This window comes from Oncorhynchus keta, chromosome 9, assembly GCF_023373465.1.
Source record: "Oncorhynchus keta strain PuntledgeMale-10-30-2019 chromosome 9, Oket_V2, whole genome shotgun sequence".
Lineage (NCBI taxonomy): Eukaryota > Metazoa > Chordata > Actinopteri > Salmoniformes > Salmonidae > Oncorhynchus > Oncorhynchus keta.
The window spans coordinates 19,026,016-19,095,813 of NC_068429.1; the positions used below are offsets into that span (position 1 = coordinate 19,026,016).

The 69,798-nt window shown below is 43.4% G+C and overlaps 7 protein-coding genes across 13 annotated transcripts in view; 2 read left to right on the forward strand and 5 right to left on the reverse strand.

Moving 5' to 3' along the window:
• The window catches only part of ark2n (arkadia (RNF111) N-terminal like PKA signaling regulator 2N), a 16,920-nt gene extending 15,014 nt beyond the window's left edge, over window positions 1-1,906 (reverse strand). The window contains exon 1 of one of the 5 annotated variants that reach the window (XM_035775661.2): window positions 1,568-1,904. The gene's annotated coding sequence lies outside the window, so the exon portion shown is untranslated. Of the gene's footprint in view, window positions 1-438; window positions 461-494; window positions 1,460-1,567 lie in introns of those variants that run through there. The other 4 variants (XM_035775665.2, XM_035775662.2, XM_035775663.1 and 1 more) reach the window with 4 other exon arrangements.
• Window positions 1,907-15,523: 13,617 nt separating this feature from the next.
• Window positions 15,524-17,705, reverse strand: haus1 (HAUS augmin-like complex, subunit 1). Of its 2 annotated transcripts, none has more exons than XM_035775668.2 (9): window positions 17,541-17,705; window positions 17,225-17,399; window positions 16,875-16,980; window positions 16,610-16,744; window positions 16,396-16,519; window positions 16,076-16,141; window positions 15,919-15,990; window positions 15,783-15,830; window positions 15,524-15,687 (listed from the first exon to the last, which is right to left on the reverse strand). In XM_035775668.2, the coding sequence occupies exons 1-9, from the start codon at window positions 17,559-17,561 to the stop codon at window positions 15,610-15,612; spliced, it is 825 nt and encodes a 274-aa protein (XP_035631561.1). In that variant the 5' UTR covers window positions 17,562-17,705; the 3' UTR covers window positions 15,524-15,609. The 2 variants fall into 2 exon arrangements, with proteins under 2 accessions (XP_035631561.1, XP_035631560.1); XM_035775667.2 differs by having other exon boundaries at window positions 16,875-17,010.
• A 219-nt stretch (window positions 17,706-17,924) lies between these two features.
• atp5fa1 (ATP synthase F1 subunit alpha) lies at window positions 17,925-23,954 on the forward strand. Its single transcript, XM_035775666.2, has 11 exons — window positions 17,925-18,083; window positions 19,295-19,373; window positions 19,622-19,791; window positions 20,100-20,273; window positions 20,960-21,126; window positions 21,683-21,983; window positions 22,182-22,406; window positions 22,619-22,726; window positions 23,065-23,209; window positions 23,460-23,610; window positions 23,742-23,954. Exons 1-11 carry the CDS (start codon window positions 18,024-18,026, stop codon window positions 23,818-23,820), a joined length of 1,659 nt encoding a protein of 552 aa, XP_035631559.1. The 5' UTR covers window positions 17,925-18,023; the 3' UTR covers window positions 23,821-23,954.
• Window positions 23,955-24,622: 668 nt separating this feature from the next.
• Window positions 24,623-40,035, forward strand: LOC118387375 (transitional endoplasmic reticulum ATPase-like). The gene is made up of 18 exons (XM_035775670.2): window positions 24,623-24,789; window positions 29,700-29,811; window positions 30,016-30,188; window positions 30,309-30,451; window positions 30,989-31,119; window positions 31,385-31,516; window positions 31,701-31,803; window positions 32,063-32,196; window positions 33,989-34,124; window positions 34,365-34,477; window positions 35,282-35,446; window positions 35,681-35,803; window positions 37,322-37,534; window positions 37,771-37,949; window positions 38,193-38,322; window positions 38,603-38,758; window positions 39,126-39,280; window positions 39,527-40,035. The coding sequence occupies exons 1-18, from the start codon at window positions 24,773-24,775 to the stop codon at window positions 39,630-39,632; spliced, it is 2,421 nt and encodes an 806-aa protein (XP_035631563.1). The 5' UTR covers window positions 24,623-24,772; the 3' UTR covers window positions 39,633-40,035.
• hwa (huluwa) lies at window positions 39,661-42,233 on the reverse strand. Its single transcript, XM_035775671.2, has 3 exons — window positions 41,524-42,233; window positions 41,238-41,433; window positions 39,661-40,641 (listed from the first exon to the last, which is right to left on the reverse strand). The coding sequence occupies exons 1-3, from the start codon at window positions 42,124-42,126 to the stop codon at window positions 40,475-40,477; spliced, it is 966 nt and encodes a 321-aa protein (XP_035631564.1). The 5' UTR covers window positions 42,127-42,233; the 3' UTR covers window positions 39,661-40,474.
• Window positions 42,234-45,913: 3,680 nt separating this feature from the next.
• Window positions 45,914-50,149, reverse strand: LOC118387972 (dnaJ homolog subfamily B member 5-like). The gene is made up of 4 exons (XM_035776834.2): window positions 49,929-50,149; window positions 48,721-48,976; window positions 47,699-48,267; window positions 45,914-46,841 (listed from the first exon to the last, which is right to left on the reverse strand). Exons 1-4 carry the CDS (start codon window positions 50,025-50,027, stop codon window positions 46,608-46,610), a joined length of 1,158 nt encoding a protein of 385 aa, XP_035632727.1. The 5' UTR covers window positions 50,028-50,149; the 3' UTR covers window positions 45,914-46,607.
• Window positions 50,150-60,066: 9,917 nt separating this feature from the next.
• LOC118387973 (urea transporter 2-like) overlaps window positions 60,067-69,798 on the reverse strand; it is a 15,227-nt gene continuing 5,495 nt past the window's right edge. For both annotated transcript variants that reach the window (XM_035776836.1, XM_035776835.1), the window contains exons 6-11: window positions 64,048-64,177; window positions 62,336-62,401; window positions 61,802-61,949; window positions 61,119-61,253; window positions 60,964-61,013; window positions 60,067-60,509 (exon numbers count right to left, since the gene is read on the reverse strand). In XM_035776836.1, coding sequence (XP_035632729.1) covers window positions 60,261-60,509; window positions 60,964-61,013; window positions 61,119-61,253; window positions 61,802-61,949; window positions 62,336-62,401; window positions 64,048-64,177 — 778 coding nt within the window. In that variant the 3' untranslated portion in view covers window positions 60,067-60,260. The remainder of the gene's footprint in view (window positions 60,510-60,963; window positions 61,014-61,118; window positions 61,254-61,801; window positions 61,950-62,335; window positions 62,402-64,047; window positions 64,178-69,798) is intronic.

Below are 69,798 nucleotides of genomic sequence, written 5' to 3' on the forward strand. Positions count from 1 at the left end.
CCTGATTCAACTTATTGAGGGCCTGATGATTAGTTGACAAGTTGAATCAGGCATGTTTGACAGGGTCAACAATAAAAATGTGTACCTTTTGGAGGTAGATGAGGACAGGAGATGGGAACCACTGAAAAGATTTCAATGAAGTACCAGTAGCCTACAACAGTAGCGAAAGGCAATTTAGCACTAATTAATCTGGCTGCATTTACAGCTGTAGTGGGGTGTGTTTACATTTTAGTAATTTGGCATACGTTCTTGTGCAGAGCGACTTACTGGACCAAAGCTCTTAACCGCCAGGTTATCTGCCGCTCAAAAACCAATAATGAATCAAAAGGGTAACATGGGTTTTTGGTAGCATTCTCACATAAGGAAGGTTATCACCTAGATGCTGGCAACATCTATTCTACTGGTTTAGCTTTGAACCCCCACATGTGGTCAACTTACAAATATCAGCTGGTTCCAAACATATGTTACCATTGTGTGGAATGTTGGTCACATACCTGTAGGGAGAAGACACCTACAAATAGTGACCCTCTTCTTTCAAAATGTATAATGAACTCTTCATTGCTCATATTCACAGCATTCCACCAAAATACACCTAAACTTAAGATAGATGTGGCCCAGCTGGTAGACTGTCGTTGAATATATTACTCAAAGTTGTGCTATGGTGCTTTCAAGAAAACTGGGAACTTGGGGGGGGAAACAGTCTTATGCCAGAGTTTACGACTTGGAATTCCGAGTTGGATGACCGTTCAAAAAGTTACCAGTTGGAGCTGGTTTTTGTCCGAATTCCCAGTTAATTTCAATGCACTTAAGTCGGATATTTCAGAGTACCCCAGTTGTTATGAACTCAGCATTATAACAGTAGTTATGTGGCTATATATAATGGTGTCATAACACCACTGTGTGGGCAACAACGAAACTCAAGTCCGGGGTTCTTTGCGCCACACCTTCCGGTAGCCTAGGAAAAGAGCAAACTCAGACAGAGCCTCATCTATCAAGTATGAATAACATCACTGACCGTTTTAACAAAAAAAAACGAAATGTTGACCTACGTAGCTACCTGGATTGCTAGCTCGACAACATAACTAACAAACAATTAAACGCGACTATCAACTGGCTGGCTAGCAAGCAAAACATATGAAGCTAACGTCAACTACGCTAAACATAAACCAGTATCGCGGAAGCTGGCTTCCTTCATCCTTTACTAGTGTTAGCTATCTAGCTTGATGGTAGCTTACCCGTCTGGCTAGGTAGCTAGCTAACTGGGAAATTATTTAGGCAATCTATGGTGAGGGCTTCTGTGGCTATCGAGCTATGACTAACGACGTTAGCTAGTTTACTAAGCAAGTTTCCCATAAAACGAGTTGGAGTTGCTAGGGGGATTTCTAAACATAGTCCACCACCCATGCATGTATTTGTGATACCGCTAGCACAAACTCGATAGGCAGCTAGTTAGCTACCTAAAATGGAAGCGACGTATGCTAACGACGATTCCATTTTAACCCAGCCCAGCAGCTAGCCAGTTCGCACTCACGGCGTAGCTCATTTGCTAGCTAAACTAGCAACTTACTTGTGTATTACGTTATACGTTTGTTTCTTCAGTGTCCGACTTCTGTGACATCTTCATTAATTTGAACGTATCACGCACGCGAGACATACAACTAATACAGTAAATGTGGCTTGTAAAGTGAACCTTGGTCCACTAGCTAGATACTTATTTCAAAATGTCCCCATCAGCCGTTGTTCACATACAAATGTGTGCGTCACTTCCATGCGTGAGTAACATAGAAAAATAATTAGCGCCTCCGTGAGTCTTGGGAGAGGTATGCCGCGTTTTGGACAACTGGGAACTTCACTGGTAAAAATCGTTTAACGGTCACTCCGAATTCAAAATCGGAAACTCAGGCATCTTTCTAAAGCTCCGACTTGAAAATCACGTGTGACATTAGACCTAGTTTTTATAACATTTCCCGACAAGATAGACCTGCCAAAGGGGATGCAGTTGCAATCTACTGCAGTGATAGCCTGTAGTCATACTATCCAGGTCTGTGCCCCCAAAATTATAGTTTTACTTTTAAAAATCCACCTTTCCAGAAACAAGTCTCTCACAGTTGCAGCTTGTTTATAGACCCCCTTCAGCCCCCAGCTGTGCCCTGGACACAATATGTGAATTGATTGCCCCCATCTAACTTCAGAGTTCGTACTGTTAGGTGACCTAAACTGGGACATGCTTAACACCCTGGCCATTTTACAATCTAAGCTACATGCCCTCAATCTAACACAAATTATCAAGGCATTTACCAGGTACAACCCTAAATCTGTAACCTCTAAATACACCTCTGCTGTCTTCAACCAGGATCTCAGCGATCACTGCCTCATTGTCTGTGTGCGTAATGGGTCTGCGGTCAAACGACCACCCCTCATTACTGTTAAACGCTCCCTAAGACACTTCAGCGAGCAGGCCTTTCTAATCGACCTGGTCCGGGTATCCTGGAAGGATATTGACCTCATCTCGTCAGTAGAGGATGCCTGGTTGCGCTTTAAAAGTACTTTCCTCACCATCTTAAATAAGCATGCCCCATTCAAAAAATTAAGAGCTAAGAACAGATATAGCCCTTGGTTCACCCCACACTGCCCTTGACCAGTACAAAAACATCTTGTGGCCTTCTGCATTATAGCATCGAATAGCCCCCGCGATATGCAACTTTTCAGGGAAGTTCAGAACCAATACACTCAAGTCAGTTAGGAAAGCTAAGGCTAACCTTTTCAGACAGAAATGTGCATCCTGTAGCACTAATTTCCAGCTGCCCACTGCACTGAGGATAGGAAACATTGTCACCACCGATAAATCTACAATAGTCGATAATTTCAAGAAGCATTCTACTACGGTTGGCCATGCTTTCCACCTGGCTACCCGACCCCGGCCAACATCTCAGCACCCCTTGCAGCAACTTGCCCCCCCCCCTGGTTCACCAACTACTTCTCAGATAGAGTTCAGTGTGTCAAATTGGAGGGCCAGTTGTCCGGACCTCTGGCAGTCTCTATGGGGGTGCCACAGGGTTCAATTCTCAGGCAGACTCCTTTCTCTGTATATATCAATGATGTTGCTCTTGCTGCTGGTGATTCTCTGATCCACCTCTACGCAGACGACACCATTCTATATACATCTGGCCCTTCTTTGGACACTGTGCTAACAAACCGGCAAAACAAGCTTCAATGCCCTACAACACCCCTTCCTTGGACTCCAACTTATTTTAAATGCTAGTACAACTAAGTGCATGCTCTTCAACCGATTGCTGCCCGCATCTGCCCGCCGACTAGCGTCACTACTCTGGACGGTTCTGACTTAGAATATGTGGACTACAAATACCTAGGTGTCTGGTTAGACTGTAAACTCTCCTTCCAGACTCACATTAAGCATCTCCAATCCAAAATCAAATCTAGAATCAGCTTCCTATTTCACAACAAAGCCTCCTTCACTCATGCTTCCAAACATACCCTTGTAAAACTGACTATCCTACCGATCCTTGACTTTGGCGACGTCATTTACAAAATAGCCTCCAACACTCTACTCAGCAAACTGGATGTAGTCTCACAGTGCCATCCATTTTGTCACCAAAGTCCCATATACTACCCACCACTGCGACTTGTATGCTCTTGTTGGCTGGCCCTGACTACATATTCGTTGCCAAACCCACAGGCCCCAGGTCATATATAAGTCTTTGCTGGGTAAGCCCAACCTTATCTCAGCTCATCGGTCACCATAGCAACACCCACCCGTAGCACACGCTCCAGCAGGTATATTTCACTGGTCATCCCCAAAGCCAACACTTCCTTTGACCGCTTTCCCTCCAGTTCTCTGCTGCCAATGACTGGAACGAATTGCACAAATCACTGAAGCTGGAGTCTTATATCTCCCTCTCTAACTTTAAGCATCAGTTGTCAGAGCAGCTTACTGTACCTGTACACAGCCAATCTGTAAATAGCACAACCAACTACCTCATCCCCATATTGTTATTTATCCTCTTGCTCTTTTGCACCCCAGTATCTCTACTTGCACATCATTATCTGCACATCTATCACTCCAGTGTTAATGCTAAATTGTAATTATTTTGCCTCTATGGCCTATTTATTGCCTTTACCGACCTACTCATTTTCACACACTGTACATAGATTTTTCTACTGTGTTATTGACTGTACGTTTGTTTATGTGTAACTCTGTATTGTTGTTTTTGTCACACTGCTTTGCTTTATCTTGGCCAGGTCGCAGTTGTAAATGAGAACTTGTTCTCAACTGGCCTACCTGATCAAATAAAAAGGTGAAAAAAATAAACAAAGGTTACGTATGTAACCATGGTTATGTGAGCTATATGGATCGCTCCAATATATTGGTATCACTCCGCAGGGAGGGATACATCCGAGGTGAGGATTTACAGATTTACTCCAGTGTAGACCTTTGTCACGGCTGGGGTCTGCCTCTATATATAGACCCCATGGCCGCTACACATGTTCTCTACATCATTTTTGAGGCGCCTCTAGCACCGTAGAGGATTGGAGTGATCCACATAGCGCACATAACCGTGGTTACAGTACGTAACCTATTGGTATCCCCGTACCAGATTTAGTTTGTGCTAGAGGGACCTGGCCAGCCAGCGGCAAAATCCCAGTGCGGGACAGAGACGCAGGGGCCGTCAATGTGGAAAGGGGGGTCCCGGCACAATTCCCGGAAGCGGAGGTGCCACATTTACCAGATAGTACCTAGCAAAGGAGCAAGAGGAAGCCCAGCTGGCCGCAGTACAGATATCAGCGAGGGGCACTCCTCTCAGTAGAGCCCGGGATGCAGCCACACCTCGTGTTGAATGTGCCACCAGAGATCCCAGCAGTGACTTGCCAGCCAGGCAGTATGCTGTCGTAATTGTGTCCATGATCCAGTGAGAGAGCCTCTGCTTTGATATCCAAGCCACCAGGACTCTCTCACCATAGCAGACAAAGAGTTGGTCTGTTGTTCTCACTGACCGTGTCCGCTCCACATAGGCAGCCAGTGCCCGCACAGCATGCCAGAGGAAGGCCCAGACCCCCCCAACACTGCTGGGGGGGGTTGTAAGCAGACAGGATAAAAGGGATGTTCACATACCTGTCTGACAGAACCTTCGGGAGGAATGAAGAGTTGGGGTGGCACTCAGAACATACCCGAAAGAGCATTGAGCTCACCCATCCTCTTCATGGAAGTAATTGCTACCAAGAAAGCCACCTTCATAGAGAGGTGTTTCAGGGAGGCAGACTCCAACGGTTTGAAAAGCGGCTTTGCCAAAGCTGCCAAGACCATATCCAGATCACCATTGAGCGAGTCCTAGGTGGACGCAGGGGACAAACCCCCTTCATAAACCTGGAAACCAAGGGATGTTACCCCACTGGCCTGTCCATCCACCACACATGGCAGGCAGATATAGTGGCCAAAAACCCTCTCAGAGTAGTGGCTGCCAAGCCCTCATCCAAGCGAGACTGCAGGTATTGGAGGACATACTGGACCTCGCATCACTCGGGCACAACCTCAATAACAGTGCAACAAGAGCAGAACAACCACCAGTGCAACTGGTATGTCACAGTTGTAGCTGTGACATTGCGCTCTGCATGGTGTACATTGCGCCCTCCTGTAGTCCTAACATGGACCATTGGTGTAGTTCAGCAGCCAAGCCCATAGACTGAGGCGGTGCAGTCTCGGATGCCACAGAGTTTCCCCGGCCTGAGACAGCAGGTCAGTTCTCAGGGGCAGTTGCCAAGGTGTCCCAGACAACAGAGACAAGAGAAAGCTGAACCAGGGTCGCCTGGGATAGTATGGGGCCACCAGCAGCAGACGATGTTCCGCCATCCTCGTCCTGTCCAGCACAGTCTGGATCAGGGGAAAAGGGGGAATGTGTAAAGCTCTATCCCTGGCCAATCATGAGCCAGAACATCCAAGCCCAGAGGCCCTAGTGGCTCCGACATGGAGTCCCACAGGGGGCAGTGTGCATTGTCCAAGCAAACAGGTCCAGCTGCGCCCTCCCGAACTTGTCCCACAGGTGCTGCACCACCTGGGGATGTAAGCTCCAGTTCCAAGGTGGCGGGCCGTCCCTCGAGAGCATATCCGCTGCCACATTCTGGATGCCAGGTATGTGAATGTGACAGGATGACGGTGGTGCTTTGGGTGCAGCCGGAGGGAGTTGAACCACCGTTGAAGAGGCTGGAGATGGAGCAGGCACAGGGGAATCAGCAACGAGGCCGCCGTCAGCAAACCCAACAGGCGTTGGCAGGTCAGGGTAGATACAACCCACCCCTGCCGAAAGTGGGCAAGATAAGATCGCCTAAACCCTTCTGGTGAGCTCACGAGGACTAAGTCCAGTTCCATGCCAATAAAGGCCACCCTCTGGGTGGGCGTCAGATTACTTTCTTGTCAATACAGTAATTCCCAGTCCGCCAATGTGGGTCAGGAACATGTGAGAGGTGCCACGACAGCGTCCATTCACTTTGTGAAAGTGTGGGGTGCCAAGGAGAGGCCAAAGGGAAGCGAATCGGAGGTACTACCAATGAGCTGGGTGAACAGGAACATGGAAGTACGTATCCCTCAGGTCCAGCATCACAAACCACTGGTTCCTGGACACGGCTTGCAACACGCGGGCTGGGGACAGCACGTGGAACCTCAGTACCTTCTAGTACCCATTGAGGTTGCGGAGGTCCAGAATTGGTCAAAACCCTCCGTCTCTATTTGGGACCACAAAATAGAATAGAGTAGAACCCATCTAGCCTTTCTGATGTCTCAATCCTGCAGAGGGCACCCTTGTCCAGGAGTGAGGAGATCTCCAGCCGCAGGGTTTTCTTCAGGGGGAAGGCCACCGTGGTGACCTGAAAACCCCTGAAGGATGGGGGCCAGCACCGGAATTGGAGTCGGTACCCCTCGAGCATTGTGGACAACACCCAGGGGGACTCCACACCCTCCTCCCACTTTGCCCTTTGAGACCAGGAGAAGCGGCTGAGGCCGGTGAAGTGTGTGTCAGGGATCCTGCCGGGGCCCTCCTCTCATCTGGCGCCTGAAGCGCCTGGGTCCCCCAGGCATGTCCCTAAGGTGGTGACGGTTGACAGGTTGTTGCTCCACCGCACACGCTGTGCACCTCCCCGCTGTTGTCCCTCAGCACAAGGCGATGGGGCAGGAGAGGGACCCCACTGTTATTCGGGTGCAGGTGGGTGGCAACGGTCCGTCTGCCTAGGACCCAGGGCCTGAGGAGGGGGCATGAACTGTCTCAGGGTCTAACTGTCCCTACGGACCTTATCGGTCTACTCCAGAAAGTCATCAACCCCTGGGCCAAACATCAGCCCTGGGGTGATGGGGAGAGTGGCAAATGTGCTCTGGACAGCAGCTGGCAGACGGGATTGGGCCAGACAGAGATGGTGCTGGGAGGTAACCACCTGTGCCATGGCCCGTCCGTTGGCGCGGGCCACATCCCTCTGGAGCAGTGAAAGCAGGCGAGACACCTCCATTGCTTCCTGGAGGAGCTCCTCTGTGCCCTTCTGCAGCCGGGGCAACAGAGTCTGCAGGTAGGCCTGCAGCAGCATGGTCGCGTTGGTAAGGTGGCCAAGAGAGCAGAGGGAACCATATGTAGCTTTCAAGTCCACATCAAGGACTCTGGGGAGTCCTGGCATTAGTCACGTGTTCAGCCCTATAATCTCCCGGTCCAGGAGGACCATGGCAGCTATCATGGTGTCCATGGTAGGGTACTCCCAGAAGACAATTGACTCTGCGCCTGCAACATAACTCCATGGTCCAGTCTCTGCTGTGAGTTGGAAGTGCCCCCTGGCAGAGGCCCAGCTCTCCTGCACGGCCTCGCAGACTCAGTAGAGATGGGGACAGATGGAGAAACATCATCATCATTGTCCACCAGTTTTGATGTCCAGTGAAGTGGCTACCCGAGTGAGTAGGCTCCTGGGGAGTGGTGAAGCCCTGCTGCTGGCTTCTGATGGCATGTCAGCCTGGTAGCCCCGCTCACTGTGGTGCACAGTGCCAGTTTCATCCCCCAGGAACAGCCTATCACTGGCCAACAAGGAACAGCTGTTGTTGCCATCGAAGCGATCAACCTCCTGACGCAGGGAATGCGCCCTCTGCTCAAGGTGGTCTGAGCGGCCGACTCCTGCCCCCGTCCAGGACTGGCAGCAGATGGGCTTTGCCTGCGTTGGCTCCGGCAACACTTCCTGGGAGGGGTACTGGGCCCAGTAGAGGGACTAGCAGCTTCCCCCAGGGGGGAAGCCTCCCTCACACCTTTCACAAAGGGAAGTCACAAGCTCAGCCAAGCCAACAATGCCACGGAGCAGGTGCCGAAGCCCTGGGGGAGCTTATGTTGTGACCCGATTGGAGGAACAGGAACCTGGTCAGGGAAGAATTACCCAGTACCTCTGCAAAAAAATTAGGAAGACCCGTGTGGGAAAAGCAGGCAGACAAAAAAAACAGCAACCAGCTAATGGATTGGATTTATTTGTTTTACACCAACTGCAAAATTACATAACCGGTTTAATATCCAAGCAGTAAAAACAGCACCTCCGTTAAGGAACTCCAAAGTTATTGTCTCAACGTAGTGGAAAGCCCACCACAATACTCTTACACTCTGCAGGGGAAAGAACAAGAAAAAAACCCACAGGGCAGCATGTTAAAGCAATTCACAACACACATATAGAACAAGCCAGTCGGCAAGTTGTGGAAGGTAAATTACAGTTTGTGGCAGCAAGAGCCATAGTAATGGATGCACACGGAGTTGTAGTGTAAAGCTAACGAAACACAAGTATGACAAACCACGGGCAGAAGATACAGATCAACCACGCGCAGCAGGTGGAGCACTCAAGAGGGGCTGGCCATGTGGCCAACTGCTCCAGGCTGCAAACAGCCGGTGACTTACCAAGCGAACTTCAGAAAGTCTGTACCTAATCAAATCAAATGTATTTATATAGCCCTTTGTACATCAGCTGATATCTCAACGTGCTGTACAGAAACCCAGCAGAAACCCTAAACAGCAAGCAATGCAGGTTTAGAAGCACGGTGGTTAGGAAAAACTCCCTAGAAAGGCAAAAATCTAGGAAGAAACCTAGAGAGGAACCAGGCTATGAGGGGTGGCCAGTCCTCTTCTGGCTGTGCCGGGTGGAGATTATAACAGAACATGGCCAAGATGTTCAAATGTTCATAAATGACCAGCATGGTCAAATAATAATAATCACAGTAGTTGTCGAGGGTGCAGAAAGTCAGCACCTCAGGTTCTGAACAGTTGAAACTGGAGCAGCAGCACGGCCAGGTGGACTGGGGACAGCAAGGAGTCCTCATGCCAGGTAGTCCTGAGGCATGGTCCTAGGGCTCAGGTCCTCCGAGAGAGAGAAAGAAAGAGAGAAAGAGAGAATTAGAAAGAGCATACTTAAATTCACACAGGACACCGCATAAGACAGGAGAAGTACTCCCGATATAACAAACTGACCCTAGCCCCCGACACAAACTACTGCAGCATAAATACTGGAGGCTGAGACAGGAGGGGTCAGGAAACACTGTGGCCCCATCCGATGATACCCCCGGACAGGGCCAAACAGGAAGGATATAACCCCACCCACTTTGCCAAAGCACAGCCCCCACACCACTAGAGGGATATCTTCAACCACCAACTTACCATCCTGAGACAAGGCCGAGTATAGCCCACAAAGATCTCCGCCACGGCACAACCCAAGGGGGGGGGGGGCGACCAACCCAGACAGGAAGATCACATCAGTGACTCAACCCACTCAAATGACGCACCCCTCCTAGGGACGGCATGAAAGAGCACCAGTAAGCCAGCGACTCAACCCCTGTAATAGGGTTAGAGGCAGAGAATCCCAGTGGAAAGAGGGGAAACGGCCAGGCGGAGATAGCAAGGGCGGTTCGTTGCTCCAGAGCCTTTCCGCTCACCTTCACACTCCTGGGCCAGACTACACTCAATCATATGACCCACTGAAGAGATGAGTTTTCAGTAAAGACTTAAAGGTTGAGACCGAGTCTGCGTCTCTCACATGGGTTTGCAGACCATTCCATAAAAATGGATCTCTATAGGAGAAAGCCTTGCCTCCAGCTGTTTGCTTAGAAATTCTAGGGACAATTAGGAGGCCTTCGTCTTGTGTCCGTAGCGTATGTGTAGGTATGTACGGCAGGACCAAATCAGAGAGATAGGTAGGAGCAAGCCCATGTAATGCTTTGTAGGTTAGCAGTAAAACCTTGAAATCAGCCCTTGACTTATCAGGAAGCCAGTGTAGGGAGGCTAGCACTGGAGTAATATGATCCATTTTTTTGGTTCTCGTCAGGATTCTAGCAGCTGTATTTAGCACTAACTGAAGTTTATTTAGTGCTTTATCCGGGTAGCCGGAAAGTAGAGCATTGCAGTAGTCTAACCTAGAAGTAACAAAAGCATGGATACATTTTTCTGCATCATTTTTGGACAGAAAGTTTCTGATTTTTGCACTGTTACGTAGATGGAAAAAAGCTGTCCTTGAAACAGTCTTGATATGTTCGTCAAACGAGAGATCAGGGCCTGGAGTAACGCAGAGGTCCTTCACAGTTTTATTTGAGATGACTGTGCAACCATTAAGATTAATTGTCAGATTTAACAGAAGATCTCTTTGTTTCTTGGGACTAAGAACAAGCATCTCTGTTTTGTCCGAGTTTAAAGGTAGAACGTTTGCAGCCATCCACTTCCTTATGTCTGGAACACAGACTTCTAGCGAGGGCAATTTTGGGGCTTCACCATGTTTCATTGAAATGTACAGATGTGTGTCATCCGCATAGCAGTGAAAGTTAACATGTTTTCGAATGACATCCCCAAGAGGTAAAATATATAGTGAAAACAATAGTGGTCCTAAAACGGAACCTTGAGGAACAACGAAATTTACAGTTGATTTGTCAGAGAACAAACCATTCACAGTGAAACTGATATCTTTCAGACAGATAAGATCTAAAACAGGCCAGAACATGTCTGTGTAGACCAATTTGGGTTTCCAATCTCTCCAAAAGAATGTGGTGATCGATGGTATCAAAAGCAGCACTAAGGTCTAGGAGCACGAGGACAGATGCAGAGCCTCGGTCTGATGCCATTAAAAGGTCACTTACCACCTTCACAAGTGCAGTCTCAGTGCTATGATGGGATCTAAAACCAGACTGAAGCATTTCGTATACATTGTTTGTCTTCAGGAAGGCAGTGAGTTGCTGCGCAACAGCCTTTTCTAACATTTTTGAGAGGAATGGGAGATTCGATATAGGCCGATAGTTTTTTATATTTTATTGTCTGGGTCAAGGTTTGGCTTTTTCAAGAGAGGCTTTATTACTGCCACTTCTGATGAATTTGGTACACATCCGGTGGATAGAGAGCCTTTTATTATGTTCAACATAGGAGGGCCAAGCACAGGAAGCAGCTCTTTCAGTAGTTTAGTTGGAATAGGGTCCAGTATGCAGCTTGAAGGTTTAGAGGCCATGATTATTTTCATCATTATGTCAAGAGATATAGTACTAAAACACTTGAGCGTCTCTCTTGATCCTAGGTCCTGGCAGAGTTGTGCAGACTCAGGACATCTGAGCTTTGAAGGAATACGCAGATTTAAAGAGTCCGTAATTTGCTTTCTAATAATCATGATCTTTTCCTCAAAGAAGTTCATGAATTTATTACTGCTGAGCTGAAAGCCCTCCTCACTTGCGGAATGCTGCTTTTTAGTTAGCTTTGCGACAGTATCAAAATTACATTTTGGATTGTTCTTATTTTCCTCAATTAAGTTGGAAAAATAGGATGATCGAGCAGCAGCGAGGGCTCTTCAATTCTGCACGGTACTGTCTTTCTAAGCTAGTCGGAAGACTTCCAGTTTGGTGTGGCGCCATTTCCGTTCCAATTTTCTGGAAGCTTGCTTCAGAGCTTGGGTATTTTCTGTATACCAGGGAGATAGTTTCTTATGACAAATGTTTTTAGATTTTAGGGGTGCAACTGCATCTAGGGTATTGCACAAGGTTAAAGTGAGTTCCTCAGTTAGGTGGTTAACTGATTTTTGTCCTCTGACATCCTTGGGTAGGCAGAGGGAGTCTGGAAAGGCATCGAGGAATCTTTGTGTTGTCTGTGAATTTATAGCACAGCTTTTGATGCTCCTTGGTTGGGGTCTGAGCAGATTATTTGTTACAATTGCAAGGATTATAAGGAAAAACATTAAGATCCACAACATTTATTCCATGGGACAAAACTAGATCCAGAGTATGACTGTGACAGTGAGTAGGTCCAGAGACAAGTTGAACAAAACGCACTGAGTCGATGATGGCTCCGAAAGCCTTTTGGAGTGGGTCTGTGGACATTTTCCATGTGAATATTAAAGTCACCAAAAATTCGAATATTATCTGCTATGACTACAAGGTCCGATAGGAATTCAGGGAACTCAATGAGGAACGCTGTATATTGCCCAGGAGGCCTGTAAACAGTAGCTATAAAAAGTGATTGAGTAAGCTGCATAGATTTCATGACTAGAAGCTCAAAAGACGAAAACTTATTATTTTTTTGTAAATTGAAATTTGCTGTCGTAAATGTCAGCAACAACCTCCACCTTTGCGGGATGCACGGGGGATATGGTCACTAGTGTAACCAGGAGGTGAGGCCTCATTTAACACAGTAAATTCATCAGGCTTAAGTCTTGTTTCAGTCAGGCCAATCACATCAAGATTATGATCAGTGATTAGTTAAATGACTATAACGGCCTTTGAAGTAAGGGATCTAACATTACGTAGCCCTATTTTGAGATGTGAGGTATCACGATCTCTTTCAATAATGGCAGGATTGGATGAGGTCTTTATCCTAGGGAGATTGCTAAAGCGAACACCACCATGTTTAGTTTTGCCCAACCTAGGTCGAGGCACAGACACGGTCTCAATGGGGATAGCTAAACTGACTACACTGACTGTGTTAATGGCAGACTCCACTAAGCTGGCAGGCTGGCTAACAGCCTGCTGGCTGGCCTGCACCTTATTTCATTGCGGAGCTAGAGCCCTGTCTATGTTGGTAGATAAGTTGAGAGCACCCCTCCAGCTAGGATGGAGCGGCTTGGTCCTGTTTGTGGGTGAGTCCCAGAAAGAGGGACAATTATCGACAAATTCTATCTTTTGGGAGGGGCAGAAAACAGTTTAACCAGCGATTGAGTTGTGAGACTGTTGTAGAGCTCATCACTCCCCCTAACCGGGAGGGGGCCAGAGACATTTACTCGATGCCGACATCTTTCTAGCTGATTTACAAGCTGAAGCTATGTTGCTCTTGGTGACTTCTGACTGTTTCATCCTAACATCGTTGGTGCCGACGCGGATAACAATATCTCTATACTCGCCAGTTTTAGCTTTAGCCAGCACCATCTTCAGATTAGCCTTAACGTCGGTAGCCCTGCCCCCTGGTAAACAGTGTATGATTACAGTGGATGATTAGTTTTAAGTCTAATACTGCGGGTGATGGAGTTGCCAATGATTAGGGTTTTCAATTTGTCAGAGCTAATGGTGGGAAGCTTTGGCGTCTCCGACTCGCTGCTTAATGTGGAAACCCGGTTGAAAGTTTCTGTCGGCTGAATGAGCATTCCTACAGCATTTCCCTCCAGAAACCATGAGAAAGTTGTCCGGCTGCGGGGGATATCTACTAACGTTACCATCTGTACTTACTGGTGGCACAGACGCTGTTTCATCCTTTCCTACACTGAAATTACCCTTGCCTAACGATTGCGTCTGAAGCTGGGCTTGCAGAACAGCTATCCTCGCCGTAAGGCGATCTTTCTCCTGTATATTATGAGTACAGCGACTGCAATTAGAAGGCATCATGTTAATGTTACTACTTAGCTGTTTGAGGTCCTGACGAACCACGTCCGGAGTAAAAAAGTTGAGTGAGGGAAAAACTACAAATATAAACGGTAATTAAAAAGTAAAAACCGTAAAGTTGTCAGGTAGCAAAGTAAGGTTGGCAACAAAACGCACAGCAACACGTCTGCAAGTTGTGATCGGAAATATTGGAGTGATCCAATATAGTGAAACATAACATTATCAGTACAACTTGTTGTAGGTGCACACAATCGTGACTTTACACGGCGATATGTGAATTCTACCATAGTAGCCGTTATACCTTGGGCTAGTAGAAAGGGTCTAAAGTCATTTTAAACTAAGCCGTTCTTGCAAATACACGTTTTCTTCCGAATGGAGGGGCAAAAAAGTATCTTATGTCTGTGTTGTTTCATATGGTTCTCCAAAAACCAGAGAATATGCCTTTTGCATGCGTGTCGATCTCAGACAGCTGCTGAGGGGAGGACAACACATAATGGCTAGAAGTGAGCAAATGGCATTGCATTAAACACATGGACACCATGTGTGTGTATTTGATACCATTCCACCAACTCTGCTCCAGCCATTACGACGAACCCCATCCTCCCCAATTAAGGTGCCAACAACCTCCTGTGGCAGGTCTTTGTTTTGGTCGGACTGTGTGATTGTGCTACCAGGTCAGCGCATCACAGTGCGACCAAAACAAAGATTACACACATCCAATGGCATTTCTCACTATGAATATTTTGTTTTTTTTGGCGAACAAGCTGCAACTGAAGGTATAACGGCTACAATGGAACAATTCACTATTTCCAGGTAAATGCAGGTGAAAGCTATGATCCCTTATGATGGTAACTGTTAAATCCACGTAATTCGGTGTAGATGAAAGGTTAAATAAAACATTTGAAGCCTTGCGAAATGTGTATGCCATTCAGACGGTGAATGGGCATTGTAAATATGAATGTGTTCCTAAATGACTTGCAGTTAAAGGTTAAATAAAAAGCAGGGTATGGTAGTAGGTGCCAGGTGCACCTGTTTGAGTGTCAAGAACTGCAACACTGCTGAGTTTTTCACACTTATTAGTTTCCTGTGTGTATCAGGAATGGTCCACCGCCCAAAGGTCATCCAGCCAACTTGAAACAACTGTGGGAAGCAATGGAGTCAACATGGGTCAGCATCCCTGTGGAACGCTTTTGACACTTTGTAGTCCATGCCCTGACTAATTGAAGGCAAAATGGGTGCTCCTAATGTTTAGCAAACTCAATGTAAAAGGCACTGTGCACGTAATGTTTTATACAGTGGAAAAGGCACGGTATGGTCAATCCGTCACCTGCATTTACGGTGATATGGCCTTTGAAGAAGTCATGGCATTCACACAACTTGCACTTCACAGAGCAGTGGTGTAGAGCTGTTGACAAACAATTGAGTTTGCATTTATACAGGACCTCCTGCCCCCACCTACTGTCAAACAATCATGTAAATGCAGAGATATATGGAGCTCTCCGCATTGTTACAACATTTGGGATGCGCAGTGATACGGAGCTCAATTTGGACCCTGCATGCCTCCGGAAGCTCTGTGATTGCATCACACCCTCCAACCACATTTTAGATCTCGTAAGACAAATAAGTTCCCTGTTTAGTTAACAGATTTTGAAAAAATATATAGCCCAAGCAGCCAAGTTGGATGAAAAACAGATTACGATTTTCATTGACATTTATTATCATTACATATAATTTCTACAATTACAATCCCCCAAATTCATGTGTCATTTTAAAGGCCGCCCTTTAGGCAAGGAGGAATTCATGAAGTCCACCTTCATCTCCAGTTCAGCATCAACTGCAGCCTTAAACAAGGAGAAAACAGTTCAATTCAAATATAATTGACAATGTACAGTAACATCACAATATTCCTGTTGTATTGTAGAATGGCAAAACTCACCAATTCTCGCTTTGCCTCTTCAATTTTCACTTGAGCAAGAGATGGACTCTAGGAAACAACGATATCATTAAGCAGAGAATATCACCAAAATAAAAGGAAAATTAAATGTCAGTTAAAAAATAAAACATTTCTTAACTGGGCTCAAATCTCTGTAGGGTTCGAGTTTCTTTGACAAAGGTAGAATTTCTTGTTTCAACGTGTAGACTTGCTGCAAAGGGAAGAACAGAAACTCATTGCAATACATTTCACAGCAAAGCAGAACAGCCAACACTTCCATCATAACATGAGGATACCTCAAATAGCTCCATCAGAGCTTGGTGGGAGATTCGATTCTCCATGTTTCTGGATGTTAGCTGGTCCTGAGGGTGAGAGAATGAAAATGCATTGTTTATGACAAAAGATTAACATAAATGCATTTCTACCAGTCAAAAAGCCCTAACCACCTGACAATGTTTCCAAGGTTGACTTTTGACTTCCCAGCTCAATAAATCAAAAGCTACCCCAATCCAACATCTCAAAACCAGAAGCGAACCAAAAAGGATATCTTGACCTGTGAAGAAAAAGGGAGTAAACATTAACAGCGCATAAGATGACAGAAGTCAAAGGCACTGACCTCTGCCTTCTTGTTTCGGTATGAGAGATCTTTGGATTTTGCTTTGACAAAGTCCATATTCAGCAGTCTTTCTTCTGCTTTGGCACTCTCCACCTCTTGAGCTTTCATTGTTTTCTTGATGTCCCTGTAATCAGATGATTACGTAGATTAATGAACTCTAGAGCTTTACAGATATGAGCATTTACAATAATTTAACATTTCAGGTTTCTCTTACTCTTGGAAGGTTTTCCGTAGAACAAGAACGGACCCAAGTTTATTTCTGAGGGCATTAAGCTCCCTATCAAGTCTCCTGTCCGTCTTTTCAGATTCCAGAAGCTCATTGGTCAAGTTATTCACCGCTGGCACAAAGCTAAACAAACAGCATGGATGTAAGATTATATTCTTGCAAGTTCATCATGAGAATCCATCTTGTATGGCTTTCTGTGAGTGCAAGTGTGTGTACTTCTTTCAATAGGCAGCATTGTACATTAGTGCATTACCTGCTCAGAGAGGTGTCTCGGACACCAAGTACCTTAGCGTTTGCCACCAATGCGGACAGGTAGTCTGATGCAGGTTTTGACAAGCTTCCAGAGGATAAGCCCACTCCTTGTAAAACAACATTCTGGAGATGAACACCTAGAAAGATTGATTTTAAATCAAAGAAACAACATTACAGTGCAAAAAAGAAAGACCCTGTGCACAGTTGTGTCTAGACAACATTACTGTATTGACATGTCAGCCAGAGTGGGGCTTGAAGTTGAAACAGTGACACATAATATTCCCCAAGTGTCTCAATCATTCAGGTTACCACATAAGATTCATTTAACAGTACATGCAATGTTCACTTTACCATCAGCCTGATACTCAGAAGTTTTCTGTTTCTGATCCTCAATGAGCAGGGAAGTCTCATTGCATCGAACTTCACTTGCTTCTGCAAGCTGGTACAGTATATCGACAGTCCGTGTGTTAACTTCATATTCTGGAATAGTTTGATCTCCAAAGACTGTGCTGAGCCACTTGCTCACCTGAAAAGTGTAAACAAACACCAAGTTTACAGCTAACTCACTAGCTTGTTAGCATAGATTTACAGCCCTGAGAGCTGGTTAAAATTATTATTTTTTTTATCAAAATAAGAGCACAATCAACATCTCTGCTATTAACACTACCTTCTTGTTCTTTTCACACATATCAACGGGCAGCCCAGACAAACAATACAGTAAAAGACTGACTCTCGGCTGAGAGTAGCTTTCTGAAAGTAATGGGAATCCTTACTGAACCGAAACGTTTCCCGCGCACCGTTCATTCAACAGCTTCCGGTTTGAGATGTATTTGATTGGATGTTTGAAATAGACCAGCCAATGAGAAAAAAAACTCTTTATTTAAAACGGAAGTAGTGTTTGGTCTGCCCATGAGTGTTCAAATATATTGACATAAACAAAATTGTATCCGAGTTTATAATGACAATATTCATATCCAATAATCTAATATAATAATAAATGCAGTTGATAGCATTAATTAAACAATTATTTCATATGATTTTGCAAATATTTCCGGTTCACAGTATCATTTTTTACTCTGTCCTCCATCTTCTTTACGTGATTTAACCAGTAGGTGTAGTTGGACAAATCCGCGTAGAAACATTAATAGCTATGCTGTCAGTTCGCGTTGCCGCAGCCCTTGTCCGCACCCTTCCCCGACGGGCTGAATTTGTAAGATTTTTTTGTGTTGTGTTTTTATACTTTTTTAAAATAGTTATTCCCGCGTTCATGTTCTAGTCGGAAACTGGGAAACTGAAATGTCAGACGTAATAACCGGATGTAGTTATACACATGCCGCGTTCAACGAATCAGCAAGGGTTAGTGCTATCCGGGGTCCTACCTTAACCTAATCTTAAACCTTACCCTTTTTTTAAATGGTAACTTCAATGGGGCATGGACGTCCCAAGGATCCCGGATTGCATGGACAAATGAACAAGTCGGACATTTCCGAGTTTCCTAGTTCCGATTAGCAAGTGAACACGTCATCTATATGTTCTAATATTGGGAAATTACGAGTCCGTGCATGCAGACGGCATTCTTGGACTGTTTACACAAGCTATCTTCACCTAACGTTAGATAAATATTATTGTAAAAGTCTGTACCGGTAGTGGTATTTGTAGTTTTGACACATTGATATAGCTGTGTGATCAATCAACCAGTCAAGTGACTGTATGGATGTCTCATAGGGCTGCCCACATTTGTCCCAGCGTCGTCCGGGTTTGGCCGCAACGTTAATTGTAAATAATAATTTGTTTTTAACTGACTTGCCAAATTAAATAAAGGTTACACACGTCATTCCTTATCACGAGGGAGGGGAGGTGGGGTTAGTAAACGAGTTCTAACTGTGACAAATATTTTTGAACAGTCATCCAACTCGGAATTCCAACTCGGAATCTTTCTAGAGCCCCAGCCTTAAGATCACTGATGTCATGTTTTTACCCTTTTCCGGAGTCCCCACTTTTCTTTAAAGCACCCAATTTTTTAAAATTATTATTATTTTTTTAACTTCCGATGACCAGATCAAAATGACTAGTTCACCCAAAGGCGTTACACTATAGTTCATGTTGTAATGTTATGTATCTTGTCAGCCAAGTGGCACAACTTAATAGTTTGTTATACATGCTCAGTGCATTTTGTTGATCGTTTGCGAATTAATGATGCCTATCAACATCGCTACACATCCACTGACAGTTGACAGTGAGAAGAAGAAAGAGAAATAGGAGGCACAGTTTAATGGCAGGGTAATTTTAAACATGTATGGTAAACTAGTAACACTGTATCATTACTCTATTCAAAATATGAATATGATGCAGATTTGAGGGTCACTATTTTGCATTTAAAGGATTTCAATTGTAACATGATCTCAACCACTGTCCTTGCAGGTTTCCAAAAATGTTTATGCTGCTACATGTGTAGGAGCCAGGCACCTGCACACCACAAAGCCATGGATGGCCAAGACGGGTCAGCGTTCTTGACTGATACATGTTGCCAAACTTTGTAGTAGCAAAGTCCCTTGAGAAAGTGGATTGTACTAAGACATTTTTTATAGCTTGGGGGTAGGAACAACCGTTATTGTCTTGAGCAGCCCATGTTGCCATTCAAAATGTATTCTCGGTAAAAGTAGCATCTTTATCTTCATGGCATCTACTCAGTTTCCCCGAAGTCTGATTACTTGGTTAACTCTCAAATGTCATGTATGTGTACTGCAGGAACAGCAGAGGTCTCGTCCATTCTGGAGGAGAAGATCCTGGGGGCTGACACTAGCGCTGACCTGGAGGAGACTGGTCGCGTGCTGTCCATCGGTGATGGTATTGCCAGAGTGTATGGTCTCAGGAACGTGCAGGCTGAGGAGATGGTGGAGTTCTCCTCTGGGCTTAAGGTGAGGCCGTCAGTGGGGTGTGATGACTTGCAAGCTGATGATGACATAACAAGTCTTTGCGGGGGGTGATATATACTGCAGTTGTACCATTGAGCAAGTGCCATGCTCAACGGTGATGTCTGTCAACATGCCTAGTAGATTATTGAATGAAAAGTAAATCCCTGAGGTGGATAGCTGAGAGTTTGCCATTCTGTTTATTTATTTCTACTATTCTGGCATAACGCTATCCAGCGACGTGTTGTTGTCTGCTGGTCTATTCTACCGAAACTCTGAACTCTTGAGTAACAGTGTTTTATAATCTCATCCAGGGCATGTCTCTGAACTTGGAGCCTGACAATGTCGGTGTTGTGGTGTTCGGTAATGACAAGCTCATCAAGGAGGGCGATATCGTCAAGAGAACCGGAGCCATCGTGGACGTGCCCGTCGGTGAACAGCTGCTGGGTCGTGTGGTGGACGCTCTGGGAAATGCCATCGACGGCAAGGTCAGGATTTGCCCTGAGGTTTACTCGTAGGTTATGATAAGCAATAGGATTTACAGTGTTAAACTGAGCCTCAGTGTTATGAGGTTGCCATGACCAGCAGGGTGAACCAAAGGCATTGCAGATGAGTGCAATGCATGATGATGCACTTGCATAGGATCAGCACATGTGCATGCGTATGCTTCTCACTCCTGCTATGCTGTGTGATGACTGCAGAGAAGATTAGCCTCTCGCTTCTTGCTCTTTGTTGATGTCAGCACTATACTGCAGTTTATGTTGTGCATTACTGCATCTACTTTTGAGAATATTCTGGGCCTAGATCATTCACTTGTTTTTCAGCCTATTGTCTGCTGACATCTGGTGGCCCGCGGGGGTACTGCAGTTTGAATGTTTTATTTATTTTTATAAATAAGTTGGGACTATAATGTTAAAATGTTTATATTACTTATCACAATGCATATGTTTAGCAAAAATCCATATGTAATAATAGGCCTTTAATCTGTTAGTTGCTGATTAAATGTATTCCAAATCTGACCGCTAAGATATTTTAAGTAAAAAAAGATATCTGCAACTCCTCAAACTTTTGACAGTAATTTGGTGGTACCCGGAAAGGAAACGGTACCGCTGGCCTAGATAACTGATAGTGATGGGAGTAAAGTAATATTTTCTTTGCTACTGCTTCTTTGTAGGGTCCCCTTGGGTCCAGCATCCGTAGGCGTGTGGGTCTTAAGGCCCCTGGCATTATCCCCCGTATTTCTGTGAGAGAGCCCATGCAGACTGGCATCAAGGCCGTGGACAGCCTGGTGCCCATTGGCCGAGGTCAGCGTGAGCTGATCATCGGTGACAGGCAGACTGGGTAAGTCTATAGCCCTACAGGTGTGAATAGTTTAGTGACTGGCTAGGCTCGTTATTCAATTCCTAGACCATGTGAACTTGAGTTGTAGTAGTTGCTAATGAAAAAATTGGAGGGGAAAAATTAAGGAATGTCTGTCTTATCCACTTATGTCTTATTCCTAAACCAGCAGTTCATCTTGTTATTGAGGACAATGGTCAAGTAAAGACCTGTTTATCAGCTCCTTGTGTTTTTCATGGTAGACATGTCATATGTCGACTTATGGTCATCCATATGTAGTGGATGCGGAAATCACCTGTAGCAAATTGGCTGGAGTACATCAGTGACCTCACACCTTCCCTAAGATCTAAAGGCAAGTGTCGCTCAGAGTGACAGACTTGTCACTTGGTGTGTTGACTAAGACGGTTGGCTTTGAGTTGTGTGTGTTGTGCAGAAGGTTGCTTGTTTGTTCCCCACTTGGAGCAGAACAGAATGCACTGCTGTTACACATGCATGTTTTGTCATTCACTTGAGTTTTTATAAATGATACAATCTTCATTCCAGTGTCTTTCCTTCGTAGCAAAACCGCCATTGCCATCGACACCATTATCAACCAGAAGCGCTTCAACGATGGCACTGATGAGAAGAAGAAGCTGTACTGCATCTACGTCGCCATTGGTCAGAAGAGATCCACCGTGGCCCAGCTAGTGAAGAGGCTGACTGACGCCGACGCCATGAGGTACACCATTGTGGTGTCCGCCACAGCCTCCGATGCCGCTCCCCTGCAGTACCTGGCCCCTTACTCTGGCTGCTCCATGGGAGAGTTCTTCAGAGACAATGGCAAGCACGCGCTCATCATCTACGACGATTTGTCCAAGCAGGTCAGTTCAAGCGATGGGGCTCGGAGGTCGAAATGTGATTACGGTTGATCTTAAATAACTCTATTCCTCAGTTAATACATGACTTCCAGCAGCCCTATGTGGCTCTGACAATGCAGTAAAACACGATGGGGTATAGGGTGGCACTTATTCTATGCTCATCCTTCATGTGACGCAAACCTTGCTTCCCACCTGTCACAGGCTGTGGCTTACCGTCAGATGTCCCTGCTGCTACGTCGTCCCCCCGGTCGTGAGGCCTACCCCGGGGATGTGTTCTACCTCCATTCTCGTTTGCTAGAGAGAGCAGCCAAGATGAACGAAAACTTTGGAGGCGGCTCCCTCACCGCCCTACCCGTCATTGAGACCCAGGCCGGTGATGTTTCCGCCTACATTCCAACCAATGTCATCTCCATCACAGACGGACAGGTGTGCTAAAATCATAATTAATCAGGAGCTGAAAATATAACTCTAACGATCTGATTTAAATGGAGCTACCTCAAACCTATCCTCTCATTTATTCCTGATTTGCCATTTTTGGTAATGGCACTTTGTCATTTTAGGATTGATTGACTGTTTTGGTGTTTACTCTATTGAAACACTGAACCCATGACTCCACTCATGCTTCTTTCCTCTCTCAGATATTCTTGGAGACTGAGTTGTTCTACAAAGGTATTCGACCAGCCATCAACGTAGGTCTGTCTGTGTCACGTGTCGGCTCTGCCGCCCAGACCAAAGCCATGAAGCAGGTGGGCCACTAATTTCTTTCCCCAGTATTTGTCATTTGACTTTAGGCACTTGCGTTAGAAACTCGCACGAAGGGGAAAGCGTCCCACTTTTGACTTCCGAGTGGCGCAGCAGTCTAAGGCACTGCATCTCAGTGTAAGAGGCGTCAATACAGTCACTGGTTCGAATTCAGGCTGTATCATATCCGGCTGTGATTGGGAATCCCATAGTGCGGCGCACAATTGGCCCAGTGTCGTCCAGGTTTGGCCGGGGTAGGCCGTCATTGTAAATAAGAACTTGTTCTTTACTGACTTGCCTAGTTAAATTAAAAAATGACTGATCCTGTTTCCTCCCTGGTAAGGTGGCTGGCACAATGAAGCTGGAGCTGGCCCAGTACCGTGAGGTGGCTGCCTTCGCACAGTTTGGTTCCGACTTGGACGCTGCCACCCAGCAGCTTCTGAACCGTGGTGTTCGCCTTACTGAGCTCCTCAAGCAGGGGCAGTACTGTGAGTATATCCTAGGATGTGATGTTCTAGTCACATTTGTATGATTTTACTCAACTGAAATGTTGATTAATGTGTGCACGGTCCCTGTTAAATAAATTGCTTGTGTAGATGAAACTGAGCTCTGTATTTCTAGCTGGTTGTCCTTGGTAAAGTTTGCTCTGTTTACTGCTGTGCTTCATTTAGTCCCTTGCCTATGTGCTTCATTTAGTCCCTTGCCTATGTGACTGACTGCATTCTTTTTGACCTGCAGGCCCCATGGCCATTGAGGAGCAGGTTACAGTCATCTATGCTGGTGTGAGGGGACACTTGGACAAAATGGACCCAACCAAGATCACAAAGTTTGAGAAGGCTTTTCTTCAACATGTTCTCAGCCAGCACCAGGACCTCCTAGCACAAATTAGGTAAATCAAATCAACTACCACCATGTTTTTGCCAGCTTTAGCTTTATGTTCAGTATTGTTATTGGACTCCTTTTGTACGTTATCGTACCATGGCGTGAACATATTTTAACACCTTTTGCTTCTGCTTGCAGAGCTGATGGCAAAATCTCAGAAACCGCAGATGCCCAGCTTAAGCAGATCGTCTTGACCTTCCTGGCAAGCTTTGAGTAGTCTTATTTTTGGTCAACTATTTTGTCAATGTTTGCATAGTGCGGATGTTAAACTTTGAATCTGAAAATAAAGTGGCATTTGATATTACTGTACAGATGTCTCCTAACAGAGAATAAAGTCTTTCTACTCCAGGAGCCATTGATCTTTTTTTTGACTGGTTCTCGTCCTCTCTCTTCCAAAAGTACATTTTGGCCATTTAGCAGACTTACCATGTCCAAAGTGACTTACAATCAGTGCATTCAACCTGGAAAGGTGATGAAGAGTAGCCTGTCTGATCTGGCCCACATGACTACACAGAGCTGGTGTCAGCCAGACGAGATGAGGGTCACGTTTTATTTATTTAACCTTTATTTAACCAGGTAGGCAAGTTGAGAACAAGTTACCAATATAATCCAGTAAACACTTCTTCAAATGAGTTGAGCACAAATTAAGTGTTCACTTTTTACTGCAAAATGCTGGATATCTCACTGACTCACCTTTTCCCAAGTTAGCCTACTCACTGAAAGGCCCTCAAGCATTATTTAAAAAAACAACCTTTGGCCAGAAAAAGTAAATGTTTGTTTCCCAGACATCAATGATGGATAGTCATATACTAGTGTTTTTAATAAGAATCTCTATCTAGGTTATGTTTCACAATCACAAAGCATTATTAACAATAACTTTGAAGTCTCATCTGAATTTGGAACTATGTCACCTATGGCATAATGTCAACCGCAGCGCCAATCAGAGGGTGCGTTCGTAAATTCACTATCTACTCCGATTTCAGAGCACTCTCGTCTGTGTGCCAGAGCGCAGAATAACTGATGAATTTACGAACACACTTAGCGCTCGCTGGCTCTCCAGAGGGAATTTACGAACGCACCCAGAGTTAGCTGTTGCACTCACTGAAGAGAAACACACGAGAAGAGGAAGAAATCAGGTTTTATTTGTTGGACATACCAAGCGGAGCACCATGGCTTCAGGAGGAGAGTAAGTTGGCGTTGCTAACTAATGTTGGTTTTAACTTTACCTAGATAGAATCCGGTAACCAATAATGTTCGCTTTGTTAGCTGGCTAAAGTTAGCTAGCTTTCGGGTTCTAGTACAAATAACTAGCTAGCTACCTTTTAGCTAATATCGGTATGTGTTTTCTATGGCTGTAGCTAGGTATATAACAACTAGTAGAAGAGAACAGAGAATACATGCAAAGAATATTGTTCCACAGAGTTAAATGGCCGCAAGATTATACCAGTGCCGGTTAGCAAGCTAACTTTAGCTAGCCATGTCAAAGATAAAAGCCATCCATCTACCAAACGGTTAGCTAGCAGCTTAGGTACATAACGTTAGCTAGCTACGTAGCTAACTGACAGCGACATGAATGTGTTTGTCATGTTGTGCCAACATTTGATAAGTGATGTGTATGTATCTAGCTAATTTGACAGTGAATTTGCTACAATTAGGTAATCAACTAGCTACCTAAATGAGCAAACTCGTGCTAATGACTGTCCACTAGCTCTCGCAGTTTTTCTTGCTGTGTCATGTGGGGCCTGCACAACACTGTTAGCTAGCAAGATGCACAGCTGAATGATGTAAACGTTTAGCAAAACATTAGCATTTTGTACAGTAAACATCAGTGATGCTCCTTTTTTTCCGTTCAAGAGTAAATATACATCTTATGTAGTTAGTTATATGGTACCTAATAGCTACTACTCCTCTCCTGTAGGATATTGATGCTTTTATATTTAGTGTCTTTATTAAGGAGGCAATTGATTTAGGGGTCCTGCCCATTTCTATGACCAGGCCTAATTTCTGTAATCCACAAACCAAACAAAGATCCTATGATTATAGAAAATTGGAGACCAATCACATTAATTAACAATGATGGAAAACTATTTGCATCCATCTTTGCAGAAAGACATAAAACGGGTATTGATCAAATCATTGATGATACACAGTCTGGTTTTATGAAGGGTTTTGGTCAATATTTTCAATGTGACACTTTATAGTAATAGTAACAGCTCTTAAATTATCCCATGGAACCTCTGCGATTTGATATTAGAAGCAGAATTAAATAAGGATGCCCAATTTCTCCTTATTTGTATTGGTCGCAAGTTATTGCACTTAATATCAATAAGGATAGTTTTAGTGGTATTCAGATACATGTTAACAATTGTTTCAGTTCATAACTTTTTTTGTCAGATAAGATCACAATGAAGTCAGGACAGCGATTGAGTGTATTAATGCCTTCTCACATGTATCTGGTTTATGTCTGAATATTAGGAAATGTGAATTATTTGTGTTGAAAACATGTGACTTAAACTCTGTAATATCCATGTAAAAGATGTGATCACATATCTTGGTATTAAAGTTTGCAAAGTTTGCAAAGATCAGAAAGGGCCAACTTAAATGTCTCTCATATTGTAGAGAAAATTGGAAAAATATTTAACTCCTGGTTAAGTGATCTTTATCTAGATGTTTATTTTTGTCAAAATCTGAAGGTCTGTCCAGATTAGTTTATACCTCCCTTGCCTTGGATGTTCGTCTGTCAGTAACTAAAATGGTTGATCCTAAATTCTTCAACTTCATATGGAGGAATTAACCTTATTAAGAAAACCTGTAATATGTAGTACCCAAAGTGAGGGAGGGTTGACTGCTCAGGATTTTAAAACCTCAAATATAATCTTTAAGATCAAATGCACACAAAACAGTTTAAGAAATAAGGATTGCATTTGGAATATAATCCCTAATTTAATATTCCAACAGATTGGTGGTTTAGAGTTCTTACTCAAATGCTGCATTGATGTGGCTCAGATCCCTATTAAGCTTGCAAACTTTCATAAACAAGTACTTCTAACTTGAAACCTTAGGTACAAGCAACTTTTCCCCACATTATTATCACAAGCTGTGATAATAAAGACATACAAAAGCAAGTCTTTCTTTTTACAGAACTAGTTTGACAACCGCATTATCTGGGTTAAACAGTTATCAAATAATGATGGACAACCATATGATTATCCAGAATTCATGAGCACACACCTTGTTACATTCACTCCTGAGGAGTTTCAAATAGTTAAAAAGGTGCTATTCTTCTTTCAGGAGAATATAACAATACTCAAAGTGCAACTACTAAGGATTTTGTAGCCTCAATACAGCTAGAAGGAATTTACATTTTATACACACACACACGCACACACACATGCGCACACACACAGTGCATTCGGAAAGTATTCAGCCACCTTCACTTTTTCCACATTGTTACATTACAGCCTTATTCTAAAATGGATTGAATTGTTTTTTCCCCTCAATCTACACACAATACCCCATAATAACAAAGCAAAAACAGGTTTTTAGAAATGTTTGTATTCAGTATTCAGACCCTTTACTCAGTACTTTGTTGAAGCACCTTTGGCAGAGAATACTGCCTCGAGTCTTGTTGGGTATGACTCAAGCGCTGTCAGGTTGGATGGGGAGCATCGCTGCACAGCTATTTTCAGGTCTCTCCAGAGATGTTAGATCGGGTTCAAGTCCGGGTTCTGACTGGGCCACTCAAGGACATTCAGAGACTTGTCCCGAAGCCGCTCCTGAGTTGTCTAGGCTGTGTGCTTAGGGTCGTTGTCCTGTTGAAAGGTGAACCTTCTCCCCAGTCTGAGGTCCTGAGCGCTCTGGTGCAAGTATTCATCAAGGATCTCTCTGTACTTTGATCTGTTTATCTTTCCCTCGATCCTGCCTAGTCTCCCAGTCCCTGCCGCTGAAAAACATCCCCTCAGGATGATGCTGCCACAGCCATTCTTCACTGTAGGGATGGTGCCAGGTTTCCTCTAGACGTGACGCGACGTGACGCTTAGCATTCAGGCCAAATAGTTCAATCTTGGTTTCATCAGATGAGAGAATCTTGTTTCTAATGGTCAGAGTCCTTTTTAATTTTTAAAATTTTACCTTTATTTAACCAGGCAAGTCAGTTAAGAACACATTCTTATTTTCAATGACGGCCTGGGAACAGTGGGTTAACTGCCTGTTCAGGGGCAGAACAACAGATTTGTACCTTGTCAGCTCGGGGGTTTGAACTCACAACCTTTCGGTTACTAGTCCAACGCTCTAACCACTAGGCTACGCTGCCGCCCCCAGTTGTTGCTTTTTGGAAAACTCCAAGCGGGCTCTCATGTGCCTTTTACTGAGGAGTGTCTTCCCATCTGCCCACTCGATCATAAAGGCCTGATGGTTGTCTTTCTGGAAGGTTCTCCCATCCCCACAGAGGAACTCTGGAGCTCTGTCAGAGTGACCATCGAGTTCCTGACCAAGGCCCTTCTCCCCCGATTGCTCAGTTTGGCCTGGCGGCCAGCTCTAGGAAGAGTCTTGGTGGTTCCAAACTTCTTCCATTTCAGAATGATGGAGGCCACTGTGTTCTTGGTGACCTTCAATGCTGCAGAAATGGTTTGGTACCCATCCCCTGATCTGTGCCTTGACACAATCCTGTCTCGGAGCGCTACGGACAATTCCTTCAACCTCACGGCTTGGTTTTTGCTCTGACCTGCATTGTCAACTGTGGGTCCTTTTATATAGACAGGTATGCCTTTCCAAATCATGTCCAGTCAATTGAATTGACCACAGGTGGACTCCAATCAAGTTGTAGAAACATCTCAAGGATGATCAATGGAAACAGGATGTACCTGAGTTCAATTTCAAGTCTCATAGCAAATGGTTTGAATACTTAATTAAATAAGGTATGTTTTATTGTTAATACATGTCCAAAAATGTCCAAACCTTTTTTCACTTTGTTGTTATGGGGTATTGTGTGTAGATGAGGGAGAATATTTTTTTTAACATAACAAAATGTCAAAGGGTCTGAGTACTTTCCTGAAGGCACTGTGTAATGAAATCTCTATCAAGATGTTACTATTCCCTCTGCTGGAATATACTGGAATGTAGCCGTAGGATAAGTGAACTGGAACAAAGTCTTGTTGTTGTCTGGGAAATATTGTATATCTAATAAGGTGAAAGAAGTATCATACAAACTCATTCATAGAATCTACCCCGTTAAGACCTTTTATTGTACACAGATTATAAATGGCTATTGATAACAAATGTGCATTTTTTTAGTTGTCCCAGAGACTCTTGACATTTATTTTGGGACTGTTCTTATTTCAGAAGATTGTAGTGAGTTAGAAGATTTTCTATTAAAATAAACTACTATTAATGTAAATTTGAAAGACTTTTATTTTGATCCAAATTATATGGACCCCGATTTGAACTTTCATTGTTAATGTTTATTTTTCATGGAAGATTCTTTATCCATAAAATGAAGTGGGCGGAGAACAAACCAGTCTTCACATTGTTTAAGATAGAATTGAGACATTAGTTTGAAATTATCAGTAAGTTTAAAATCAAAAAAGCAATACGTACCATAATACTTTTTGACAAATTGAAAATGTATCTCGACATTTAATACCCCTGTCTGTTTGTTTACTGTTTGTGTATTTCTGTTTTTCTATTTGTTTTATTGTTCATAAAAATAATAATACTCTACTTTCCTGTTAATTCTGCTAACTAGCTAACAGTGTGGCAGATTACATTTCAAAACCCATCAAAGTAGAATGCCCATTCTAGTAGTTAGTTTCATTACTGTATAATTAGAAACTGAAAGCAACTGGCCAATAGTCATTCTATGTTTCTATCTGTAGTCAGTAGGGACACTTTTACTTTTCACCCAAATAGACTACAGTTGATTTGATATAATAAGCTCATTACATCACACTTAAGGGTTAAAGGAAACCCTTTTATCGCTTAGCAAAACTTTCCTACAGTCAACTAGCTTGTCAGTATGTACTCACAGGTTTAATGATCAAGTATGTTACATCTTGCCAGCTGATATATTTAGCATCTCTTCGATTTTTTTTCCCTCAGATCGAAAAATGATGATCTATCCACAGCGATTTTAAAGCAAAAGACCAGGCCTAACCGGTTGGTTGTGGATGAATCTCTCAATGAGGACAACAGTGTGGTCTCGCTGTCTCAGGTGAGGCATTGGTGGGGTGAATGAATGGGGCTGGGACATTTTAGTGAACCCCCAGTCTGCACCGGGTGATGCATATTTGTTTCACCAGTAACTCACTCATTCCAGTTTTGCGGGCTGTGTTAGAACCTCCCACAGTGAAGATGTAACAGTCTATGTTAAATCAATAGGATTTAGTGTCTGACTGATTCCTCCGTCCCGCCCTAGGCCAAGATGGACGAGTTGCAGCTGTTCAGGGGAGACACAGTGCTGATGAAAGGAAAGAAGAGACGGGAGACGGTCTGCATCGTGCTCTCTGATGACACCTGCTCCGACGAGAAGGTCCGCATGAACAGAGTGGTCCGCAACAACCTAAGAGTCCGCCTGGGAGATGTTATCAGGTGAGATGGAACTGGATAACTTTGGCATCAATGCAGCATCATGTGTAAAACCAGACCTCTGCTTCTCCTTCAATGTACAGTAAAGCCCTGACATAATTCATTATTTTGGTGGTCCCACAGTATTCAGCCATGCCCAGACGTGAAGTACGGGAAGCGGATCCACGTTCTGCCCATTGATGACACTGTGGAGGGGATCACAGGGAACCTGTTTGAGGTCTACCTCAAGCCCTACTTCCTGGAGGCCTACAGGCCCATCAGGAAAGGTAACAGTGATTCAAACTCGGTCCTGTGCCCCCCCCCCCCTGCATGTTTTGTTTTTTGTCCTAGCACCACACAGCTAATTTAAATAATCAAAGCTTGATGATCAGTTGGGTATTTTAATCAGCTATGTAGTGCTAGGGCAAAAACCAAAACATACAACCAGGATGGGCCCAGGACTGAGTTTGGGAAACTGTGATCCAAAGGACAACCTGGGGTGTGTTAAGGCAGGCACCATATGGGATTAAAAGTTTTGAAACTGAGGAGGTACTTCCTCCACTTGAACATGACCCTGTACTCCAGAATATGTTCAGGGTCATGTTCATTAAGGCATGATTTTTTAATGGAAAACAAGTGTTTTTTTATTTGATAAGTACAGATGGTCCCTCCCTGTTTCACTTAGATTCAGAGTGTTCTTTCGATTTGTGTGTACGAACAACCCTTGTTGCCTGGCACAGCCAGTGTGTCTCACAATATGATTATGAACAATGCCAAGGCCAGAGGATTAGGCTTGTGGGTCAATGCTTAATCTCTGTTTGTAGGGGACATCTTCCTGGTGAGGGGAGGCATGCGAGCTGTGGAGTTCAAGGTAGTGGAGACGGACCCCAACCCCTACTGCATTGTGGCCCCAGACACAGTCATCCACTGTGAGGGGGAGCCCATCAAACGAGAGGTACGGCTATATTCAGTACCAGCACTGCTGCAGTTTTCTATAGAGCAGCAAGTCTCTATTACTACATCTTCAGTTGGATCTTGTGCATGAGAGCAAGTTAACATCAAAGCTGGAGTTTTAAGAGATGGGATTTTTCTTGATTATTCAGGAATTCCTGATTTTTCTGATTGTAGAATTTTTTTTTTTTTTTTACATTTGTATGCTATCTGTAGCCTTTTGCCCTAGTTTCTTATGCTTTATTAACCACATCTATTTCTGTGTTCAGGATGAAGAAGAGTCTCTGAATGAGGTTGGCTATGATGACATTGGTGGTGTGAGGAAGCAGCTGGCCCAGATTAAGGAGATGGTGGAGCTGCCCCTGAGACACCCAGCACTGTTCAAGGCCATCGGCGTCAAGGTGAGATAAATACACCTCTCATCCTTCACGTTAAACCTTGTGTACAATTATTAGATACATGCCTAAAACTGGTTTATTGTTTTAACCATATATTTTGATTTGGTTTGTTTATGCAGGTGAATGAATTGCTGTTGAATTACATTTTCATGTAAAACATTTTTTATCACTTCTAATTTTCATTCAGCCTCCAAGGGGAATCCTGCTGTATGGACCCCCTGGAACAGGAAAGACTCTGATCGCCCGTGCTGTGGCGAATGAGACTGGAGCCTTCTTTTTCCTTATCAATGGTGAGAGACTGAAGGACAAAAGCTTATTTTTCATCAGCATTTCATTAAATTCCATTTCAATTCAGTCAATGCATGAAGTGGATTGAAATTCCATTAAAAATACTTAAATATTTTTAGTTCGAATTTCACTGCAACTGACTGAATTTTTAATTGATTGACCCTAAATCTGTTGTTCATTGGTGGTCAGAATTACACATTCAGTGTGTTTGTTGTCAGGACGTTTCCTAGTAGTTGAACTTGTGCCTGCTAAATGTTTCAGGGCCTGAGATCATGAGTAAATTGGCCGGAGAGTCTGAGAGTAACCTGAGGAAGGCCTTCGAGGAGGCTGAGAAGAATGCCCCTGCCATCATCTTCATTGATGAGCTGGATGCCATTGCACCAAAAAGAGAAAAGGTGGGTTCACGTCTTCTGATACAGTTTCCTTCTCATCCAATAGACAATGTTCTTCAATCCTGTCCCAAGTCATGTTCGTTAGGGAGAAAGTTTTGAAACTGAGTGAAATGGGAAGGTACTACCTGAACTCAAGTTTTGCTACAATGTGTCCTACTGAACACAACCCTGGAGGCTCACAGGGTGTGCAGGCTTTTTTTCAAGCCCAGCTCAGATGCGTCACGCTGCATGAAGCAAATGGTGCTCACACCAGAAACGGACTGGTTTTCTGATCCACGCCCCTACCTGTTTTTTGAGGTATCTGTGACCAACAGATGCATGTCTATATTACCAGTCATGTGAAATCCATAGATTAGGGCCCAATGAATTTCAATTGACTGATTTCCTTTACATGAACTGTAACTCAGTAAAATCTTTGAAATTATTGCATGTTGCGTTTATTTTTTGTTCAGTAATACTCAAACTCACAGGAACTATTTTAGCAGGTAACCTAAATCATGCATTCAGCTAGTGAGACAGACATGGGGGGGGGGGATTCAAGGAACCTCCAAAGAGGCTGAAAAACAATCTCTACAGGACACCTGGAGATTATTATTCCCAACTACAAAAGACAAAAAAAATAACAAATGCTCGAATAGCTTTTTCAAGAAATGCACTCAACATTATACTGGGAGCTAAAATCCATAATATAGCGATATCGGATCATTCTCCTGTATCATGCTTTTACACCAACCGAAAATACACTTAGTGACAGAATATGGAGAATGAACAGCGCATCTTCAAGACCCTACATTTTATTATATATGTCAACAAAAAATGAAGACTTTTACAAATGTGGACAAAGAAAAGCAGACCCCCAACATGATTTGGGATGTTTTTAAGGCGTACATTATCAGTCTCCTAATCTCATACTCTGCAAAAGTAAAATATTGAGTTAGAAATGTAAATTAAAGAAATACATCTTTGAAAAAGCCGATAATTTATTAAAATTTTTATATAAGGTAAAGAAGGAAATACAATTTCTGAATTTTAAGCAGGAATTTACTCCTTGAAGAGAGCCAGATACAGCAGGTTAAACTCAAAGCATACTATTTAATGGGAAACAAACCTGGTAAACACCTCGCAGCCCTCACAAAATGAATACGCAAAACCAGTTAGTTTAAAAAAGGATAGGGATACAAATGCTTTAAAATCAGAAACAATGCTATTAATAATTTTAAAAGCTTTATTTAAATAACCTTTGGACTGATCCTATAGCTGCCTTAGACTCAACAACATTCACACAACTATCAGCAGAAAAAATGACTAAAAATGGAAATCACCCAGCAATAAATATATTAGACAATTAAAACATTCACGGAGAAAAGCACCAGGGATGGCTTTCCTATAACATTTTATTTGATATTCTGGGACAAAGTAGCACCTGTAACGTAACGAAGGGGTCTGAATACTTTCTGAACGCATTGGTTGTTTTTTAACATCGAATTGTAATACAAATAGAATCGCGGGAATCGCAGTACATATTGTATCGGCACCTAAGTATTGTGATATTGTATCATAAGGTCCCTATCAATTCTCAGCCCTACCTGCAAGTAAGCATTTTGTTGGACGGTGTACATCATGTGTGTCCTGTACATGCAACTAATACAACTTAAAACATGGGTCTCTAGGACCAGGGTTGAATGACACTACAGTAAATTCTCTATAAAATGAAACTCTTATACCCTCTACCATAAACTTGACCTCCTTGGGGTCAACAGAAAAAGTAATTAACCCTCTATATTGTCCTGTGTAGACACACGGTGAGGTGGAGAGGCGCATCGTGTCTCAGCTCCTCACACTCATGGACGGCCTTAAGCAGCGTGCTCACGTCATCGTCATGGCAGCCACCAACAGACCCAACAGCATTGACGCCGCCCTCAGGCGATTTGGTAAGATCCCTCAGTGCACTTGTAGACCTAGAATGTAACAGGTTCGCTTCTTAAATCAAGTTCTTAGTTTTGCCAGAGGTCTCTTGCTTTTGACTAATATCTTCATCCTTTAAAAAAATTCTTTGTCATTACTGGTTGTGAATCAGCAGGGTTGGTGGTAACATAGAAATAAATTGGAATTGAATCTATTTATATGCTGGTTAGTGAGGCTGACCTTAACTGTGTGATGTTTCTTCTCAGGGCGTTTTGACAGGGAGGTGGACATTGGCATTCCTGACGCAACAGGCAGACTGGAGATCCTCCAGATCCATACCAAGAACATGAAACTGTCCGACGATGTCGACCTCGAGCAGGTGTGTGTGTATATAACACTACTGTAATTTACAGAGTGAGGTTGTTGTTACGAGAATTTTGTTCTCAATGTTCTTAAACTGAACTTCAATTAAACTACTCAGTCTGCAACCCAGAGTTTGTAAGATTCTGGTTGAATGAAACAGACAGAGTCCCAGCTTGCAATAGTCAGAATGTTTACTCACGAGAGCGCTCTGAAGTCCATTATACACAAAGACATCCATTTTATAACTTAAGCACATACTTCCACACAAACAGTAGATATCCTACGCACATACATACACATGAACAGTAGGTGAGTTGTATCCTTCTCTCACCACTGTTTATCACTACCCAGCCGACAGTTCCATTCCCCCGAGATTAGAGGAACCTTGAGAAAGACTCCCTGTCCTATCATAAGTTTCTCAGAGTTTTAGCCAGGTCGGGTCAAACACAGCTGAATTGTTCTTGGTATTTTCTTAGGCACACACTGTCTCGCCTATACTTCTAAATGGTAATGTCTTAACTTGTCCTATACACACACACATTAAATAATTATAGTCTTATGATTCAAATACATTTCACTCCATTATACAGTGACTGGGTAGAATAATTTTAGTAATTATCTTAACATTACCTTAAACATATAAATAATTTAGTTACTTACCATTACCATAAACATATAAATCACATTAATTTCGATTATATCAGTTGTCAATTAAACATTTTGTGTATGTAAGGTAGAATGAAAAGTTGAGAGTGAGTTTAAGTGAAGTCCCCGCCATGTTGATACTGTATGTGTGACCATGTCTGTCTGTGTCCTCCAGGTTGCCAATCAGACTCACGGCCACGTGGGTGCTGACCTGGCTGCTCTGTGCTCTGAAGCCGCCCTGCAGGCCATCAGGAAGAAGATGGATCTCATCGACCTTGAGGACGAGACCATTGATGCAGAGGTCATGAACTCCCTTGCCGTCACCATGGACGACTTCAGAGTAATGAGCTGGATTATTTTCTCCAACACACACAGCACTCAAAGTAGCTTCTACTGCACTGAGAACTTTATTCACCCTTTGGTTTTTCATCACTATGCAAATCTGCAGGATCCAGTATTTGTCTTTTTGCTAATGGTCTGAGGACAGCCGTAACTATTGAGCATAAGAAACCAGTCGTAGCACAGAATCGTTAAGCCAGCTGCACTAACCAGTTGTATGTGGGTTGGGTTTCAGTGGGCTCTGAGCCAGAGCAACCCATCTGCCCTGAGAGAGACTGTGGTGGAGGTGCCCAACATCAGCTGGGAGGACATCGGTGGTCTGGAGGATGTCAAGAGGGAACTCCAGGAGCTTGTACAGGTAGGCCATGTTCTAGTCGTGGGGTATGTTACTGATGAGATGCAGATTTATATACCACAAAATCTAATGTCATTTGTTGATTTTGTATCATTCATTGAAAGAGTGAGGAGTCTGAATGATGAATCCCTTTACAGGTGTATTCATTCTACAGTGGTCCCCTGCAGCGTACGTTCAAACCTGTGATTAGGACGCTTATTTAGAACGTCCAGTTTTGATGACGCAACAGTCAACATTTGAGCTAGCCACACTTTTTTTCCCTCACAGAAACATTTCTCACAAAGAGTCCTTAAAAAGTGATATCCTGAACGTGACCAGTTTATTGTAATTTTCAGACATTCACAGAAGTAGCAATAGCATACACAATAATCCAAACTAGCCTACATTAGTCCTAGTGCTAACTGAGGAAAGACTGAGGAAACCACAATATGAATTAGCTAATAGCAATTACTATTCATAATTCATCACATCACGGGTGAGCTCACGATTGATCTAAATAATTGAGTAAATCACTTTCTAGAAATCGTAAGTAATCAGACCATGGGTAGTTTGTGCGCCGCCATGTTTGTTTTTTCTCGTCAACCAAAGATACGAGGAGTTTGGTCTGTTTGCAAGTATGCATCTTGAAGAGGGTGTGTCGTCTACGATAATTCACTTCCCTTCATTCACTTCTGGAAGTTTACCCTTCACTTCATAACATCTTTTGTCTGACAGACATTTACTTGACACCCAGAATGCATTGTATGATGTTAACAAACATGGCTCCACACATAGCTGGCAAATAGCTGAGCATTAGCTCATTATAATCAGTAGAACATTCAAAAAGTATTTTACACACATCATAGGTATCCATTGCAATCTATGCAATAATCAGAATGCATTATTTATCACCAGTACTTGAAAACGTGAATAAAACTGTAAATACATTATGCTCCATACATACCTACTGTATGCTACAGTAGAAACGACAACACGATATACAGGATATAAGGCACTAACTTTGATAGGAACGCACACATGTCTAAAGTTATTATTTGTAAGAAAAACAACAAGCAAGGCAATGCAAGCACCTAACAGAATTTCCCAATTTGTGCAAGTCTGCACAAATGTCTGCATACTTGATCTGCAGAAACATTGGTGAAGCGCTTGGGCTCTCCTCGAAGAGAGAAGTTTGTCTTGGTCAGTAAAGCCTCAGACATAAATTGTCCTCAACACTGAAATGTGTTACTTCTATGTGAATTAATGAGGTGGAACAGACCTCAATTCAAACTGTGGTTAAAAAAATATGACTTGTAAGAAATAATTTTAAATTCTCAAGTGGATAAATAGCCTACAGATAATTAGCAGGCAGCGCGTGTTAACTGTCCTGTTACCAAACAATCCCATTTTGGAACAGTGAGTGCATTCTGACATCACGTGCATAAAACAACTCCTGCCAGGGAGACTGATAGAGATATTTGGAACTCATGTGAAAAGCTTAATTAATGGTTTGTCTAACCTTCACAATCTTCTTCTCTTCAGTACCCAGTGGAGCACCCAGATAAGTTCTTGAAGTTCGGCATGACCCCATCCAAGGGCGTGCTGTTCTACGGACCCCCAGGTTGCGGTAAGACCCTGCTGGCCAAGGCCATCGCCAACGAGTGCCAGGCCAACTTCATCTCCATCAAAGGGCCCGAGTTGCTCACCATGTGGTTCGGCGAGTCTGAGGCCAATGTCCGAGAGATCTTCGACAAGGTAAGGCTAAACCGATTTATCGAGATCCCTCAAACCTCATATTTACCTGTATTTTATGTTGTAGTTGTATTTTTATTTTTAATCAATTGTATGACATCTAATTTGTGTGTTACACATGCACAAAAGATGGTTAATAAATGTGAGACACTTATTCTCCTTTTCCATTGCAAAACGTTTTCTGTTGTGTGCTCCAATGAACCTATATCGTACCCTCCTATAAACCCTCAATCTTCCAGGCTCGCCAGGCCGCCCCCTGCGTGCTCTTCTTTGACGAGCTGGACTCCATCGCCAAGGCGCGTGGCGGCAACGCGGGTGATGGTGGCGGAGCAGCCGACCGTGTCATCAACCAGATCCTGACGGAGATGGACGGCATGTCCAGCAAGAAGAATGTCTTCATCATCGGCGCCACCAACAGGTTGGCCATCATCACCCTAAAGAAGAGCACTCTGCTTCACTGTTAATTTGAGTTTAAAAAAACATTTCTAGCACTAGGCTTGCTGCTCTACGCAATATTTTATGGTTTTACTTGCAATGATGATATGTGGTAGTCTTCCCGACCTCAGTTGATTGCACTTTGTTCTTAGGTGGACAATAAGGTACTGTAAAATGAGATAGAAATGTAGGTTAAGCTAAATGACTAAACTGTGTGCCGTACTAGGCCTGATATCATCGACCCGGCCATCCTGAGGCCCGGCAGACTGGACCAGCTCATCTACATCCCCCTGCCAGATGAGAAGTCCCGCATCAACATCCTCGGAGCCAACCTCAGGAAGTCACCCATCGCCAAGGCAAGCCTCTATCTATTTATATGTGTATCTGACCATGCGCTGACATTGTGCTGACTGAACTGTTTTTCCCACCTCAGTCAGCATGTTCTGATTTGAGGGGTTGGGGCTCATTAAATGTCTTCATTTCAGGCTGGGCTACATGTAATGGGTAGAAAATGGATTTGTGGGAAAAGTTGTTCATATGGAAATTGCTGTGTGTGTGAAACAAATGTATTTTAGAATCCCATTTACTGTTTGATCTTTGTCTGGAAGTACTCCCTCTACCCCTGTATGATTAAAGGATGTGGACCTGGATTTCTTGGCCAAGATGACCAATGGTTTCTCTGGAGCTGACCTGACAGAGATCTGCCAGAGGGCCTGTAAGATGGCCATCAGGGAGTCCATCGAGAACGAGATCAGGAGGGAAAGGGAGAGGCAGACCAACCCCTCAGCCATGGTGAGTTTAGTCACTAATGAATCTGTATTTGTTCAATTACGCAGTCTAGACTATAGCTAACTTTGTGCATGTGAAGCCTGGATAATGTAGGATCTGGGCAAATCACCAGCAGATTTAATTTCAGGAAGACACAAAACAACATTTCTGTATTCAATATTAAATGACTGAGTAAATCAACTGGGACATTTCTTTGATCTCTATTCATTATGTATACACAGAAAGTATTTATTTTACAAGGGAGAAGGGATGATGCATTTAACCTTAAACTGATTTACACACATTCCAGAGGAAGAGAAGGCGTGATTGTATTTTATAGATAAGTTCTTAAACCCCCCTTCACCTCTTTCTATCCCTCTTGCCCCCACAGGAGGTGGAGGAGGACGACCCTGTCCCAGAGATCCGTAAGGACCACTTTGAGGAGGCCATGCGTTTCGCCCGCCGCTCCGTCAGCGACAACGACATCCGCAAATACGAGATGTTCGCCCAGACGTTACAGCAGAGCAGAGGCTTCGGAAGTTTCCGGTAAGCAAAACGCACATAATACATAGCGGATGATGGTGTTGAATAATACTGTTACCTATCTCCGCTCCCATATATCCTAGATACACCACCACTGGGGATTTTCATTCAACTTTTCTTACAAAATACATCTATTCCATGTACAGCTAACAAGCCATGTGTTTTACATAAGGAATGTACTGACAATGGCAAGCTGGCTCCCCCTGATATTTACTGTAATGAGCAAAACAATTCCTGTCCTCGTCTCAGGTTCCCCACTAACTCTGCGCCAGGGGCCGGGCCCAGCCAGGGCTCTGCTGGTGGCAGCGGTGGCACAGTCTTCAACGAGGACAACGACGACGACCTCTATGGTTAAACCACACCATGACCCACAGTGGACCAAAACACAACCACTCTGTGGACCAAAGTTTCCTCATATACATTCTGGCAAATCTGTACAATGCCGCACAATATACACAAAAAATCCCATTATTTACAAACCTTTCATCCCCCTTTAATAGTTAGACAGCATGTTGCAGCTCGTCTGTGTTCTGGCACTGCAGGACTTTTTCAAACCTTGTATGGATTTAAGGAGGGGGGGCAGAAGCCTGTGTGAGTACTTCTGACTTCATATGTGCAACTAATGAAGGATATAAAACTAGCCTGTTATAGAGGAAAGGGAGGGGAATTGCTTATGACTTGTAATGTATGAATATATAGGGTTTAAAACATTTAAATTGAATTGTACGAAATTAAAACAATAAATTAACTGGTGAATAGTGGGTGTCAGTTTGCAATTTGTACAGATCTTTGAAAAGGGAATAAACTTCAACCATGAAACCAATCAATTATTTTGGGGAAATATGTATTGCAAGCAATACAATCTTTATTGACAACTTTAGTAGTGGATTAAATCAAATGTTCAAGCAATTTTAGTGCATATAATAAGTGTGCTTATTCAAGTGTAACAAACAATGTGAATAGTAGAAGTGTCTTGGACAATGAATATACATAGTTTAATGAGAATAAATGTGTGATTTACAAAAGTGAGTGCAGTTCTTTACAAAACTGGTGTGTTCGGGGCGGGGGGCAGTTACTTTTGGCTAAATGGAAAATGTGATAATCTGTGTTAGTGCGCTTTTTAGAATGAAATATTTAGAGAAAAATATGTAGCCTACTAATAAATAAATAAATTAAAATATTTCATGTTCTCTGGCATCATACCCAATAATGCTTGGTATGCAATGCAGGCACGTGATGTTTCTGTTTGGGTATGTTTTTCTCCCTCACATAGCACGGGTCGTAATAGTCCCATTCCATTCCGGAGTCCCACACACCGTTGTTGAGACCGTCGCTGTCCGCGGATAAAATCCGGAGCGAGACACCTGGAGAAGCGTTTGCATAATTAGCTTGGCAGTGATGGAAAAAGTATCCAATTGTCATACATGAGTAAAAGTAATGATACCTTAATAGAAAATGACTAGTAAAAGACACCAAGTAAAATACTCGAGTAAAAGTATTTGGTTTTAAATATACTTAAGCGTCAAAAGTAGAAGTATAAATAATTTTAAATGCTTTAAATTTATGCAAACCGGATGACCCCCCACCCCTTATTACAGGGATAGCAAGGGGCACACCAACACTCAGACATAATTTACAAACGAAACGTTTAGCGAGTCCGTCAGAGGCAGGGGTGTTCAAGATGTACCATCTTCGTGTCGTGTTAAGCGTTCAAAATGTAAGGAGTAGCCTACTTTTGGGTGTCAGGGAAAATGGAGTAAAAAGTACACTTATTTAGAAATGTAGTGAAGTAAATGTCAAATAGCCCAAAAAACGACGTAAGTAGCACTTTAAAGTATTTGCACACCACTGTAGTTAGGCTGTGATAGGCCATCGCTTTCTAATGGTGGAGAACATTTGATATTCATACTTCATGTAAATGTAAAACCGCTATGTTCTAGTAGGCCTAATGATAGCTCACCGGCGCTTGCTCCAAAGTCGCTGTCCATTCCAGGGCCCATGGTGGAATAGTTGTCAGATACAACAAAGCATGACATCTCTGGAGGTATGTTACTGGTATAGTCACATTCGAAGTCAACCATATCAAACTGGTGTTCTTTGTTGTTCATTAGCTCCATGGTGCTGCACCGACGCATGGGCCTCTGGTCAGATGTTACCTGCGTACGTAAAAACAGTCATTCATCACATGTATCCAAGACAGACTTCAGGGTTACAAACTAATTTTAGGCTAGAGACCACGAACTAACCGTTGAGTGTGGATTATTTAGCGCAGGCGAGTTGGGTGGTACAAGGTTAGGCCGTTCTACCTCTGAATCACTTGACTGCGGTAGGACAGGGGCGCTTCTGCGCCAGTTAATTTTGTTCCTGCTGTACATTCGTGACCTACGCGTCTGGTCGACCCTGGAGGTGGCCAATATGGTGCTCTGCGTCCTCGGAGACTCCAAGCCACCGCCTGTGGCCCCGTCCGGCCGGATGAATCGGATTCTCTGGTCCACTGCTGCCCTCTCCTTTGACGAAGTTCTTGAAGAGTTCGAGGGCTGTGCCCGAATTGTCTCTGCAACCGAGATGTAAGCCCCTTTCCCATCTTGATTTGGCAACAATGTCGTCTCGGATATTCTGGTCATTCTCTGGCGCATCGACAGAGTAGACTGTAACATACTCTCGTAGTCCTCTCGTCTTTTTTTGTTCTTCTTTGAACAAATGTGTAACTTGTAACCCAGAAACAAACAGTTCAACAACAACAGAAGCACCACACACGGTAAGAGTAGAATAATAAGTAGCGTTAAACTGGTAATTGGCAAACCATCACTCCGATTTGAGGGTGGTGTTGATGGGCCTATTTGCGACATTTCATCACAAATAGTTTATAGGATCCAATTCCAGAACACAAGATTTGTGAGTTTGTTCAAAATTACTTATCCTAATTGGTTATTTTCTGTGAGCACGCAGGTGTTTTGTGGCACCAATCAATTTCACTATCCTGCGTTTGAACACAATGAGTGCTTGGATTTTGTGCTTGGCGAACCCTGTGTCCATGGTCTCTTAGATTTTCTGCTTCAAGATTTATCCAATTTGTTCGTGTCACCACAATACATCTCTGCATTTAAATGAGCATATTTTACTCCCAAAATTAACCATTTGCCCACAGTCGAAAATATAGACATATATAGACAATATATAGACAATATATTGACAACCAAACAGAGGCCTACTCGAAAATGTTTGAGACAATCAGTTTTGTTGTGACAAGGTGGTATACAGAAGATAGCCCATTTGGTAAAAGACCAAGTTCATATTATGGAAAGAACAGCTCAAATAAGCAAAGAGAAACGACAGTCCGTCATTACTTTAAGACATGAAGGTCAGTCAATTTTGAACATTTTAAGATCTTTTAAAGTTTCTTCAAGTGCAGTTTCAGAAACCAAGCACTATGATGAAACTGGCTCTCATGAGGACCGCCACAGGAAAAGAAGACACAGAGTTAACTCTGCTGCAGAGGATACATTTATTAGTTACCAGCCTGAGAAATTGCAGCCCAAATAAATGCTTCAGAGTTCAAGTAACAGACACATCTCACCATCAACTGTTCAGAGGAGACTGTGCAAATCAGTCCTTCATGGTTGAATTGCTGCAAAGAAACCACTACTTAAGGACACCAATAAGAAGGGACTTGCTTAGGCCAAGAAATATGAACAATGGACATTAGACCAGTGGAAATCTGTCCTTTGGCCTGATGAGTCCAAATTTGAGATTTTTGGTTCCAACCGCCGTGTCTTTCTGAGATGTCGAGTAGAGTGATTCTCTACATGTATCACTAGCCACTTTAACTATGCCACTTTGTTTACTTTGTCTACATACTCATCTCATATGTATATACTGTACTCGATACCATCTACTGTATGCTGCTCTGTACAATCACTCATTGATATATCCTTATGTACATATTCTTTATCCCCTTACACTGTGTATAAGACAGTAGTTTTGGAATTGTTAGTTAGATTACTTGTTGGTTATCACTGCATTGTCGGAACTAGAAGCACAAGCATTTCGCTACACTCGCATTAACATCTGCTAACCATGTGTATGTGACAAATAAAATTTGATTTGATTTATTCGCATGTGTGGTTTGCAATGTGAAGAATGGGGGAGGAGGTGTGGTAACACTGTCAGTGATTTATTTAAAATTCAAGGCACACTTAACCAGCATGACTACCACAGCATTCTGCAGCAATACGCCATCCCATCTGGTTTGCGCTTAGTGAGACTATCATTTGTTTTTCAACAGGACAATGACCCATCACACCTCCAGGCTGTGTAGGGGCTATTTGACCAAGGAGAGTGATGGTGCTGCATCAGATGACCTGGCCTCCCCAATCACCTGACCTCAACCCATTTAGGATGAGTTGGGATGAGTTCGATATTAGAGTGAAGGAAAAGCGGCCAACAAGTGCTCAGCATATGTGAGAACTCCTCCAAGACTTTTGGAAAGTCGCTGGCTTACTGGTGCTCATCCATGCCATCCCTAGGAGGGGTGTGTCACCTGAGTAGGTTGAGTCACTGATGTGATCTTCCTGTCCGGTTTGGCGCCCACCTCTGGTTCATGCCATGGGGGAGATCTTCGTGGGCTATACTCGGCCTTGTCTCAGGGTAGTAAGTTGGTAGTTGAACAGAACATATCCCTCTAGTGGTGTGGGTGATGTGCTTTGGTAAAGTGGGTGGGGTTATATCCTGCCTATTTGGCCCTGTCCAGGGGTATTGTCAGATGGGGCCACAGTGTCTCCCAACCCATCATGTCTCAGTCTCCAGTATTTATGCTGCAATAGTTTGTGTTGGGGGGCTAGGGTCAGTCTGTTATATATGGAGTGTTTATCCTGTCTTCTCTCGGAGGACCTAAGCCCTAGGACCATGCCTCAAAACTACCTGGCCTGATGACTCATTGCTGTCCTCAGTCCCCTTGCTGTCCTCAAGTCCACCTGCTCGTGCTGCTGCTCCAGTTTCAACTTCTTATCATCTGACCCTGCTGGTCGTCTATGAACGTTTGAACATCTTGGCCATGTACTGTTATTATCTCCACCTGGCACAGCCAGAAGAGGACTGGCCACCCCTCATAGCCTGGTTCCTCTCTAGGTTTCTTCCTAGGTTCCAGACTTTCTAGGGAGTTTTTCCTAGCCACTGTGCTGTTTGGGGTTTTAGGCCCGGGTTCCATACAGCACTTTATGATGTAAAAAGGGCTTTATAAATGAATTGATTGATTCCAAGTGTGTGCAAAGCTGCCATCAAGGCAAAGGGTGGTTACTTTGAAGAATCTAAAATATATTTTGATTTGTTCATCACATGATTCCACGTGTTATTTATTCATTTTCATGTCTTCACTTTACTAGGTGTGTACAATAGTTTATTTAAGATTTTTAATGGGACAAAGGCATCCCTGCCGGCCTAACCCTGACGATGCTGGGCCAACTGGTCGGTATTCAGCCAGGATAGCTGGCTAGACTAACTACCATTAAAATATATATATGGTTAATTGTTAGCTAATTGAGTGACCTCCCCAACAAGAGAGGAACTGCTGATGCACATCCACATTTCTAAAATCACACCAGTTGTATTTTACTATTCTTATTCTCAGTAAGTTGAGACCCCGACTGAGTTCCTAATAAATACATTTTATTCAATTTTATCGATAAACATTGTGAAGTTTTGCAGTACAGTACTGCTCAAAACCTACTGCAACCACTGAGGATCTGCAACAGTTTACCACAGTAATCCTTTCTAGCACGATATGCACTTATTCCAAAAAGCACACCAGATATACCCTGGCATTATGTGGCTGAGCGATGAGGAGAAACAAATGTTTTTTTGCAGAATATTTAGATAAAGCCTGGAATAAAAGAAAAAGGGCTACCTATAATTCAATTGTACAAATATTTAGCTTCTGTGGTAAATGGCACGTGTGTATATAGATGGTGTAGAGGCTTGTCTCCCATATGAATATTCTATGTGGTAAATGACACGTGTGTATATAGATGGTGTAGAGGCTTGTCTCCCATATGAATATTCTCTTTGTTCCAGACTGGGTTCAAATGCCGTTTCTTTTTTTCTGTTTTTATCTGTATGTATGTATGTTATGTTATGTATGGTATTAATGTAATGTATGTATGTCCATTTACTGCTCTAGGAATATAATTATTGTTTGGATAACCTTTATTTACTATTATGTATAGATTTTTTACTTACATTTCTTCACTATGCAATGCAGAGAACACTGGATGAAGAATTGTAATTGAATTACCACAGTGAATTATTGTAATGTTTGTTTGTGTCAGTTAATCCCATAAGGGATGGGTTGCCAATTGGTGATTTGACACGAAAATGAAATTTCATTAATTCATTCACTTTTTATTTTTGGGTCAACCGCTTGATCTGTACTTGGATGTAGTCAGATAGCTCTCAGGCCTCATTGGTCTTCCATGATTTTGTGGGAGGAGACTTTGTCTTGCCCGAGACTTTGTCTTGCTCCAACTTCTGCATCCATATTCAGATTGTTTGTGTTCAGAGATATGGACATGCTCTGCATGAATTGTCATTCATGACCGCTGCTGCACATTTTATACGATAATCAAACACCAACACCATGAGTTAAAATTCTGCTATTTTCATTTATTTAACATGCTTTTCTTTGTGTCCATTTGTCAATTTCGAATAATACATTAACATCTGGTATAAGTTAAAGCACATATATACACAAACATTTCAAATGATTCAGTTGAACATTTGACAGAGGAATCTCTTTTAGAGACAAAGTTATAAATATTTTTGTACACAAGTACACTCTTGTACACAAGTACATATTTGTTATTGTAATAAATCAATGTAAAGGTGCAGTCATATGAAAACCATACAACCATAGCCTACAAGTGGTAGAATCATTTTGTCACGTGACTATCAACTACCTCATGTTTCTGTAATAAGTCAAATGACTCGATTGGAATACCAAGTTCCTGATATAGGCAAGCAGTATACACAGTAACAGTACCTATTCCCTTTTCATTCAAGAGAAAGTCAGTAGATGTGCCCAGACACTCAGGAGTCGATTTGCCAGTTAAACTGTAAACCTTTCTACTTGTGGCATTGTATCTGTTAAATATGCTTATGAAAAGTGCCTATAATCAAAAAAGCTTCCATCTGACCCTCTCCGGTGCCCTCTGCCATTGTCTCTAAACCGAGCACAGGGAGAAGCTGTGCTGGATTGTCACAGCACCTGGCAAGGCTGTGATTTCATTGGTTCAAACAGTAGGTCGTTAGCACAATAGCATGCTAGGACGTTAGCCCATTAGCACCCAGCGAGGCTGTGTTTGATGATCTCTTTGGACTGGGGAGGGATCCTGTCAGGGAAGGCCACCTGGAATTCCACCACCAGGTCGCCACGTGTGGAGGGGGTCTTGGCGTGGGGCAGGCCCTCGCCCCTCAGCCGCCGGATGCCGCCGGGCTTGATGACATCATTGCACGGCAGCGGCATCGTCCTGTTGTCCAGGGTGGGGACGTTGACTGTGCATCCACATAGAGCCTGGAAGGAAACAGAGAGGAAGATCGAATTTGTTAGTTTTCCGGTTCCTTGTTTTATGTTGAGAGCCTTTGGTTACATATTACAGTACATGCAGCAGACGCCATACCAAAATTAGCTGCATTTGGAACTTCTGAATGAATGTATGAAACTCTTACCTAACCATGGCAATTTTCCATGTGAATGTGTTATATCACAGAATTGAATGTAGAGCATTTACCCCCTAAAGACAATGCTTTGCTCTGTTATGCAATGATAAGTGTTACAAATATCATACCGGTAATCTTCTCTGTATTCTGGCTGTGCGTGTGGGTGTCGGTACTCAACAGAGTGACTGAGTGGGGCCATGGGAAGATGGAGAGGAGCTCTTTGAAGAGGCTGCCATGTCTGTGAACGCTCTCATACTAATCTGAGGAGCGTAGGACGTGGGAGTGAGTGACTGCGAGCCAGAGAGAGAGAGCGAGAGGAAGCTAAAGGCTGGCAGAGGAGTCACTGAGGGAGCGAAGTGAAAGAAGTGTGAGGGGGCAGCTGACACAGAGGCTATATTTAGCTACAGCTTCTGCTCTCTGCAGGGTGCACTGCACTGTGTGTTCGTGGGGGTCTGTGAGCTGAGCTAAGGACAAGGTTGGAGCAGTGGTGGGTTAGCTGAGGGGGGCTCTGAATAGAACAATGTTTTATCTATTCTACAGCCACCAATTTGAGCCATTGTCCAAAGTATGGAAGTGGCACACTTCAGCCGTGCCTTGAATCTTCATGTAATCCTACCTAAACTAAAAGTATGGCAGTGCTGTAATTCTGCTAAGACTTACTGTGTTATACACCCAAATAAATGTAGGGTTGACACACAAACACAAACTTACTTCTTTGAGGGTGATCTTGGCTGTATACACAATGTGGGACCCATCCCTCTTGTAGTGGGGGTGTTTCTTGTCCTTGAGAACGAAGGCCACGTCGGCGGGTATGTTGTTGGGCGTCTCGTCGCCCTCTCTGGGGAAGGTGATCTTGGTACCTTCCTTCCACCCCTTCTTTACCACCACGTTCAGGACCTTGTCTTCGGTGCGCAGGCTGCGGCCGTCCGGGTTGAGACGGCGCCGAGTGATCTTCATGTGCTTGGTGCAGCCATGGAACACCTCTTCCAGGGTCACCAGGAGGTCGTGCACCACCGCCATGCCTTGCAGACGCCGACGTCCGCGCCGAAGCTTCTCGCCAGTGGGGCCATAGTTACTGTGGTAACCACCGACGTGGCTGAAGGTGAAGCGGCTGAAGGGGTTGAAGAGCTCCTCCTCGCCGTCGGGCCCGAAGAAGATGTCGAAGTGGTCGGAGCCTTGGAAGAAGGAGGAGAATGTGGCATGGGCGTCACCGTGGTAACTGTACTGATGGGTGTTGTTCTCCTTGCCTGCCATGGACACTCCGCCTCCGTTCTTAAGACCTGAGACACAAAAGGAAAAAAGACAGTTAGTACAGTTTACTCAGGCAGAAGATGTGTGATCTTCCATCTGGTCCAATCTTCTATTCTACTTATCACTCTGAGACAAAGTTCTTACTCATGTATATTTGGTTTAACACTTCTGGAGGGCTTACAAAATTTACATTTGGCAATTTTTTAAAGTTTGCAGAAACATTTTCTTGGTGGATGGCTGAATAATTTATCAGCCTGCGGTTGTCTCCACCACACATGTTGGGCTGGCTCTGGTGGACCAGGTTCTGCAGATTTTTTGCTAGATGCAACAGCAATTGGCAAAGGTACTGCTGCTTACCATCAACCATTCAACAATGCATCTGCCTGTGCTATAGTAACTACTTCTACTCAACTGACAAAGGCAAAGAGCCCTACTAGGCTACTTCTGGTTAAATGACAAGGGAAGGAAGGAAAGGCTCTCACCTTCTTCTCCAAACTGATCATAGATGACTCTCTTCTTGGGGTCGGTCAGAATCTCGTAAGCTTCTGCGATCTCCTTGAACTTGTCTGCGGCGTCAGCAGCGCTATTCTTGTCGGGGTGAAACTTTAGGGCCATCTTCCTGTATCCCTTCTTGATCTCATCTTCGTTGGAGTCTGTCTCGACGCCCAGGACCTTGTAGAAATCCTTCCCCATAGGCTTGATGGACATAACAGGCACCTCTTGGTCCTTTTGGTTCTCCTGGAGAAACAGGATGAGAGAAGAAACACGTTAGATCTCTATAGCCTACAGATATAGCCCTTATAAAAGGACAAATGCCTGACTGAATCACCAATAGATTCACTTTGTCCTTTGTCTAAAAGTCAGATTCGAACTGTGCCTCAATGAAAAGATATGAAACCAGAGTTGGATAAGATGTGGTAGAAAGATAACTAATTCCCTGGTCTGTGGGTTCTAAACTGTCCTGATAGTGCTCTCGTTGCCATGCCCATGATAGTGCAGTGCTAAGCATCCGTCACCTTTATGACACCCAGCAGGTGTGACATTCAACAGTTGATTGAGAATGACCAAGACAAATAGCACAGAGTCGCCAATGATTATCAGGAAAGCCTACTATGCTAGTTTGTACCAATATCAGAAGATGCATATTTGGAAATGTCAGTGTTATGAATACAAATGACCACAATATCAATGTATTATTAAATATTGCATTCAGCCAATGAAAACAGTGTTATGTTAAAACTAGCCCATGGCAAATGCAATCATGTCCATTTCAGTCTTACCGACTAAAATTCAGATATTTATCTGCTCACCTATAATACAGACAATGTGAATATGGGGGGAGCTCGTGTGTATGAGCATGGTGAAGCAGACTGCAGCTCCTACCACAGATCCTGGATGCACTCTGATTGTCTCAACTATGCTACACTGTCTGCAGGATACTGGGGAACCCATTGCTCCCATACAAGTTGAACAGGCTACAGTTCGAAAAGAACATTTAATATTTGACATAAATCACTATGCTTAATCTCAAAGACTATTCTCAGCAATTAGCAAAATCTTTGAACTCAGTCTTTTTAACGACACAACCATAAGGCACAATTAATGACCAAATGCGTAAAATGAGCATTGATATAATTCATTACAATCAGTAAATTACTGAAATTAATACAATTGTAAAAATATAACTTACCCCTGATGAAGAGCCCGAGCTGTCATTCCTGTTCATAACGCGGACCTTGCACTTGACATTTTTGGTTTTCACTCCAAACTGTGTCCAGATCAGAACCATAGTGTTCTCTTATTGAGGAGCTGTCCGCTGTTCTGTGGTGCTGAACGTTTCTTAGCTGTTTTAGCTGTGCTTGAGCTGTTGGTTGACTGAACCGCTGACTGCAGACTGTGCTATATACCGCCGCCGCAGCCCTTTACTATACACTCACCACCCACGCAGCGTGACTGAGCTTTCCCAAAACCCGCCCATTTTCATACGCACAAGAGGGAATACCGTGCCTACCAATTTCTCCTAGAGACCATTGGTGTTCGCAGCATTATCACGCGGATGTAACAGCCTCCTTCTCCTTCTTGAGGCTCGTTTCCGGAATTCTGAGCAGAAGCTCATGGAACAGTCACGACCAGTGAGGTGAATCCTCAGAGCTGTCGAGGGTTGTCGACTGAAGACTGACTGACAGATAGACATCCCTAGAGGCTATTTAATCCCCCTGACATGGACCATTGGATTGAACAATCCCTTGAAGCTATGTGATTAGAGAAATGAATCGTTATTGTTTTCTAGTCAAGTACTAATTTATATGACTATATATACTCTGAAGCTCAGTTGGTAGAGGATTGTGCTTGCAACGCCAGGATAGTGGGTTCGATTCCCAGGACCCTCCTTATTTAAAATGTGTGCATGTATGACTGTAAATCTATTAAGATAAAAGTGTCTGCTTACTGGTTTATATTAGAATATTTAATAGGGGAACAGATAAGGACATACGATCCCAGTATGGTGACATCATGCATTCTCAATCTACTTCATAACAACAAAGTGTTTATTTTAGGTTTTGTAGGATGCTCATCTGGTTGTTATATATCTGGTTAGATTAGATGTGCTTCATATGAACAAAGTATAGAATAGAAATGGACTGATGATAGATTCAAAGAAACCATTTGAGTATCCTGCAAGACTTATGTGGTGTTGTTTTGTCTAGCAGTATGAATTGTATAAGTGGACATCCAGTACAGTTGAAGTAAGGACCTGTGTTGTTGTGTACAGCAGTTTATGGTTATGGAACAAAAAGTGGACATACATGGCCATGTTTCCTCTTCTATGATGCTCACCACAGCCAATGGGAGAGATGGATTCTCCATCTTTCAGTGGAGTCTCTCATTCACTCCAACAGGAAATGGAGACAAATTTGGTCTGAACATGGGGAGTCAGGAGCGTCACTGGCTCTGGCTGGAGTGGGGCTCTTCTACAGCAGAGAGAGGGATGGTTCTAGAATGCAACGAATTAGGACATTCTGTTCTATTCACAGTATTCTCACTCTCCCATTCGCCCACGGGAACATTGGGACTGGTGGAAATCAGAGCTCGCTGTCTCTCTCGCCTTTTTCTCTCTCCTCGAATAGAAAATCACAGTTATTAATGTGTCGTGTCACACAGACTATTGCTGGAGGGGGCGGCAGGGGGGATGGCTCACGTGCCAAAGTGTACCAATAATACACACAGACAAGCATGCAGAATGGGCGCACTCGCATGCGGTCGGTCACACTTCAGTACTTTATTTGAATCTAATTAAGCATTGTCATTGTCACACGCTAGGGGCTGTATTGTCACTGGTCTATTTATGGACTATGGAGCCGACTACAAAAGCTATCACACACAAAAATACATTGTTGTACACCTTTATTCTTGTCTATGTGATTTGCCTGAGGGCTGATACACTATGTGTATGTGGACAACCATTAAAATTAGTGGATTCTCCTGTTTCAGCCACACCCGTTGCTGACAGGAGTAGAAAATTGAGCATACAGCTATACAATCTCCATAAACAAACATTGGCTGTAGAATAGCCTTACTGAAGAGCTCAGTGACTTTCAACGTGGCACAGACATAGGAATGCTACCTTTCCAATAAGTCAGTTGGTCACATTTCTGCCATGCTAGGTCAACTGTAAGTGCTGTTATTGTCAAGTGCAAACGTCTAGGAGCAACAACGGCTCAGTCGCGAAGTGGTAGGCCACACAAGCTCAGAGAATGAGCTGAGTGCTGAGCTGAGTGCTGAAGATCCTAAAAATTGTCTCTCCTCGGTTGCAACACTATCGAGTTCCAAACTGCCTCTGGAAGCAACATCAGCAATAACAATAACTGTTTGTTGGGAGCTTCATGAAATGGGTTTCCATGGCAGAGCAGTCGCACACAAGCCTAAGATCACCAAATCAAATCAAATTTTATTTGTCACATACACATGGTTAGCAGATGTTAATGCGAGTGTAGCGAAATGCTTGTGCTTCTAGTTCCGACAATGCAGTAATAACCAACAAGTAATCTAACTAACAATTCCTAAACTACTGTCTTATACACAGTGTAAGGGGATAAAGAATATGTACGTAAGGACATATGAATGAGTGATGGTACAGAGCAGCATAGGCAAGATACAGTAGATGGTATCGAGTACAGTATATACATATAAGATGAGTATGTAAACAAAGTGGCATAGTTAAAGTGGCTAGTGATACATGTATTACATAAGGATGCAGTCGATGATATAGAGTACAGTATAGACGTATGCATATGAGATGAATAATGTAGGGTAAGTAACATTATATAAGGTAGCATTGTTTAAAGTGGCTAGTGATATATTTACATCATTCCCATCAATTCCCATTATTAGAGTGGCTGGAGTTGAGTCAGTGTCAGTGTGTTGGCAGCGGCCACTCAATGTTAGTGGTGGCTGTTTAACAGTCTGATGGCCTTGAGATAGAAGCTGTTTTTCAGTCTCTCGGTCCCAGCTTTGATGCACCTGTACTGACCTCGCCTTCTGGATGATAGCGGGGTGAATAGGCAGTGGCTCGGGTGGTTGATGTCCTTGATGATCTTTATGGCCTTCCTGTAACATCGGGTGGTATAGGTGTCCTGGAGGGCAGGTAGTTTGCCCCCGGTGATGCGTTGTGCAGACCTCACTACCCTCTGGAGAGCCTTACGGTTGAGGGCGGAGCAGTTGCCGTACCAGGCGGTGATACAGCCCGCCAGGATGCTCTCGATTGTGCATCTGTAGAAGTTTGTGAGTGCTTTTGGTGACAAGCCGAATTTCTTCAGCCTCCTGAAGTTGAAGAGGCGCTGCTGCGTCTTCTTCACGATGCTGTCTGTGTGAGTGGACCAATTCAGTTTGTCTGTGATGTGTATGCCGAGGAACTTAACTTGCTACCCTCTCCACTACTGTTTCCTCTGCTGTTTCCTGAAGTCCACAATCATCTCCTTAGTTTTGTTGACGTTGAGTGTGAGGTTATTTTCCTGACACCACACTCCGAGGGCCCTCACCTCCTCCCTGTAGGCCGTCTCGTCGTTGTTGGTAATCAAGCCTACCACTGTTGTGTCGTCCGCAAACTTGATGATTGAGTTGGAGGCGTGCGTGGCCACGCAGTCGTGGGTGAACAGGGAGTACAGGAGAGGGCTCAGAACGCACCCTTGTGGGGCCCCAGTGTTGAGGATCAGAGGGGAGCAGATGTTGTTACCTACCCTCACCACCTGGGGGCGGCCCGTCAGGAAGTCCAGTACCCAGTTGCATAGGGCGGGGTCGAGACCCAGGGTCTCGAGCTTGATGACGAGCTTGGAGGGTACTATGGTGTTGAATGCCGAGCTGTAGTCGATGAACAGCATTCTCACATAGGTATTCCTCTTGTCCAGATGGCAGTGTGCAGTGTGGTTGAGATTGCATCGTCTGTGGACCTATTTGGGCGGTAAGCAAATTGGAGTGGGTCTAGGGTGTCAGGTAGGGTGGAGGTGATATGGTCCTTGACTAGTCTCTCAAAGCACTTCATGATGACGGAAGTGAGTGCTACGGGCGGTAGTCGTTTAGCTCAGTTACCTTAGCTTTCTTGGGAACAGGAACAATGGTGGCCCTCTTGAAGCATGTGGGAACAGCAGACTGGTATAGGGATTGATTGAATATGTCCGTAAACACACCGGCCAGCTGGTCTGCGCATGCTCTGAGGGCGCGGCTGGGGATGCCGTCTGGGCCTGCAGCCTTGCGAGGGTTAACACGTTTAAATGTCTTACTCACCTCGGCTGCAGTGAAGGAGAGACCGCATGTTTTCGTTGCAGGCCGTGTCAGTGGCACTGTATTGTCCTCAAAGCGGGCAAGAAAGTTATTTAGTCTGCCTGGGAGCAAGACATCCTGGTCCGTGACTGGGCTGGATTTCTTCCTGTAGTCCGTGATTGACTGTAGACCCTGCCACATGCCTCTTGTGTCTGAGCCGTTGAATTGAGATTCTACTTTGTCTCTGTACTGATGCTTAGCTTGTTTGATAGCCTTGCGGAGGGAATAGCTGCACTGTTTGTATTCGGTCATGTTACCAGACACCTTGCCCTGATTAAAAGCAGTGGTTCGCGCTTTCAGTTTCACACGAATGCTGCCATCAATCCACGGTTTCTGGTTAGGGAATGTTTTAATCGTTGCTATGGGAACGACATCTTCAACGCACGTTCTAATGAACTCGCACACCGAATCAGCGTATTCGTCAATGTTGTTATCTGACGCAATACGAAACATATCCCAGTCCACGTGATGGAAGCAGTCTTGGAGTGTGGAGTCAGCTTGGTCGGACCAGCGTTGGACAGACCTCAGCGTGGGAGCCTCTAGTTTTAGTTTCTGTCTGTAGGCAGGGATCAGCAAAATGGAGTCGTGGTCAGCTTTTCCGAAAGGGGGGCGGGGCAGGAATTTATATGCGTCGCGGAAGTTAGAGTAACAATGATCCAAGGTTTTTCCACCCCTGGTTGCGCAATCGATATGCTGATAAAATTTAGGGAGTCTTGTTTTCAGATTAGCCTTGTTAAAATCCCCAGCTACAATGCATGCAGCCTCCGGATAAATTGTTTCCAGTTTGCAAAGAGTTAAATAAAGTTTGTTCAGAGCCATCGATGTGTCTGCTTGGTGGGGGATATATACGGCTGTGATTATAATCGAAGAGAATTCTCTTGGTAGATAATGCGGTCTACATTTTATTGTGAGGAATTCTAAATCAGGTGAACAGAAGGATTTGAGTTCCTGTATGTTTCTTTCATCACACCATGTCTCGTTAGCCATAAGGCATACGCCCCCGCCCCTCTTCTTACCAGAAAGGTGTTTGTTTCTGTCGGCGCGATGCGTGGAGAAACCTGTTGGCTGCACCGCTTCGGATAGCGTCTCTCCAGTGAGCCATGTTTCCGTGAAGCACAGAACGTTACAGTCTCTGATGTCCCTCTGGAATGCTACCCTTGCTCGGATTTCATCAACCTTGTTGTCAAGAGACTGGACATTGGCAAGAAGAATGCTAGGGAGTGGTGCACGGTGTGCCCGTCTCCGGAGTCTGACCAGAAGACTGCTGCGTTTCCCTCTTTTTCTGAGTCGTTTTTTTTTTGGGTCGCTGCATGCGATCCATTCCGTTGTCCTGTTTGTAAGGCAGAACACAGGATCCGCGTCGCGAAAAACATATTCTTGGTCGTACTGATGGTGAGTTGACGCTGATCTTATATTCAGTAGTTCTTCTCGACTGTATGTAATGAAACCTAAGATGACCTGGGGTACTAATGTAAGAAATAACACGTAAAAAAACAAAAAACTGCATAGTTTCCTAGGAACGCGAAGCGAGGCGGCCATCTCTGTCGGCGCCGGAAGTACATCAAGCGTTGGCTGGAGTGGTGTAAAGCTCACCACCTTTGGATTCTGGAGCAGTGGAAATGCGTTCTCTGGAGTGATAAATCATGCTTCACCATCTGGCAGTCAGACAGACAAATCTGAGTTTGGAGGATGCCAGGAGAACGCTACCTGCCCCAATGCGCCAACTGTAAAGTTTAGTGGAGGAGGAATAATAGTCTGGGGCTGTTTTTCATGGTTTGGGCCCCTTAGTTCCAGTGAAGGGAAATCTTAACGCTACAGCATACAATGACATTCTAAACAATTCTGTGCTTCCAACTTTGTGGCAACAGTTTGGGGAAGGCCCTTTCCTGTTTCAGCATGACAATGCCCCTGTGCACAAAGCGAGGTCCATAAAGAAATGGTTTGTCGAGATCGGTGTGGAAGAATTTGACTGGCCTGCACAGAGCCCTCACCTCAACCCCATCGAAACATTTGGGATGAATTGGAACACCGACTGTGAGCCAGGCCTAATCTCCCAACATCAGTGCCCGACCTCACTAATGTTCTTGTCTGAATGGAAGTAAGTCCCTGGCAGCAATGTTCCAACATCTAGTGGAAAGCCTTCCCAGAAGAGTGGAGGCTGTTATATCAGAAAAGTGGGGACCAACTCCATATTAATGCCAATGAGTTTGGAATGAAATGTTCGACAAGCAGCTGTCCACATACTTTACTACTGCCTTGCCTCAGTAGTATTTGAACACAATATACACCATGTGTATATTGTGTTCAAATACTACTGAGGCAAGGCACCTGTGAGCAGTTTCAAAGAATCACTATTTTCAGATTAAGTCTCTTATATTTACAGTTCAAAATGTTTAACAATTGTAATCAATATGACTAAATAGTCAAGCATTGGGTTGATGCTCTTCAGGGGTTTTGCTTCCTGTGCAGGCCTCCTCTTGCATAAATGTTTTTCCCAGTGATTTCAGCTTCACTTGACACGACCACTGTGGTGTTGAAATCTCAGATTGCTGCTATTTGCCTGTTGTTTACATCAGAGTTGTTGTGGACTGAGTCACTACAGCACTCTTTGCTGTGGCCCCTGAAATTATATGTATCACTCCTATTACATTTTTCTAAAATGTCTAACTTATACAGTGCCTTCAGAAAGTACTCAGACTCCTTCACCTTTTTCACATTTTGTTACATTACGGCCTTATTCTAAAATTTATGAAATCGTTTTTTCTCATCAATCTACACACAATACCCCATAATGATAAAGCAAAAACAGTTTTCTTTTTAAACATTTTGCAAATTTAAATAAAAAATGTGTATATATATATATATATATATATATATATATATATATATAAAAACAACTGAATTATTACATTTACATAAGTGTTCAAACTTGGCTGTGTGCTTAGGGATGTTGTCCTGCCGGAAGGTGAACCTTCGCCCCAGTCTGAGGCCATGAGCGCTCTGGAGCAGGCTTTCATCAAGTATCTCTCAGTACTTTGCTCTGTTCATCTTTGCCCTGATCCTGACTAGTCTCCCAGTCCCTCCCACTGAAAAACATCCCCACAGTATGATGCTGCCACCATCATGCTTCACCGCAGGGATGGTGCCAGGTTTCCTCCAGAGGTGAGGCTTGGCATTCAGGCAAAAGTGTTCAATCTTGGTTTCATCAGACCAGAGAATCTTGTTTCTCATCGTCTGAGAGTGTTTAGGTGCCTTTGGCAAACTCCAAGCGGGCTGTCATGTGTCTTTTACTGAGGAGTGGCTTCTGTCTGACCACTCTACCATAAAGGCCTGATTGGTGGCATGCTGCAGAGATGCTTTTCTTTCTGGAAGCTTCTCCCATCTCCACAGAGGAACTCTAGAGCTCTGTCAGAGTGACCATCAGGTTCTTGGTCACCTCCCTGACCAAGGCCCTTCTTACCTGATTGCTCAGCATCTTCAATGCTGCACACATTTTTTGGTACCCTTCCCCAGACCTGTGCCTCGACACAATCCTGTCTCGGAGTGCTACGGACAACTCCTGTAGCGCTCAATTCCTGTCAACTGTGGCACATTATATAGACAGGTGTGTGCCTTTCCAAATCATGTCCAATCATTTGAATTCACCACAGGTGTTTATTTTTATCCACTGTTTTTTATTTTAAATACATTTTCTAAAAATAAACTGTTTTCGCTTTGTCATTATGTGGTATAGATTGCTGAGGATTTAATTTGTAAAATACATTTTAGAATAAGGCTGTAATGTAACAATGTGGAAAAAGTCAAGGGGTCTGAATTCTTTCTGAAGGCACTGTATATCATGACCCATGGCTAATGAGAAACTGAAAGCATGATTATGAATGACAATATCCCATGAGTTAATCTGTCTTCCTCTGATCAAAGTGTTTGACCTATGACAGATGAACAGATTATGGTGTGTGGCAGTGTGTGTGGTAAGTGCGATCCTTCACAGTCCAGTCCACCACCTTCCCCTATGTGGGAGTAGTAGGTGCTGCTGAGTCACATTGTGCTCTCAGCATTCACAAAGGACAGTGCATTCCCAAAGTAAGTGACATTAACCCACCTCATCCCTCTTCGTCCCACTCACACACTGTCTGTCACAGTCTATTCAGTCACTGAAAGGTTACAGAGCCCAGTGTAATTTAGTGTAGATCAGTAGTGTGTTTATCTGAATAGAGCAGGGTTAGACAACTCTAATCCTGAAGTACCTGATCATCAGTTAATGTCACTGGGTTTGTTTATCCTAGCCTGTAATCTGTAAAGCACTTTGTGACAACTGTTCATGTAAACCATTTAAATAAAAGGGCTTTATAAAATACATTTGATTTGTAGATTGAGTGCAGAGAGTTTGTCTGGTTTTCTGAGTCTAAATCAGTCACTGAGGTTGGCACACGTGTGAGAAGTTAAAGCAGGAATCCCTGAGGAATTCGATCAGAATCACCCATCGCTAGAGTGATGGTGTGTTTGGAATAGTCCCCAGGGTTGTCACTAGTTACCACAGCCTCACATTCTAAATCGTTGGACTCCAAGTTGTAGAAACATCACAAGGATGATCAATGGAAACAGGATGCACCTGAGCTCAATATCAAGTCTCATCACAAAGGGTCTGAATACTTATGTAAATAATGTATTTCTGTTTTTTCTAAAAACCTTTTTGGCTTTGTCATTATGGGTTATTGTGTGTAGATTGCTGAGGAAAAAAATAGATATTTTATCAATTTTAGAATGTCTGTAACTTAACAAAATGTGGAAACAGTCATGGGGTCTGAATACTTTCCAAAGGCACTGTAGTAGAAATTCATGAGAAAAAATTGCCTAGTTTTTTGGTCTTAATTTAAGGTTAGGCATAAGGTTAGCAGTGTGGTTAAGGTTAGATTTAAAATCAGATTTTAAGAAGAGAAATTGTAGAAATAGGCGAGTTTAGCCATGATTATGACTATGTGGCTGTGGTAACTAGTGACGACCAGTTCCCAGAGCTGTTTTAATGAGAGTGGAGGATGTGAGGAAGTGGACTACCAAGAACGTGATTCAGTTCATTTTTAGTTGAGTAATCCTTTTTTTTCAATATCCTCGCCCAACCCCTCATCTTGTTTCTGCTCTATTCCCCTCCCTCTCTCCTGTCTGCTTTTACTCTTACGTGTCTGGGAGTGTGACTGTCACTGAACGTGTATCACGGTTTAACACAGACACACCGAGAAAATATATACAGATATACATACTTACCCACACACACAGTATAATTTATGCAGTTACTTCCCACCTGATGTTGGGAGGGGACTGGTGAAACAAAGAGGATCGTGGACACATTTCAGAGAATATCTCTCACAAATGTGTCTTCTTCACATCCATCACTGTCCTCTCCAATAATATGACTCTACCTCCGAGTGCAGACGAGGCGAGGTCGTGATGTACAGTACCGGTCTGAAAATAGCCTGGTTTTTCTGGAAGAGAACTTAATGAGAGCGCCCTTTAACAACTCACTGGCTGAACTGCTGTGATGATCTACTGCACTGTAAATTCCTCTCTACATCCAAAGAGAAGAAATGTATTTCTGTTAGGTTGTATCCCACCTCACCTCTCTACTAATCTAATAAATAGAATAAGTAAACTTGTAACAGAAAGTGTTTCATATAAACAGTGCTTATTTTGAGATTCCAAAAATGACTCCTTCAGACACAGCAGTAGCTGCACTCACTTTGGTGAGTGCTGCCCTCTACTGAGCAATACAGTTATTACAAATTAGTGGTACAGCCTGAATCAAAGCCCATAAGTAAAAAGGTGTACTAGCAAAACACAACTATAAATTCTACAAAAAAATATTGAGTCCAATGTAAGAATGCTAAACTTGTTGTAGTCCAGAGACTATTAGGCTCATTGCAAAAGTATTTGTAGAATATAGTGAAACTCCAGCCCGGAATCATATTCAGTGTGGATTCCAGGATAGAAAAACTGTGCTTTTCAAAACAGTAGAGGAAGATGAAATTAAGTCAGAGGTTTATTTGACTGTAAGACAATAGCTATTGATATCCTAGCCAATATGTTTTCAATGTCTCTAACTCCAGCGTTGACTTTACTATAATTTGCTAACATTTTCCTATAATTTTTCCATGGGCTACCAGCATTCACGGAGAGATGGGCTATTGACTTCGTGTCCTCAGAACACACACTACTCTACTGACAGGCTGATATGAGGCTTTATCTCTTCTCTTTTCTCCAGCAGTTTCTCCTCTTTACTGATGTTCTGCTGAACCTCCTGGTGATTTTCTGGTGACCCCTTTTTGTTGTAGCGCCTGTTCTCCTCAGGGTACGTCACGGCCGACAGAGGCAGTCTGTGTATGGCTCTGGATTCAGTGGTGATGAGGAGGAAGGTGAGGGCAGACAGGCAGAAAGGCCAGGTGCATGCTGGTAGCCCAAACTGAAAACAACAGGTGATATGGTAGAAGTAGAGTTAAGAGATTGTATCAAGCATCTCAGAATAATAATTCTTATTTACCTATCATTTCTGTCTTTTACCTGGCACTCCTACTCAAAGATGCTTGATACATACCACCCTAGGTATTGTTGATTGTCTACTGGGTGATGTAACAGACTCACTGACACTTCAGAAAATTGCCCTGGTTTAGGTAAGAATGTTTCATACATGAATTCAGAAGTACTGCAGCTAATTATGGTATAGGGTCGGCTGCTTGTACTGCATTATGTAACCAAAAGCTCTCAACATAACAGGAACTGGAAGACTAACCAATCAAAAGATATTCACTCTTTATAGGCTGAAATTCATTTTTGTTTGACAAGTACAGCGCATTCAAATTAGTGACACCAGTACATTAGATGTTGACCAAGAATGAAATAAAAATGTAAGTACTTACTATGGACATCAGATTTGAAATGGCCAAACCCATGTACGCACAGAAAAAGGCTGAAAGTAGAAAAACAACGACTGGCTTCATTGAATGGGTGTTCATGAAGTAGACTGCTTGTCTGACAGCATTGAGTAAGGTGAAGGTGCTGTTTCTGAACCTACCACAGGTAATAGCCAGTAGATGACTCTGCCATGTCAGTGCATAGAACACCCCTCCAATAGCGATGCAGGACAGACAACTGTTGTAGCCCCACAGTCCTGAGTAGATGTCCTCATGAGGAGCAGCCAGAACAAGACCTACATCGAACAGGACATACAATAGAGCTAGGTACAGATTTCCCTGCCCATGTGATTTGACCATGAAAAGCTCTGGGCGCTAGTACCTAGTTCAACTCCTGGCCCCAATTATAGCCTGTGAATAAAGAATTGCCAATATATGGCTTACATCTACATTATTTTGCTTCACGATGATGCACAACAAATCAGCTTGGGATATGTTGAATTTAACTTCAAAATTGACTAATGAACATGAAAACAATGGCATACTTCCGATGTTTCTAATTCGGTGTACATAAAAAAAGTAATGTTCACAACTGTTATGCTCCCCAGTTATTTTTTGAGACGCACTCTTAAGACAGTTTTTTAAAGAAGTACAGCTCCTGTTGTGTTCTGTGATGCAGTTTATACCACTCTCGGTTATATCTCTAAAGAGCATGTCCATTGGTATTGTTAATGATTATAGCCATTAAAACCAAACGTGTTTTGTATCCCAATCAGTATTTCCACAGTATGTGCTGGGATTAGAGGTCAGGTGTACACAATTCTCTTGAGAGGAAGTCTCTTACCGGACACTACACCAACAATAGAACCCAGTACAGCGTGCATGCAGATGGTTGGGGAGGAAAGCAGCAGGGCTATGATGAAGATTCCTCCTGTCCAGGGGCAGTCACAGCCGTACACCTGACCCACGCCAACTGGCACCGCCATCAAGAGCTGCACCAGGAAGTAACCAACAAGCAGGCTATCACCAACCACTGATCCTGGGTAAGATCTATTTCCCTTCCTCACTTTGGGTTAGGATTGGGAGTAAGGTAATCTGATCCTAGATCTGTCACTTCTACCTCATGGTAGCTAACACCACAAGCTACCATAATCCTACATCCACTCAATACACTTTTGTCAGAAATCTAATTTCCTGCTCTTGGAAAGTTCAGTGAAATTGTTTCTTTGGACTATATCTGTGAGGATTATGTGTTTGACCTATTTTTGTTTCTTAGTTGTTGACGTGACAGAATCATCTAGAATATGTTGGAGAGGTTGTTTAGAAACACACAAGGTTACAGTGTTGTGACTCGGAGGCTGTCCTAATACTGTCCTACCTGAGGTATGCTTCGTTCTGCCAAGGTGGTGTTCAGATGGAGGGAGGACTTTGGCTGCACTAGCACCTGGGGAAAGCAGAAACTGAGGGTATTAGGATATTGGGGTGTGTGTGTGTGTGTGTGTGTGTGTGGTATGTAAGAGTGTGTGAGTGCATATGTACACTACCGTTCAAAAGTGTGGGCTCATTTACAAATGTCCTTGTTTTTGAAAGAAAATCAAAAATAATATTGTCCATTAAAATAACAAAATTGATTTGAAATGCAGTGTAGACATTGTTAATGTTGTAAATGACTATTGTAGCTGGAAACGGCAGATTTTGTTTTGTTTAAATGGAATATCTACACAGGCGTACAGAGGCACATTATCAGCAACCATCACTCCTGTGTTCCAATGGCACATTGTGTTAGCTAATCCAAGTTTATAAATGTATAAAGGCTAATTGATCATTCGAAAATCCTTTTGCAATTATGTTAGCATAGCTGAAAACTGTTGTCCTGATTAAAGAAGCAATAAAACCGTCCTTCTTTAGACTACCTGGAGCATCAGCATTTGTGGGTTCGATTAGACTCAAAATGGTTAGAAACAAAGTCCTTTCTTCTGAAACTCGTCAGTCTATTCTTGTTCTGAGAAATGAAGGCTATTCCATGCAAGAAATTGTCAAGAAACTGAAGATCTTGTACAACGCTGTGTACTACTCCCTTCACAAAACTGTGCAAACTGTCTCTAACCAGAATAGAAAGAGTGGGAGGCCCCGGTGCAGAACTGAGCAAGAGGACAAGTACATTGGAGTGTCTAGTTTGAGAAACAGACGCCTCACAAGGCCTCAACTGGCAGCTTCATTAAATAGTACCCGCAAAACACCCGTCTCAACGTCAACAGTGACGAGGCGACTCCAGGATGCTGGCCTTCAAGGCAGAGTTCCTCTGTCCAGTCTCAACGTCAACAGTGACGAGGCGACTCCAGGATGCTGGCCTTCAAGGCAGAGTTCCTCTGTCCAGTCTCAACGTCAACAGTGACGAGGCGACTCCAGGATGCTGGCCTTCAAGGCAGAGTTCCTCTGTCCAGTGTCAGTGTTCTTTTGCCCATCTTAATCTTTTATTTTTATTGGCCAGTCTGAGATATGGCTTTTTTGCAACTCTGCCTAGAAAGCCAAAATCCTGGAGTCGCCTCTTCACTGTTGACGTTGAGACTGGTGTTTTGCCGGTACTATTTAATAAAAGTGCCAGTTGAGGATGTGAGGCATATGTTTCTCAAACTAGACGCTCTAATGTACTTGTCCTCTTGCTCAGTGGTGCACCGAGGCCTCCCACTCTTTCTATTCTGGTTAGAGACAGTTTGTGTTTTTTTGTGGAAGTCGTACGAGATCTTCAGTTTCTTGGCAATTTCTCCCATGGAATAGCCTTCATTTCTCAGAACAAGAATAGACTGATGAGTTTCAGATGATCAACTAGCCTTTTTAAATGATAAACTTGGATTAGCTAACGCCTATATAGATATTCAATTTTTTTATTTTTTATAAATCTGCCGTTTTCAGCTACAATAGTCATTTACAACATTAACAATGTCTACACTGTATTTCTGATCAATTTTATGTTATTGTTTTGGACAATTCTTTTTTGATTTTCTTTCAAAACAAGGACATTTGTAAGTGACCCCAAACTTTTGAACGGTAGTGTACCTCTGTGTGTACGTTAGTATATTTTGGGCCTACCTCTGGAAAGTAGGGGTGGTTAGACCCCATGGCAGCCATGTGCAAACACACAAGGATGTTGAATGGTAGAGTGAACACAGGGAGGTCCCATTTGCTGAACACTGAGCCCAGGGCACTGGAGACTATGGGACTGCACAGGAACAGGAAGTGAAGAACACACAACAAGAAGCTTGAAATATGATCATAATCAGGTAGAGGAAAAAAAGGAAATGGAGGGTTGGATCATTATTTAGAAGTTAGGGTGTTTTAGTTTAATTCAATTTTAGCGTTGTTTCAGCTGGCTGTGAACACATTGGACAATAGTGCATACAGTGTTTTTAAGGAGACATACAAAACAGGTCTGCTGAAACTTTTGAGGCCTACATGGATATACCTGGCTACCATAGCCTGCACTGGGGCATTAGCTGAGCAGAAACCTGCCTATTGCTGCTTTCATACTTCCACTTGACATTGTGTCTGGGATGTCTTTAGACTACTGCCAAACTTTAACTCCACTTGGTTAAGCCTACTTGGATTAACTCTCTTTGACTCTCCCGTGGCCCGGTGTAAGCGCTTGCCTCCCTCCCATCTTCCACCAGCCTGTACTGGAAACTACAGTCGTGGCCAAAAGTTGAGAATGACACAAATATACATTTTCACAAAGTCTGCTGCCTCAGTTTGTATGATGGCAATTTACATATATTACAGAATGTTATGAAGAGTGATCAGATGAATTTCAATTAATTTCAAAGTTCCTCGTTGCCATGCAAATGAACTGGCTTCCAGTTGAAGCTCGCATCCGCTACAAGACCATGGTGCTTGCCTACGGAGCTGTGAGGGGAACGGCACCTCAGTACCTCCAGGCTCTGATCAGGCCCTACACCCAAACAAGGGCACTGCGTTCATCCACCTCTGGCCTGCTCGCCTCCCTACCACTGAGGAAGTACAGTTCCCGCTCAGCCCAGTCAAAACTCTTCGCTGCTCTGGCCCCCCAATGGTGGAACCAACTCCCTCACGACGCCAGGACAGCGGAGTCAATCACCACCTTCCGGAGACACCTGAAACCCCACCTCTTTAAGGAATACCTAGGATAGGATAAAGTAATCCTTCTCACCCCCCACCCCCTTAAAAGATTTAGATGCACTATTGTAAAGTGGCTGTTCCACTGGATGTCATAAGGTGAATGCACCAATTTGTAAGTCGCTCTGGATAAGAGCGTCTGCTAAATGACTTAAATGTAAATGTAAATGTAACTGAATCCCCAAAAAACATGTCCACTGCATTTCAGTCCTGCCACAAAAGGACCAGCTGACATGTCAGTGATTCTATCATTAAAACAGGTGTGAGTGTTGACGAGGACATGGCCGGAGATCACTCTGTCATGCTGATTGAGTTTGAATAACAGACTGGAAGCTTCAAAAGGAGGGTGGTGCTTGGAATCATTGTTCTTCCTCTGTCAACCATGGTTACCTGCAAGGAAACACGTGCCGTCATCATTGCGTTGCACAAAAAGGGCTTCACAGGCATGGATATTGCTGCCAGTAAGATTTCACCTAAATCAACCATTTATCGGATCATCAAGAACTTCAAGGAGAGAAGTTCAATTGTTGTGAAGAAGGCTTCAGGGCACCCAAGAAAGTCCAGCAAGCGCCAGGACCGTCTCCTAAAGATGATTCAGCTGCGGGAACGGGGCACCACCAGTACAGAGCTTGCTCAGGAATAGCAGTAGGCAGGAGTGAGTGCATCTTCACGCACAGTGAGGCGAAGACTTTTGGAGGATGGCCTGGTGTCAAGAAGGGCAGCAAAGAAGCCCCTTCTCTCCAGAAAAAACATCCAGGACAGACTGATATTCTGCAAAAGTTACAGGGAATATATGACTGCTGAGGACTGGGGTCAAGTCATTTTCCCTGATGAATCCCCTTTCCGATTGTTTGGGGCATCCGGAAAAAAGCTTGTCCGGAGAAGACAAGGTGAGCGCTACCATCAGTCCTGTGTCATGCCAACAGTAAAGCATCCTGAGACCATTCATGTGTGGGGTTGCTTCTCAGCTAAGGGAGTGGGCTCACTCACAATTTTGCCTAAGAACACAGCCATGAATAAAGAATGGTATAAACACATCCTCTGAGAGCAACTTCTCCCAACCATCCAGGAACAGTTTGCTGACGAACAATGCCTTTTCCAACATGATGGAGCACCTTACCATAAGGCAAAAGTGATAACTAAGTGGCTCGGGGAATAAAACATCGATATTTTGGGTCCATGGCCAGGAAACTCCCCAGACCTTAATCCCATTGAGAACTTGTGGTCAATCCTCAAGAGGCGAGTGGACAAACAAAAACCCACAGATTCTGACAAACTACAAGCATTGATTATGCAAGAATGGGCTGCCATCAGTCAGGATGTGGCCCAGAAGTTAGTTGACAGCATACCAGGGCATCTAAAGACACTGAGGCAGTGAACTTAATATTTGTGTCATTCTCAAAACTTTTGGCCATGACTGTCCATCCCTTCCCATGTGCTTCTCTCCTGGCTATCATACTGGTAACATGGCCTCCGTTGCGTTACTGTTTTGATTGGCCCCAGCATTTAATGACATTGAGTACAGGGGCTTGCGAAAGTTTTCAACCCCTTGGCATTTTTCCTATTTTGTTGCCTTAAAATCTGGAATTAAAATAGATTTTTTGGGGAGTGTGTGTGATTTGATTTACACAACATGCCTACCACTTCGAAGATGCAAAGTATTCTTCATTTTGAAACAAACAAGAAATAAGACAAAAAAACAGAATACTTGAGCTTGCATAACTAGCCACCCCCCAAAGTCAATACTTTAGAGAGCCACCTTTTGCAGAAATTACAGCTGCAAGTCTCTTGGGGTAGGTCTCGATAAGCTTGGCACATCTAGCCACTGGGATTTTTGCCCATTCTTCAAGGCAAAACTGCTCCAGCTCCTTCAAGCTGGATGGGTTCCGCTGGTGTAGAACGATCTTTAAGTCATACCACAGATTCTCAAATTGATTGCGGTCTGGACTTTGACTAGGCCATTCCAAGGCATTTAAAAATATGTTTCCTTTTAATCCACTCGAGTGTTGCTTTAGCAGTATGCTTAGGGTCCTTGTCCTGCTGGAAGGTGAACCTCCATCCCAGTCTAAAATCTCTGGAAACCTGAAACAGGTTTCCCTCAGAAATGTCCCTGTATTTAGCGCCATCCATCATTCCTTCAATTCTGAACAGTTTCCCAGTCCCTGCAGATGAAAAACATCCCCACAGCATGATGCTGCCACCACCATGCTTCACTGTGGATATGGTGTTCTCGTGTGAGGAGAGGTGTTGGGTTTGCCCCAGACATAGCATTTTCCTTGATTGCCAAAAAGCAACATTTTTGTTTCATCTGACCAGTGTACATTCTTCCATATGTTTGGGGAGTCTCCCACATGCCTTTTGGCCAAACGTGTTTGCTTATTTTTTTCTTTAAGCAATGGCTTTTTTCTGGTCACTCTTTCATAAAGCCCAGCTCTGTGGAGTGTACAGCTTAAAGTGGTCCTATGGACAGATACTCCAATCTCCGCTGTGGAGCTTTGCAGCTCCTTCAGGGTTATCTTTGGTCTCTTTGTTGCCTCTCTGATTAACGCCTTCCTTGCCTGGTCTATGAGTTTGTGGACGGCCCTCTCTTGGCAGGTTTGTTGTGGTGCCATATTCTTTCAATGTTTTAATTGATGTATTTAATGGTGCTCCTTGCGATGTTCAACGTTTCAGATATTTTTTTATAACCCAACCTTGATCTGTTCTTCTCCACAACTTTGTCCCTGACCTGTTTGGAGAGGTCCTTGGTCTTGGTGGGGCCCCTTGCCTAATGGTGTTTTAGACTCTGGGGCCTTTCAGAACAGGTGTGTATATATACTGAGATCATGTGGCATTTAGATTGCACACAGGTGGACTTTATTTAACTAATTATGTGACTTCTGAAGGTAATACCTTTCCCCTTTTTCCTCTCTCTACTCTACCGATGTGACTATTGAAAATCGCTTTGTTAACATAGAGAGTCTGGGAACATCAAAAGGTGGGAAACGGAACCGTATTTCGGTAATCCAACCAGTTGAAAATATGTGTTGGTACTTAATGAATATGATGTCAGATCAGTTGGTGTCTGAGACATTATTACTGATGATAGGACGACAAACTGTATCTTGGAACGTCTACACATTCTAGTTATCATCATATTCACATGGAATTGTGCAATTTAAATGTTTAAATATGAAACTATTTGTGAAAAGATTAAATGTAATTTTAGCTTCTAAATGAGAGAATTGGTTTTCATGAGTGAACTATGCTCAATTCAGTGGCCCCGCCCATGTGAACAGACATTGGTTGTAAACTATGAAACACGGCCCTCTCTCCCAACCCTATATAAGCCCCTTTACAAAAATGTAACTTTCTGTTCGAAGGAAGTGAGGACAAGATCACCAACAAAACCAAGCCAACCTCAGCGTGAGTTCTGGTTGAACGACAAGAACCTAACAAAATTAGCATCGAATTTCAACGTGAAGATGACGATCAACACACCGAAAGGATGAATTTCGACTAAACCAGCCAGAATATAGCATGAGATTAAAGTATGGCAACTTGGTATGAACTTTGAACTCTTATTCACTAAAGAAGTGATACCTCAAAGCCAATGCGTTAGCAACCGCAGCTCTAAACGTGGGCTAGGAGAGGACAGACAGAGTATCCATTCTACCACGCTCCAGTTAACTACTAGACATTTGTCAGTGGACAAGAGATCCATGCTGGACAACTTCTATCTATGACCAATCTACCAAAGCGCAGCTCAGAGTAAATATTTATTGCATTTTCCTTTTTAAAATGGCCGTTTATTTAGAATGCATAAGATTCTGTATTTACGATAGCATAGCTGCCTACGGCCCGATAGAGAGACAAAACAAATTAGCAGCTTACTTCATAAACTGGACAATATCATGATCTGGGCTATGCAGACAAATCCAGACATTCTGGTATTGGCTGAAACTTGGATCTATGGGGGGTTTGTGTTCAGCGATGACAGACAGGGTAGAGTCGGTGGAGTGGCCATTCTTATTAAAAATTATTTATTTGTCTCCTAACTGAAAACCATTTTCCTTGCCCAAAAATGTTAGCTACCATCTTTAAGGCTTTGAGTGGGGAAACATGTATCTGTAACTGTTATAGGGGTCTACCGTCTTTAGTCTTATTTTATTAAATCAGAAGTTATTTTCCTGGGTGTCTTTGCCCAAGACATTAATGACCATTGCCCAGTTGTTTGTGTTAAAGATGTGAGAATACAAAAATCTGAAGCCTCATTTCATCAAAAAGAGGAACTTGAAAAACTTTAGTGAACAGGCTCTTTTTAAAATGATTTTTTTACATCTCTATTTTAGTGACCTTGATTTGTATTTCAGCTATCTTTGAACCTGAATTAGCTATGAGACATTTAGCAGATGTCTTCAATAACCATGCTCCCTTCAAAACATTAAGGGTTAAAGGTAGATTGAATGCGTGGTACACTCTGGAATTATTAGAAGTCATTCATGAAAGAGATGATGCTTGGGTCAAGGCCAGGAACACAGGCTTTCAGTGTCTTGTACCAGCATCTTGCCTGAGATGCAGTGTCTTAGACCACTGCGCCACTACTTCCTCCTCTCTGCCACAACAAATGACTTCAGACACTGGCCTCATTACAGGAAACAAATTACATCATTAATGCATTTAATCACCATTTTATTTCAGCAGGCTCTTTGA

Bases quoted from the DNA above. Each gene is read 5' to 3' on its own strand.
- LOC118387375 (XM_035775670.2), top strand. The intron at 31,517-31,700 runs GTGAGATAAATA...ATTTTCATTCAG, and splicing joins TCAAGGCCATCGGCGTCAAG to CCTCCAAGGGGAATCCTGCT. The intron at 39,281-39,526 runs GTAAGCAAAACG...TCCTCGTCTCAG, and splicing joins AGAGGCTTCGGAAGTTTCCG to GTTCCCCACTAACTCTGCGC.
- atp5fa1 (XM_035775666.2), top strand. From the start codon at position 18,024: ATGCTGTCAGTTCGCGTTGCCGCAGCCCTTGTCCGCACCCTTCCCCGA. The intron at 19,792-20,099 runs GTGAGGCCGTCA...AATCTCATCCAG, and splicing joins AGTTCTCCTCTGGGCTTAAG to GGCATGTCTCTGAACTTGGA. The intron at 21,984-22,181 runs GTCAGTTCAAGC...CACCTGTCACAG, and splicing joins ACGACGATTTGTCCAAGCAG to GCTGTGGCTTACCGTCAGAT.
- hwa (XM_035775671.2), bottom strand. From the start codon at position 42,126: ATGTCGCAAATAGGCCCATCAACACCACCCTCAAATCGGAGTGATGGT. The intron at 41,434-41,523 runs GTTAGTTCGTGG...TTACGTACGCAG, and splicing joins TAAATAATCCACACTCAACG to GTAACATCTGACCAGAGGCC. The intron at 40,642-41,237 runs GTGAGCTATCAT...ACGCTTCTCCAG, and splicing joins CGACTTTGGAGCAAGCGCCG to GTGTCTCGCTCCGGATTTTA.
- LOC118387972 (XM_035776834.2), bottom strand. From the start codon at position 50,027: ATGGTTCTGATCTGGACACAGTTTGGAGTGAAAACCAAAAATGTCAAG. The intron at 48,268-48,720 runs GTGAGAGCCTTT...TTTGTGTCTCAG, and splicing joins TGATCAGTTTGGAGAAGAAG to GTCTTAAGAACGGAGGCGGA. The intron at 46,842-47,698 runs GTAAGTTTGTGT...GTTTCCTTCCAG, and splicing joins CCAAGATCACCCTCAAAGAA to GCTCTATGTGGATGCACAGT.
- haus1 (XM_035775667.2), bottom strand. From the start codon at position 17,561: ATGTGTGAAAAGAACAAGAAG. The intron at 17,011-17,224 runs GTAAAGTGAACA...CAATCTTTCTAG, and splicing joins TTCTGAGTATCAGGCTGATG to GTGTTCATCTCCAGAATGTT. The intron at 16,745-16,874 runs GTAATGCACTAA...CTGTTTGTTTAG, and splicing joins CGAGACACCTCTCTGAGCAG to CTTTGTGCCAGCGGTGAATA.